Raw genomic sequence first — 68198 nt, 5'->3', positions numbered from 1 at the left:
AATCAATCAATCTTTAAGATATCATGATCGATACAATTTATACAAAGAAGATTTGTCCGTGAAACTCTGAAAGTATAAAGACAATGTACCCTTCTGAAAACATATCCCCGGCGGATTTCCTATAAAATCATATAAGCAAGTACAGCTGGTGACTGAGAAATTACTTTTCTTTTTCCTTTCTTTTTTTAGAATTTGAGATCCGCTACTTACAGTATCATGATATACAGTTGATAAAATATGAATAAAAAATGTTAAAATTACAAATTCAATGGATTGACAGAGTAAAAAGTGATTCAACACACTAATGTCACAAATAATCAAAATATCATTAATTTGTCTTAAAATTATATTAATCTCATCGTTTTTATTAGTAATCAATATTTTTTTTTTTTATTCCCTTTTTTGTGTATTTTTATGTTTATTTTTTGGGAATTACGTTAAACCACCTGTGTTTTAAGTATATTTGAAGGACACAAACATGTGCGGGGTAAAAATGGTTGATAAACCGATGAATGGAAACACGTCCTTCAACCTACCCACCCACCTAGTGTTGACGTGGTTTATTTGAAATCATTCACCTGTTAGTCAGCCCACGACATACGAGTCGTGACGGTGTAAAGGATGTTATTACTAAGACACTTGGCACGATTACATTTGATTTCTTTCAATCACGATAGATATATAAATTTATATACCTGTGGTAAGTGTAAATATTACAATCTCATATTCATATCCGGTGACTTTAATTTCTCCTTGTTATTCAAATCATAAAATCTCTCTCTCCCACAAGCATATCTAGCTTTTGATCTAACTTCAAACAGAAACATCGACAGAGTAGACGACTTGATAGATAAAAACGGACTGATAGGAATCCCATAACACTTTGTTTTAGTAGTCATTCGTGACAATCTAGAATTTTAGGGGGTTTTTTATGATAACGATAATTATTGGGTTTCATTTTGCTACCAATTTCAACCCCCCCCCCCCGTATGCTGCAACCAATGACAGGCAAGCATTACAAACGAAACTTGTTACAAACAGTGAAAGTAAACAAATGAATTTGGTCGATCATTAACACTTCACTTATCATACAGAGACAAGGAATACATTCCATCATTGGATAAGAACACTTTTAAGGTATCTTTGCATAAAATCTCATTCACAAACAATTCCAAGTTCCCCTGATATTTCAGGTACAAGAGAGGGCATAAAACTGTTCCACGAAATGTAATACATATCTCCTAGTTCTGTGCCAAGTGTTATTAAACCAAATTCATTTGTTTACTTTCCTAGTTTGTAACAGATTCTTCTTACTAGTAATTTTGTTCATGCTAGCCTGTCGTTGGTTGTGCAGAAATAAGAGGATGTGTTGATTTTCTTCGTTTCAGTGCAGGTGAAGTTTGATAAACGACGCCACATCCAAGTGAGAGGTTTGGACAAGTATACAGAATGGTGAGGGAAAGCTCGCTAGCACGTGACGCTTTGAGAAGTAGTTCGGGAGAATCGGAAAATGGAAAAATGCCTGAAAGGCCACGACCTCCTCAGCCAAAACGACGACGAGATCGTGGCCGTTTAACAAAACGACCTGCACTGGAAAGCGTCTCCGAAAGTCATCATTGGCATCCGTCGTTTACGGAGAGCGATACGACAGAAACTTCCGTCTCGTCGGATTATGGCGTCAAGTCATATCTACACCACTTTTATGAAGATGATCCAAATTTTAAAGACAATGAAGATGTATTTCGGGAAGATTATCAATTCTTGATTCCCCCTCCACGGAGACGCTGTTCTGCATTCTGGTGGAAAGCTGCCATCTGGGTAGGTGTCAATCTTCTGATTCTTGGAGCCATCTCGTTGCTGGTTGGTTATACAGTTCCGGAACGAAAAGAAGTGGTTGGCTACGAAAATGATAACGTGATAATAGACAAAGCAGCTGTCATGTTTAATTATCGATTAGATGTAGCCAAACTAGCGGGATTGATAATTCTATGTGTGGGTGGTTTCATACTGGCCATCGCCTTACTTGTGCCAGCTTTCATCACCACTGATGACGACGATAGAGAAGGCTTCAAAGTCAAAGTGTCTGACAGTACTTACGCTCCCTACTTATCTTATGGTAGAACAGTTGCCATTGGTCAGGAAGATCCAGTTCCGTGTACAGCAGAGGTTAAAAGCGTCCAACCAAAGAGAGAGTCTGAAAGTACAGTTGTTGAGGGCGCTGAATCTGCTGTAGTGGGCATCCAAGGATGAGCTAGGCTGAATTTGTAGATGGCCGTAATGCATGAACTGTGTGTGGCAACTCATAGACCCTCCAACTGGTGGGTATATTTGTAACCATGGTAATAAAGCGATAATATCAGGTGCTTTGGTAAATCAGGAAATTCAATATTCAACAGTCTGAGGGATATCTTAAATCATTTTGTATGGAATGTAGCGCACCCCCCCCCCCTCCCACAACCTCTTGCTTTTGTTCCCATGATGTATATAAAACACCGTATGATGTACTGCCTCTAGTCCTGCTTACATGACGGTGCACGAGTCTGTATTACTGACTTGGAGGGGGAGGGACAATTGTCAGAATCGAGTCCCGAATTCCTCCGTATGCAAGCAGGACTATACTGCCACTAATACGCACACATGGTGTTGTCAGGGGCAAACGAATCAAGTAGAAATCAAAATACTTAAATTTTCCTTGGATGTTATAATAGGAAATTTTGAAGAGTACATGTACATATTGTAAGAAAAAGAAAAAGTAAACAAAGGTTATCTCCCATGTCGATCTTCTAGGTATTTGGTATTTGATGTTTATACAGTTACTTTTGACTTCCTAGAATGACAAGTAAGAATTTATTTTGCTTATTAATTATTCATGAGTAATGAATGAAAAATAGCAAACTTTATAGTGGCAATTCAATACTGGTATTCTGTATTGTAGGTGGTTGATGGACAGGATGAGTAGTCGGATGTCTTTCACAAAAACACCACTTTTGAGATTTCGCTGTAAAATGAGATTTTGCTTTTATTTGAAAAATTTCGATCTCTGGAAACTTAAAAGATGGAAAGAAATATCTGACCTTGCCAGTCTACAAAGACTTCCATGTTCATATTAAACTCTGGGATATATTTTGTTGTAAGCTTTATTAAAGCATCAGTTCCTGATTTCCAGTATAATATGTTCAATATAGTCACTGATGCATATGTAAATGTAAGTGTCTAGTATGTTACTACCAAACCAGAGTGACTGTAGAGTTTCAATGAGGCAGTATGATGTTATATTTTACATTTCACACGTTTGTTGATACTAAATTATGTATGCAAGACACTGATGTCACACAAGCATATACAATGATACATCTTGTCTCACTGTGAACACAAATCAATTTCACTGTCAGATGAAACAAGAACATTTCAATCACAAAACTGTTCAATTGTGTTCACAGCCTGATACAATGTAACATTCCATGTGTGTGTGTGTGTGTGTGTGCACTACCAGTGCCTTGATGTTGTTTGTGTAACTCGTAACAAATCCGCTGTGTGATGCAGTGTAGTCATGATAGGTGATTGGCTAGCATGGCCAGCTTGGAATCTGCAGGTTGCATGTTCAATCCCATATCACTGCCATTTGTTTTGAAGTGTCTAAAGTTCTGTGGAAAGATTTGAACCACGACTGTGTCTCAGTCAACCCTACTGTATGGACCTGGTAGAATTGAGGTTGCAATGTGAATGCTTTAATCCTATGTGCTGATAAAGGCTGCAATGGATTGTATGTTCCCATGTAGTTGAAGTATAAAGGGTCATTATACCAATATAGATCCTAGCCAGGGGTAATAATTGTGTTTTAAGCACAGAGTGGGAAAGTGCCATATAAAAGCCAACATTATTATTTATCATTATTATTATTTACAAAACATCATGCTACTTCATTGAAACTCTATAGTCACTCTGGTTTGGTAGTAAATGTGGTTTGCTTAAGATATAGAGAAATAGCATTCATATAATAAAAGCAGATAATATATGGGTATACTTCTTCAGAATACAATTGTCTTTCAACTAAAATAAGTAGTAAAGGATGGAAGTCCAGCCCTTTTAAGAGAATATTTACCGAGGAGTTTCACTTAGTAAGCTTATATAAAATAAAGCATAACTTGACCAAAGCAAGTCGCTGTTCAGATCACTGTATCATATATATAGCCACTTACTGCATTGTGCTCTGATATAGTTTGTATATGACAGCTATGGCAACCATAGAAATTTCAATACAAATTAGGCAGTTGTAATATATTAAATATCCAATATCATACAAAGTAAGTTTTTTTTTTATATAGTTTAGGCAATTTGAACAATCATCATTTTAAGGCCAGTAGCCTATTTCATTAAATGAAAATGATTATGGAGATTTAATAGATGAGATCTGAGTTTGAATAATTAAGAATACTTCGTACAGTTCATACATCTACAGTAGAGTTAGCATATTTATGCAAATGAAGTCATTGATTATGATTGAGATAATTAGGCTAACATTTCCCACTATCTTTAATGGTATGTAGCTAGACAGAAATTTGCATATTTTATGTAAACTAGGTAATTGAATATGTAAAATTCTCAATATGTAAAACTGCATGATTAGGAATACTGGTCTCATAAAGTGAATGCAAAAAATCTGACATAGTATGTGGCAGAACAGCAGAATAGCATGTGTATGCAAATGAGGTAATTAGATATTTAAAATTATCAATATGAATGATTGGGAGCAGTGATCACAAAACTCTTGGGGTGGAGAAAGCAAGACATGATTACACTAAAACTTCTAATGGTCATATATAGCTTATGGCAGCTACAGTAGAGTTAGCATTTTTATGTAAATGGGTAATTTAATATGTAAAACTATAAATATAAATCTGTATGATTGCAAGTACTTATCTCAAGGAGCCATTGCGAGAATATTACATATACATGTTATTAGGCAAAACTTCCCACTACTGTGTGGGTAGGTATATGGCAGCTTTCATAGAATTTGCATATTTATGCAAATAAGGTATAAATGTCAATGAATACATACAAATTCCAGTAGTTGATATTATTACTATTGCATGCAAGTATTTTTTCCATATTGCCATTGTATATGGTCACAATAGCTCCTAATAATTGTTGATATAGTGAGGCATATATCAAATTTTGAAGGAAATTTAACAAACATTGCTACTGCATGTACTTAATTATTAATTATTAGAATGGTTGTTCTATGATAAATATGAGATAAATTGGCCAAGAAGTGCTAAAACCGTCCCATTGGCTATCCTTAATACTTAATGTGCCTCACTTTAATAGCCAGATGTAGGATTTCATTAGAATAGTCTCTGATGATAACAATAATAACTACAATGAGCATTTACATCTAACTAGGTCCCCCCCTCCATTAATTTCAGCATGATAACCAAAGTGTACACATGATCCTTGGGAGATTTGCATGACTTGACAGAGCTGATTGATAATGCATCTTAACATGTGTACATGATATTATAATTCATAGGTTATCTCAGTCTGTAGTTATAGTATATTAATTTAGGTCATTATCTTTTTCAGTGAATATTTATACACCCCTCTCCTGGGATGTTTCAAGACACTCCATTGAAACGAAGTCCTCGAAATATTTACTTGATTCTTTTCTTCCTATTAATGTATTTACGATCCATCTGACTGGACATGTTGTTGTTTTGCATGACATAATTTCCACGTCCTGTCGAGTGCTCCTTCAAGCCAACTATCATCTTATTCCTTTCAGCAAGTCCAGTAGGTTAGATTGTACTTACTCCATTACTAACTTCATACCTGGATGATTAAGAAAATTCACAAACCTTTGCTTCCACATTTGAAGTTGTTGAAATTATGCACTGAAAGTGTTGTGGCTATTTCAATTCATGTGTCCTTCTTAAAAAATAATTGTGTGCTTCTGATAACATGGCCTCAGAGAATAGGGTACGTTGGTTTGTATTTATTTTTATCTTTTTAATTTTTATTTGTTGAAAAAATATTGCTTGACCCAAAACCAAATAAATTGTCGGTTAGAATACCCCTTCTGTGATAGTTTGCAGACATCACTAAGGAAAGAAAACAGACAAGCGTGAATGTGAAGACAAAGAATTTCTTATCTTTTTTGTCCTAAATGTTTTTTTTAAAAATGTGTTTGGCAGCTTAAACTAGGGTTGGTCGGGTTATTGGAAACACACATTTATTTTTCGTTTTGCCTGAATACTAGTGAGCAAGAAAGTGTAGCCATGCAGATGTCAAAGTTATCAACTGCTAAATTTACAGTTTAATTATCAGAATGTCTCTGTCTTCAGATATTTATCACAGAAAATACTTATCATCATATCAAATATAATATGATAAGGCAGCTTACATATTTATAGAAATTTATAATTCCATTTGATGTGACTTATTATACATATTTAATAAAGCGTGTCAAACAGGGAATATCATGCACAATTCTGTTGTGAACCAACAAGCTGAGTACATATAGTAAATGTCATCAAGGGGCCAAACGTTAGTAGGTTTCTGTATATCCATGTCACACTGAAATATTCATGCTAATCCACAGCAATTTCAAAGTATTAGTTACACCAGTTGAATTGAAAGATTTGGGAAGACAATAAACTAGCCTTGTTAAAATGTAAATATATTTTGTCTACTTGCTAGCTAGTTATGTACAGTGTAAAGTAGAATAAACATGGGCCAAAATTACAGAAAAGATTATTAATAATTCATTTTTACCATCAATAATATGGGGTACTTATTTATGATACTGGTCATAAATTAACATTTTGATTTGTCGAAGGATAACATGATAAGTCAAAGTCAGTTTAAAGACTGTCTCAAGTGCAAAGAGTTTTAAAGTTCATAGAGTAGTGACTCTTGAAACAAAAAATGGGTTTTCAAAATTTCATTTTTCCTGTCACGATCTTCAATATGTATTCCTGTACTTTAAGGTCTTGTATTAAAGCATGTAAAATACAGGGTAACAACTTCGAGAATAATATTAATTCCAACACTGATGATTTTATTAAATTCTAGGGACTGTATTGTCTACAGATTTTGCACTTTTAACAAAGCATGTGCGTACGAGTATACTATAATATCCCCATCATAAACCACAAGCCTTTTACGGCACTGTCCAAAACGTTTCTTTGCGTCAGCAGAAATACGTGCTCTGGCTTGCGAGAATGAATAATATATAAAAAAAAGTATGTAAGATTTAAGTGTGCTATGAGCACCCAGATTGTCAGTTCAAGGTTTAGCTTTGTGGTCATATTTATTTCTATAGGTTTATCTTTATATCCCCTGGACAATAAGAGGATTTACAGCGTGTACTATTCTATCTACTTTATATATCTGCTTAGTTTAAAGGTGAAGCATGACAATGGTCTTTTAATACCTAGTCACTTAAAATAAATGAATTTTTATTTTGCTTGTTCACACTGTTGAATCTATTTCACTTGTAATTTGTTTAATGAACAATAAGTAGATTCAGAAGGGTGAATATTAAAGGGGAACGCATCACAAAAAATACAAGCATTTTCATAAATGATGGTTCTGGATATTCCTTTCATGATTTTACAATCACCTGCAATTTCAGAGAAATATCAAGTGATCTTGTGCATTGTAAGGTATCTTTGCTGTGGGCCATTGCATCATGGGAGTCAGCAGAAATAATATATTCATGGTTGAACAATGAATATTCATGACTCCCTAGTGCCTCATCCATTCAGTGTAAAACATCTCTCATGTATAGATGTGGGCCAGGGGTAATAATTGTAAAGTGCTTTAAACACAGAGTGGGAAAGCACCATATAAAAAATAACATTATGATTATTATGTAATTTCATGAAATGGACTCTCAGGAATCATTACTTTATGAACTGTCTCTGTGGGATGATAATCCTTTCAGATGTTTACACAGTATAGAAGTAGAAGTAGAAGTATTTCCTGGAGTGGTGTTCCCCAGTAAACAAACAGTATTTTGAAGTGAGCTTTGAATTACTACTAGTAAAGATGAGTTAGACTCCTGCTCCAGGTGGACCATATCAAAAATTTGATCACTTGGAAACTCTCTCTATGAGTCTTGTTTGGCAGTCTTCGCCATGCTATAGGTAGACATAGATAAACTATAAATTTCATGTCAAATGCACACCTAAGCCTCTTGTGGTGTGTGATTTCACTGACACTATAGGATGAGAGTTTACTGGACAGACTACACTGCAAGAAATCTTACAATTGAACCAATGAAGAAAAGTCAGTGCTTTGTCAGGGGTGGTAAGAAGGTAAATCTATCTGTGTTCCCAAGTCATTTTACCCACACCAAAATTATGGTACAATGTATTGGGAACGGCCAGTTTCCCATATTTCCTCTTTCTGTTTCTGGGGTTCCCAAATCTTAGCAAAAACATGGACACTACACTCACCTAATATGATTTTGCATCATAGGATCTGATAGTAATCTGCCATACATAGAGAAGGCAGATAACATCCCAGTCCGGAGATGAAAATGCTAATATTTGGGCTGTGATATTTGCACTACATGCTAAGTGAATGTTTATATGACGGTGTTTGTGTATTGAAATTTGTAATGTAATTATTATTATTATTATTTTCATCTGTTTAAATTGCCAAAATATGAGAATGTCTTGCAAAAAATAACAATTTTGATGAGGTACTACTTTTTCATATATATTTCCCATTGGCAATATTTAGCTTCAGTTGCCTAGCAACTACTAGTATCCTGTACATTCCTATCTGAAATAATGGCAAAATAGCATGTTTTCAAATGAAAAGTCCAGTCAGACTATTTCTGCCTTTAGTACACTTGTATTGATTACTGCTATCAACTTATATATATTATTTTGGGTGATAAAATAGCACTTCAGTAAGTTATTAAACTTTGAAATCTTGTAAAGAATCTCAACTGCACTCATCATACATGCTGCTATTTTGGGGATTTCCTGCAAGGGTATATGGGAAAACTTTTGGTGATGACATCACATTTACTACATTCTTTTTGCCTTGCACTCTGCATTTGTATTTGGATTAGTGATAAATTTCATTTAGTGAATCAGTAACAAAGACCCAATGTCGTAAACCACAGGCGTCTTTACGACACCTTCCAAAACGTACCCACCAAGAGGTTACTTATTCCATTGCTTCAGCAGAAATGTGTGCTCTGGCTTGCAAGAATGCAAAGACCATGGGTTAATCAAGCAAAAAATAAATGAAATGTAGAATTTGTACTTTATCAAAGACTCTGGTATCACAAACTGTTGTACATATAACTGTACATACTTCACACCTACTTGTTGATGAATTTAGTTTTCATTTTAAATTTCATTTCATTTACTGATGTATGATAGAGGCACGTTATTCCACACAAGAAAGCAGGCGCTATAAAAACAATGCAGGTGTTGTCATAGAAACAGACCGGTCTTGTGTACTTAACTTTTACAAAAGTCTTTATTATACACAATTAATATTTTGTAGCTACTGAATGTTGTCAAATAATTCTTTGTATCAACAATTTAGAAATATACAATATATACAGGAAATAAATGTAATTTACAGGGTAACAACATCAATGTCTTCCCGTGTCTTTGTTCTTCTTCTAAGACCAAGTACAGATGACAAGTCCAGTCAAGTAAATGTTTCCATGGACGGATTTAAAAGACAGGAAGACGTCCTCAGTAATAGTAACATAAATCACAGAACAGTCTGTCACTCTATGCGTTCTACTAAATCCATCTATTTTGTGCATTATAGAAGAATGACTGTTTACCAGTGACATCATCTGGTCTGTACGTTGCTGTAATGAAACACACCAAAGACGTCATGAAAATAACTGACTTTTACAGCCTTGTTAAATATTCACAATGGTCCACTTTTAAAGTAGTCTCAAAACAGATGCAATGTAAGGCTAATACATCAAAAATATTACTATGGCTATTAACTGTCCAATTATTGGAACTTTGAGCATTTCTCAAAAACGCATGAAGAGCCCTACATTTAAAAGTTATATGTGTGGACACACACATGTACATATGTAAACACATGATATAAATACAGGTGTATTTGCTCTCTTCCCCCTCCCATTACATTCATGTAACATTATAGCTATTAATCCATTACAGCTATGGAAATTTCCTACAACAGTTTTGCACACAAAAATTATACTTATCAACTTAGGGCATAAAATATCTCCCAAACAGCAATATCACACAAACAAAATGGCTATTAGGTGACCAGGTCCTAAAACTTTCACCAACAGCACTATCCAGAGGTTTTGCCTCCTTATTCCATACTTTGGACAATGTAGTTTCCAGGTAGCCTATTAATCAAATTTTCAAATATTGCCTCCTATCGTGTTTTCAGGCAGAATGTAGATACTTAACTCCTACATGTAGCTGTTGGCTGAACTCTAGACTTTTTACTCCTTTTTTTCTTTATTTAGCATTTGTGCTTGTAATTTGGTTCCACCAGGCGTACACCTGTACTAATTATCCAGCAGAGTACCTCCCACCCCGCCCACCCCCAGTCATACAAATCTACCGTTATTAACTTACCAGGTCCTGGTACTTCAACATTCCTAACCTCACCAGTCCATCTACTGGTATTAGATACAAAGACAGCACTAGACATATAATGTTTACTAGGTCCTTGGTAATCTACTACATCATAACTACCAGGTCCGGGTTCTGGTAATGGTGGTGGCAAAGGCATAGCAGGAGCTGATATACACAGGTAATGCTTACGTCTGTCGACATAAATAAACAATGAACAAAAATTGGTAACTAACACACAGTGGCGAACATGCTGGAAACTGTTTACTCAATAACGTCATGAGGAATTCAGACAAAGTTTTGACAATAATGTAAGAAATGCATAAAATAGTAAAATCAAGACATCAAATGGCATTCACCATGTCTACTTGATAATGTAATAAGTGTATAATGACAAAATCAATACATTATATAGTGTTCATTGAGCCAATGGGACCCAACATAGAACTCTCCTCCAGCCTTGCCCATGGGACTTAAAAGACATGGAATGGAATTGAGCTTGTCAACAATCAGGAGAGTGTAAAATAATGAACTTTTGTCAAATTCAATCTTTTTGTACTCATTTACCACAGAAATAAAGATACAAAGACATTAATTAATATTAAAATGGTACTTACGGTAAGATCTGTTTATTTGCTAACTCAGCAGCTTCAAAGGGTTTGTAATGTCCAGGACCAGGGTTCTGTAGAAATCATTAAATCAATCAACTTTCATGTATGTATATATGAATGCTATTAACATAGATTGGATTAAATGCAAAGTGACAACCCTTATATGGTTTAGCTGTACACTACTTCACATAGTGACATTACTAGACTGTAAGGGACAATCGCTCAATTACACACAAGCTTCGTTCGTTTAGGGGAGGGGGTCTGGAGTCAATGCGATTGCTGAACTTCATTTTCGCACTTCTAACCAAATATCAAAAACTTCCACACCTTCAATGATAACAGGTTCTGTATTTACTACTGAGATGTTGATAAATTGATTAAAGTTTACTTCTAATGTGAGATACGTTGCTAGGTTTCCAGTAGTATTTTAATGTGTTTACCATCATGTTTTACCATGCATCGATCGTAGTGATGTGACTGCTACAAGTTTCATCATGTTTTACATCATATATAAATGTGTTGATGTTACACTTGTGAATGTTCGTTTGGGGGAGGGGGTTTATCCTAAATAAAGGAAGTTCATTTATTGAGCTTGTGCAGCATTGTGCGATCGTCCCCAAGATACATCATATCATGCTGCCCTCACCGGGTAGCCCAATGTGTGAGGGTGCCCCGTCATGGCATACCTTACTGACTATGACATTACCAGCTGGCCACGAGAAAGGTATGACCTTGGTAAACCAGCTATTTTGCTGCATGTTGTAAATTATTCAACTACTAATAAATAAAGACTACAGACACTATATACTTACTGCTGGTGGTGTTCCTGCCATTTTCCTAACTGTTGTTGATTTAAAACTACTAAGAGGAACTCTTGGTGAGTCTTTAGTTAACTTATCATTCACATCATATTGACCTGTAATACAATCAAAAAATATTATATCCAAATGTTTCTTGGATTCTGGAATTTACATATGGAATATAATACTAGTATAAATCATATAAAAGTGTTACAAATACACACTTGTCATGAAAGCAGCCCCATACATTGACTCCATTCTTTACACTGTATGAAAAGGTGGCGTTTCCGAATCTATACACATGAATTGATGGTCACACATCAGAACTGCAACAATTCTGGATTTGTGTAGTCCCTTCTAACTTTGATACAATTTTGTACAAATTTATCTACCTTTGCAACATTGTGCATTAGTATTCTCTAACTTTATTTCAATGGTTACAGTCCCTTATTACTATTCTGCTACACTGGCAGTCCTGTCTAAATTCAAAATGTGTATACTTACTTGGGGCTGGAAAGTTGTCTCTTGCTGGGTTGAAGTCAACTCGTTTTGATGTGGATTTAAATGACGCCTGAACTTGGCTTCCATAGTGTTTCTCTACTATATTTCTATTTACCTGCAAGGTGAGTTAAAATATAAATTTACATCCATAGTTAGACAATCCTGCAATACTCTGATTCGATCACAATGCTGCTATTTCTGCTGATGTAACCATGTAGTGGTTAACACTGTAGGCATCCAATGGATAATGAATCAACCCAAATTTATTCTTTATTCACAAGTTTGGATTTGGCTAAATATTTCCTTGCCTCTTAATGGCTAACCCCCTCTTGACCCAGGACAAAACATTTCCTTGTGCTGACCTAAACTGTTCAACCTGTTTCAGTCTGACAAAGACCTGAGTGGACCCTTTTTGTCCAATGTGAACACTCTTTAGAATTGGCCTTTCCAAAATTTGCCATGGTGGCACTCTACTTCCTGTCTGTGTGTACCTTGGGGGTATACATGGTATAGCCTCCATAGGTTACCTGGTTAATCATAGAGCACTGCTGCTTTTCTCGATGTCTGAACAATGCAAAAAACATCTCTGATTTACACTTCTACAGAATACATGGAACAAAGCTCTTAAGAAATGGTACTATGAGGTGAGAATTCCCTCAATTTGAGCAAGGGCGCTGTATTCTCAATTTCCTGTTTGCAGTCTGCAATGGCCAATTCCACCACTAGACAATGTATATGTACTTACATTATATGTGTTAGGAGCGGGTTGTTTAATTTTATTATCTCTAGGATTGGTTGCTAAGGGAAGAGAAAAACAACTCGTTGTTGTGGCTTTATTGAAATCAGATTTACTCTGCAGTACACTAGGGAGTCCATACTTTGCTGGACCTGGTCCTATTGTTCTTTTCTGTCTTCTAGCTCTTGGCACCTACATATAAAAATAAACAATAATATAGTTACAGAACAGTCATTGCAGTAGGTGTGAATGTACAAAATGTACTGTATCAGAACTGGTTGACTTACATAAAGAGTGATTACAGAACACATCTTAGATATGATATGAGTGTGATCATCAATATGCCCTCTAAGCCAATCTGACGTGCCACTGACGCACACAATTTCTAATGACCCACCAAAATTTGGTGTTCCCCTATCTCTTACTATGTGCTGACCAGTGTGCCCTCTAAACCAATCTGATGTGCCACTGATGCACACAATTTCTAATGACCCCCAAAATTTGGTGTTCCCCTATCTCTTACTATGTGGTGACTCACAAGAAATGCCAGTTTTTATCATTTTGACCCACAACAAAATTTCGTGATCATTAGAGGGTACACTCGTGATCATACAATGGGAACTCAGCATACAGCCTATCACAGTATCATGACATCAGACATAAATATAATTAGTTTACCAGACTTGAAATGATACAATGCAGTTTTCTATTTCCCTGTCTTCTTGAAATTGAACTTTAACCCATGACCTCTGACCTGTCCCTTAATTTTCTTTCTACCATAGACGTTTGTAAACAACAAACTACAAGCGGGGATAAACTGGATTTAATGATAAAATTAATGAAACGAAATGATTAACAACTTAGAACGAGTCATCTTGTCCATCAGTATAAAATCTGACAGATACAAAATGTAAACTATCAGTGATGTAGATAATAGTTACCAGTCTTCTGGCTATAATGGCAGTATGACAGCTATCATATATTGGAAAGTACTTGCATGTGAAACCCATTGAAAAAATCCTAAGTTTAAAAAATTAAACATGAGTTTCACATCCCCTCACACCCCATCAAACCCAACCCCCTCACAGCTATGACAGCCTACATCAATTCAGTGACCATCCATTCAAAATATTATCTACATCACTTGACATTACCTTAGATACAAATCCTACTCCCATGCCTTTCTTGGAAAGAGATGATGTGTTCATAACAACACCAGATTTCCAGTGTCCATACGTTCCTGGTCCGGGGTTTTCCGTCTGAAAATAAATTACATATATCAAAAAGTCTGACACACATGGCACCAACAGAACTGAGTCACAATAGACATTTTTGTGTGTAGTTTATGATAGATATTGTTTGCAATTAGTAACATAATATTTGCTAAAAGCAACCTTAGTATGGTAGTGTTAATGGATGTCAGCCTGGGGAGCATAGTTGGTAGCCTGTCTAGTTCAAGTTCTGACCCCAGCCAGGTTTCTCTTTCTCTGCTGCATTGGGTGACAAGGTAAACTGGAGTGTGTCTGTCAGTACACAGCCCTTGCAGGGTTGCAGCTTGAGGTTTAAGGGGGGTTTCCCCAAAGAGAGAAGGGAGGGAAGTGTGATAAGGGTCAGTGGATATAAGCCTGGGTGGCAAAACTCATAGTGCATCTGCCTAGCACTTGTAGGATTCAGGTTTGAGTCCTTACCCCACCCAACTTTCTCCTTGACTTCATTATGAAAACACAGTGACCAGTGTAATGGAGATATTGTCTTGATAGTAATGATACAAACAATCACTCAGTGTAAATGGAGGGCATAACACGTTAGTATTAATATATATATATATACAACTATTACTACTTTGCCACTAGAGGGCGCAACACTTTGGTAATGTCTATTCAACACACAATGGACTATCACTCTATATACTTTGCCAGTGTTTATGGCATAATTCACTTACCACCTCAACATCATCATGAAATCTTCTTGATCTAGATAAAAATCCTTTCCTTTCTGAGTTATCAATAACAATAGTTTGATACTTGCTAGGTATTGATGATGATGCTGCTGTGACACCATGACCTGAAAAAAAGGGAATAACAGAAATTTATAATTTATAATTTAGATATGATTGTCAACCACCTGTCATCAAATCATCAGTCGGTCTGAAGAACTTATTTTGCACTCTCACAGAAATATTGCTGAGTAGCATATGTCACCATTAATTGCTGTAAAGCAGCCTAGTGAAATTACAATCTTGTAGGTAAGTGCTAGACTTGAAGTGTCCTGAATAGTGAAACTGTAAGCTGCCACATACACAACAACAAGTACAGTAGTAGGATAGATTGTAGTCTAGCTGACTGTCACTCTAGCTGCTAGACCTCAGGCTTTCTGAAAGGTGCAATAGGGAACTTGCCATCCAGACTGAGCATGCTCAGATGCAAAGGACTATGGGATTATCTGTGGTTATCGCAATACCTAATCTGGAGCTACCGATAAAATAAACCTCCCACAATGGTCAGGGTAAGTATGAATTGGCTATTTGTGGTTACAAACAATGTAACAATATTGTTTATAATACTAATTGAATACTATTTATTATCACATTTCCCATGATGCAACATTCAACATGGCGGGTTTGCAAGTTCCCTATTGAGGGCAAACACTATCACCCTCACTAGCGACATTCTGTCAATGTCTTTTCACAGTAAGCAGAATAGCCTGAGGGGTCTAGCAGCAAGACTTGATAGATTGTAACTACATGCATGTAAATCTTTTGTACATTTTTATGTTTTCTTTTGAAAATCATGTTGCAAAAATTTACTACAATTCTGGAGGCCCTTCACATTCCTACAAGAAGTTGTCACTAATAAATACATTCATTGATCTAACAAAACAAATCTGTAATAGCACTGTGACTCTCGAGATCTCTACCAAAACCTGCCATTTACATACAAAGAAGCCATGTGAATTGTGATGTAAATAAGCATGTCACTCCTGTCACAGTCATCATTCTCATTGCATTTGTATGAAACAGTAATCTAGTATACATAAAGAATATCCCCTTGGTAAATGTGTACTACATTTGTATTTTTAGATTACACTGGATTGGGAAGGGAGTGTCCCAGGGGATAGACAGTGTCATTTCCATTGTCCATATTTCATTTATTTAGAGTTTAGGTTGAAAAAATATATTATTTGCACACGTATATATGTCCTTGTATCAGGATTCAAACACTCTACAACTATCTTGTAGACTGACCAGTATGTTCTAATCGTGTTTGTAGTCCGAGCTGGGGGGGGGGGGCTCTTGGCCTCTTCTAGACTGGGTCATAGTGGCACTACATACGTACACAGAACTTTCGTAGTCCAGTGGTGGTGTATGAAGTCAGAGCTTACATGGAACATAACGATGACAAGCTAGACATAAACGGTTTTCATTAAGGACAAAAGTAATCTTATAAATTTAAATATATAACACTGTTTACCTTTGTGTATTCGTCCTGACGGACGACTCGATATTCGTTGATAATCTGTGTCTAGAGTCTTCACACTGTCCGCCATGTTGTTTATTATGGACTCTCCACAACCTTCTCAAATATACATGCGCAATGCTTGTGAAAATAGTTCTAAGGTATATTCGCATCGGTGTCAAAATATTGAAAATAGCTTCTTGTAAAGGAACTCCTCGATTAAAAAATAATCATCTAAGATGTTTTTCAGTTTGAAATATAGTTATCTTCGCTAGTTTCCAGACTAAACCTGCTACCAACCAAGCCGCGAAATATATTCATCCGCCACCGTTACCAAGTGACGAGTGGGAAACATTTCTCCTGATCTTGCCATTGTTTATACGTGCTCTGGTTTACGTGTATCAGTAGCCATAACGTACGTTGCGTGTTACTATGTGTGTACGTCAACTGTGCAACGTTTGTGTACAGTTTCCAAGCAGCTTTCATGACATTGGAGCAATATCTTATAAAACACTGTTTGTTGGACTTATATTTTTGCCTTCGATCAAAGACAGAGGGCCGAGGGGGGGGGGGGTTGCTTTCATGACGTCACAGCCGTCTGTGGACTAAGATTCATAGTCAAGGATGGGGCCTAGCCTATGGTACAAACATTTGCGTCGTTTTGAACATTATTGATAAAGTGCCGACACCGGCCACTGCATTTGTATTAAAATGTGCCTGTGAATTTCTGAATGCCTTCGTGATTCACGAACATTCAGCGAATCGTGAATGCCGTTTGGATCATGAACCATCCATTAATATGACCACTGCATTAGTCCACAGGCGGCTGTGCTTCATGTGAACCTAGCCTGTAGCTGCAATCTTGCATAAAATAACATTACTTCAATGTTTTGAGGTTTTTTTTATAGTTCTTATGCATAGTTCCTATATGTTCACAGGATATAATATAAAGACATATTTTTGAGTGCGAACCCCATGACGATAGCCTAGGCCTAATATGTACAAAGAAAAGAAATCATTATACTATACTGTACAAGTTACAACTATTGTAGTCTATATGTGTAGTGGAAGTGGAATGAGTCCGGCTTCGAACTGGTTGAAAAAGCTATTACTCATCAGTGATCACTTTAGAACAACTGAAGAAACACAAATTTTGGCGCCTTAATGTCCAATTTCCGAGTGTAGGATGAGATGGGGGGGGGGGGGTGGGGGTGATTATGTACGGCTATGTATACCTATATTCTACTGTATCAATAGGCGTGGTGTCTGAAAATATCATTTGTGCAGAAATTGGGTTATTTATTCGTAAAGTAGAAAATAATGATGAAAGATCTTGCTTGAGTATAAAACTGCAGCAATGATCTGCAATATCATAGTAGTAATTTGGAGGTAGAAACCGCTCCCATCCCATATCACATCAAGCCATGACTACTAGGTAGAAACCGCTCCCATCCCATATCCCAAGCCATGAATACTAGTAATTGAAGGACTTATTATGTTACAAAGCAGATATGATAATTGTAGTTTTCTGTATTTCTCATTTATCATTAAATAGCAACACTTGTTTTTTATACTGAGAAATACTTATAAGAACTTTAACGCCAAATATAACATTTGATGCTGAGGGGAATATTAAACAAACCTTCGGTCGTCCTGAAAGTCTGGAAACTGTTTCAAATAATCCTACGCCATTTTGTAACTTTATGGTTGGCCTTATTGCTGTGCTTTGCTTAGCTCTGCTCTGCTCTGCTTTGCTTTGCTTTGCTTTGATTTGATTTGATTTGATTTGATTTGATTTGATTTGATTTGATTTCAAAGTTGCTGTACTGTGTTTTGTTGTATCGTATCGTGTCGTGTCGTGTTGTGTTGTGTTGTGTTGTGTTGTGTTGTGTTGTGTTGTGTTGTATTGCATTGTATTGTGCTGTGCAGTGTAGTGCTGTGCCACATGTATTTTGTTATGTTCTGTTCTGTTCTGCTCTTTGCTGTTTTTGTTTTTTTTTGAAAATTGGTTGTAAATTATAGAATATAATAAACAGATAAACGTCGACTCTGAAAATATCAAAAGTGTTGGTCTACAGATTACTGCGTGCGTGTGTGTGTCCATTTCCATGTATATGTGGTCTATGTGTATGTGTGTGTGTGTGTGTGTTTGTTTGTTTGTTTGTTTGTCCTTAGTTTTCACTGGCTTTTAATATTCCATTTTTTCACTAATTGATCAATACCTTTCCTTATCTTATATCAGTTTGTATATTGATACAGATTTAGTTTCTCTAACAGGATCTTAGCAAGTTGTCTTATTCATCAACGTAACAGTTATGTTAACAACACAACGTATAGGTCTAGTATGTACATATATATTATAATTTCAGTTTTCTGACATACAAGTCATGAAATATGGGAGTTTTCTCTCAATTTTCAGGAAGAAATAGAAAACAGGATTTCATAAAGATTTCGAGATATATAACATACCTAGCCCATAACTTGGTGAAACTGACATAAAACTATAGTATAAAGTAAGTATATTTGGTGACCTCTGGATTGGACCCGTAGGGTAAAGACACGTGTGACTCGTTATATATTTCAGAATATAATAAATTATACGAACATTGATGATTTTGCCGATAATATGTATGAGGGGTAAACTAACCCGGGTTTCTACATTGACCCTCCTCCTACACGTGCAGGATTTATTGTTTCTATAGAACTGCTATTATAAGTAGAGTTTCGTGGAAGTACGCTATCCTAGAAACCCTTACGAGTGTTATTTTACCCCGTTCACATACTACCGCCCCAAGTGTGCCATTATTATCGATAATCTATTGTGTTCTGAAACATATCTCGGATGACAAGTGTGACTGTCTGTACCCCAGTGTCAAACAGTTTGACACCTTCTGCAGTAAATACATGTATTGTATGTCACTAGCTATATAGTAACCACGGCATGATTGGTCATAAAAAAATAAAACAACAACAACACATTTTTACTAGCAAATGGTATGCAAAATATATAACTTCATCACCGGTATTCTGGAGCCTCGTCTTACATGCTATAAAATGCATATATTCATGAAGATAAAGATCATAATTTAATATTTAAAAAAAACACAATCGATCGTTCTTATTTTGTGAATAGTGCCACCTTTAGGCCTCTAAATGTGAAATGTGAAGGTCAGACGGTCGCTATAAACATACCTGACTTATTGGCTGTTGTGGTGATTATAATCAGTTTTATAATCTTGGTTGGCCGATAGGCTTACATGTACCTCTTTGAAAAGTAGTTCAACTGTTTGATAATCGTCTGAGGCCGATGGTGAATTAGGCTTAATGACAACAGGAAAACAGAAATTGGATAATGCACAAGATATGAATTAAAAAAAAAAAAAAAAAAAAAAAAGCCAATGTGAGGCTTGCCATACAGGAATATTGAAGTAGAAGTTGTTACGAATTTTCGTCACATGAATTCAACCCTTATTATCTTTTTCCATGTAAAATTATTATTTTTTATTATAGCTTACATGTAAATATTATCATAGCTATTATTTCATTTTCAAATATTTGAACATTGAAAACTGCTACTCAACACATTCATTATTCATGTAATAATAACTATTATCTCAACCATATAAAAAAAAACTGGTAAACCTATCTATAACCAAGTAATAAAAATACTCTCCGCTTATACATGTACCACATACAGTCATACTACTAGAGAACGGTAGAGTATGCATGACGCGCAGTCCCGTTTCCAGGGTAACAAAAACGCTTCAATAGAAGCGCCCCCGTGAGGTGATCTATACAATATGGCGGTTTACCGGAAGACCGTGTTGCTATTTACATTGATGTGTATTACTACGCCAGTCTTGTTACATGACTCTGTTGAAAACCAGTATAAGTTTATACGTCGAGAATCTGTGACTAATAATTATTTTGATTACTTATGTGATGACAGGCAGAGTTTTGCGAGTTGTAGGTAATTTTCAGTGACTATTTTGGTGGAACTTCATTGTGCGGAAGTAGGAATTGTGAGGTGTGACACGGATGTAAGCAGTCATGGTAAATACTTCGTTGATGATTATGCTGTAACCGAAAATGCAACATGAGCTCAGAAATAGAACAACACATAACAAGAAAGTATGAAATCAAGAAAAGGCTTGGGAAAGGGGTAAGTGTCAGACTGTATAGGTGTCGTTGATTTGGATGTTTTCACAACGCAGTGAGTGGACGTTCCGGTGTACGCGATTGTTTCCACCACCCCTGGCAGACAAGACTTGTGCAGGCCTGTATGTGTTGTAGTGGAGATAATACATAAGAACAACAACAAACAGCTGTTTTCAAAAATACCGTCAACCTAGTAAAAGGGGTAGATACAGCAACAATTTATGATGATCAGAATACATTAATGATCTGGCTGTGCACACAGGTTATCGTTACGTACAACAGACATGACCCCATATTAACCTTGTCAATGTCAGTGCAGGGCTATCATCAATGTTGTGATCTGATCCTATAATATGGTTTAAGCGATTATGTATGTGTACTAAATTTGAAATTAAAAATATGACGAAAAGAAAGTATTGCATACTACCAGGGTTATCGCACCATATTTGTGTTTTCAGCTCATTCAGTTTTCAAAGTTAGTATCGAAAGCATCTTGCTTAGAGACAAGTGTACGTAAACTCAGAGCCTGTCACATATCTTAGTGTTTATATTATGAGCAGCTACAAGAACAAATGATTGATGAACTCTGTCATTTGTTATACATGTACAAATTTAAGTAGGTAAGATGTACCTTAATTTGCCAGTCATATTACCTACCTAGCTATGGATGTATATGCTGTGGGGTTTCGACATGTCTTCTCCCCTCCACTGTAGTTCTTCCCTATCTCAAAACAGCGAGACCGTAAACAGATTTCAGTTACATTCCTAGCTCTGGATGTATATGCTGTGGGGTTTCAACACATCTTCTCCCCTCTGCTATGGTTCTTCTCTATCTCAAACAGCGAGACTGCGAACATATTTCATTTACATTCTTAGCTCTGGATGTATACGCTGTGGGGTTTAGACATGTCTTCTCCCCTCTGCTATGGTTCTTCCCTATCTCAAAACATCGAGACTGCGAACATATTTCATTTGCATTCCTAGCTCTGGATGTATATGCTGTGGGGTTTCGACATGTCTTCTCCCCTCCAATATGGTTCTTCCCTATCTCAAAACAGCTAGACTGCAAACAGATTTCATTCGTAGGGATTTTGGGAATAAAAAATACCCAACCCTTGCTAGTGACCATATAAAATACAGAAATGAACTTTATATCACTAAATTCAACCTACGTCTTGTCTATTCTGTCATTTCTTGTCTTATGTTCGCTCGAAACGCAAAACAGACAATGGTAAGTCATGAAAACAGATTACCTCAATATTGCACATGCACACAACCTTGTACATGTTTAAGCAGCTGTCATATCGTACATTTTGCGGCTCAAGCGAATATAAGACAAGAATTGACAGAATAGACTAGTCATAGGTTGAATTTAATGATCCAAAGTTGCTTTTTGTACATAGTCATTAGCAAGGGTGTGGGTGGCTTTTTTACCAAAAATCCATGTGAATGAATTCTGTTCGCAGTCTTGCTGTTTGAGATTGGGGAAGAATCCTAGCGGAGGGGAGAAGACATGTCAAAACCCTGTAGCGTATATGCATCCAGAGCTAATTACCTATCTAAATTACACATGTAAAACTATGTATATACAGTCCAAATAGATGGTATATGTATATATACAGACAATTTTTTAAATGTGCGCTATTCGTATGGTGTTGTCCATAGTAAAGATGGCTTTCGACTGATTCTACCCCCACAGTCGTCTTCAAATTTCATGGTGCACATTGCGAGAGCAATCCCACAACCCTGTGTGGCGTTCAAGATGGCGAAACACATATGTTGCCTATAACACACTGACAGGTGCTTTTAATAGGTTACTTCATTTGGTTTACTACAAACTCTACCTCTACTAGTTTCAAAGTACAGTATGTCACTTTAGGACGTCACGTGATAACATTACCATATTTGTATCAACGTTCCAATAGCATAAACTAACGCTGTTGGTAGTAAGAACGGAATTCTGTTCCAGAGAAATCTATTTGACTATACAGTGGAGATGGTCAGATGGTCGTAACATGTATAGGGACTAGACAAGGGTTTACAAGCCAAGTAGGATTGGGGTGAATATTTTGGTGATAATGCTCAAAACTGTCAGTGGTGTTGGAGAACTAGCTGTAGAAAAAGTTGGTCCAGAACAAAAGAATAATCCTATTAATCCATATGGCTCCATTGATAAGATTATACTAATCCCAAACCATGGGATTCAAGTATTTGGGTTTAACGTAAAGATGAAGTTAGTCATTGAGTTATGGAGAATGAAAATTAAGTGAATTGACAAACCAAAGTAAAGAAATAGCTTAGCTGTAATATTAAGATATCAAGTGACCACCTGTTGATTTTCTGGTGATAGATAATTGGTTAATAACACATTGGAAGTTGATAAGCTTCAGACTTTCTAATTTTCATTTTAATACCCAAAATTGAGTTATACTCTAATTGGAGTCCCAAGGGACATCAGTGTAGACCCTTTGTTTGGCTGATTCCAGTTATGTCCTCACGAATGTGTCAAATCTGAGAAAGAAAATCAACTTTCACATTTTTTACCCGCCACCATGATATACATTGGATTGGATTCACTGAGAATTTGACAGAGTTTTGACAAAGTTTCTAAATCCATTGTGTATTTGTTTCACTGTGGATCAGATTACCCTCTAAGCCAAGTTGATGTGTCACTGACGCACACAGTTTCTAGTGACGCACAAAAATTCGGTGTTCCCTTATGTCTTACTACAAAATGTACCGGTACGTGGTGTGTGGTGACTCACAAGAAATGTCAGTTGTTAACATTTTGACCTACAGCAACAAAAATTTGGCTATCGTTAGAGGACACTCTGATGTGGATGTACTTCTATCTTTACTAATACATGTATCTCTGTATGTTATATCTCTGCAGGCATATGGGATTGTTTGGAAGGCTGTTGATAGGAAGACAGGAGAAGTGATGGCAGTTAAAAAGATTTTTGATGCCTTCAGAAACCAAACAGATGCCCAGGTATGTGTATAACACTAAATTCATATCCATTTCTCTGATTGCCTTAAGGGAGAGTAAACACCAGTCTGGTAATTTTCATCAAACTTTTCATAAAAAATTGCTTACTCCTTGAGACTTGATAATGGTGTTTTTGTTTGAGGGTGGTAAGTAGGTACAATGTATCTGAGTTCCCCAGTCATTTTACCAGGGTTCCCTACCAGTGTTTTTTGCTTAGGGCAGTATAAGTAGGTAAAATCTACCAGCGTTCCCTTGTCATTTTATCAGTGTTCCCTAAGGCAACAGTATTTTTGCTAAGGATGGTAAATAGGTAAAATCTACCAGAGTTCCCCAGTCATTTTACAAGAGTTCCCAAACAAAGTTATGGTAGAATGTATAGGAAATTACCCAGTATGCCAGTTTTGCCCCTGCCCATCTTTCTGTTACCATGGTTCCCCAACCTTAAGTCAAACTTTTCAAATTACAACTAGTTTACACTTCCTACTACTCAACAAAAATTCCATCGCAGAATTATTTCAAAACGTGGTTTAACAAGCTTTAATAAAAAGATTAATGTCAAAAATGTTGTGAATGAGGATATGAAATTAATCTTGGGAAGTATATAGAATAGTTACACTTAGTACTTACGTCAGTGTTTTATTTAAGGTTGGTAAGTAGGTAAAATCTACCGGGGTTCCCACATCATTTTACCGGGGTTCCCCACCTAAACTATGATACATTGCATGGGAAGCACTACCAGTTTTACCTCTTTCCCCCTTTCTGTTACCGGGGTTCCCAAACCTTAGCAAAAACACTGTACGTGAATAGTAATTTTGAGTAATTTTATGAAATAATATACAACTAGAAACTTACTAAATAATCTTAATATGTTATAGTAGTACAATGCATTATTTAGAAACTTTACTTTAAAAACGTAAAAACAGTACCCTAGATTACAACTGCATGTAATTAAAACACATGTTATGATCTGCTTTTATGCAATTCTTTTATTTTGTTATTTTGGGTTTTATTGCTGTATCTCTGTTTGGTATCTGTAAATGATTTGTTGTAAAAAGTCAGTACAAAGCCATGTGTACATATACATATGCACAGATACATGTCAAAAAATAGTTGTGTAGAAATATGGCACATCAACAGTTTGATCCTTTGTTTATGTGTATGAAATAAGTCAAAAGCCTTTCAGAAGAATATGAAAGCAGGTCTTTTCATATACGATAACAGCCACAGGCGTTATTGGAGTTTAAATCCATGTACAAGGCTGTGGTTATGAATATATGATATGATATGGTGTTCCTTGACAGAGGCTGTTGCCACATGGTATATTATATAACTTTATTACTATTGCTATAGATCCATTGTACAACAATTTTTTTTTGAGCTCCCCAAAGTTTTAAAAGTAACATGGACATCAGTGAAGAATTTCAGAAATGGTGCAGGGAGAACCACTATGTTGTGTTGTTGTGTAGGGTAGATTTAAAGCAGAGTTTTTAACGTGTAGCTATACAGTGCCTATCAACTTTATTATGTATTGGATATTGATGCTTTCATGATTATAATTATTATCATGTGTGTTCTATCTATTATTGCACATCAACTCAATTTAGGCCTCAACATAAAATATTGTCCTGAAAACCTTGGTATTTTTACAATTAGACTATTTTTCAGTCAACTGTCTACAACTTGTTCTCAAAGACAAATGTTTACTAATGATACTTTGTGTTCATGTACAAGAACGCATTGTAGTCACTACTTATTTTTGTAGTTTAGTTTTTCAGTGAAATAATCAAACACACGTATTTAGCAAAAAATTCCAGGTTTAAAGTATCGTGTATATAATCAGCTGTAGAAATCACCATTATTGTATATGTATATGTATACATGTACAGTGTGTTATTTGTACAATCAGTGCATTGTAGTGTAAGTCATTGATTTATTCAATATACAGTAACAAAATACACAATGCAAAATATGAACTGATGTATCAGGTTGCAGTGTTTTCAATAATGGAAGATTTATTGGAATGTAAACAAGTAAAACAAATATATCTATACTAATCGTCTATGTTTCAAATATATTATATGTTTTTCAAGAAATCATGGGATCAAATCCACTGTTCTACATTATTCCGTCAATATACACAATTCTCTCAATACTTTGGGTGTAGTTGGAGCAGATTCATTTGTTGATGTTATGTTTTCCAGTCTATGTTTTAATAATCAGGTGTGTCATGTATTTTTTTTGTTTCTGCAGAGGACCTTCAGGGAGATAATGTTTTTACAGGTATGAATTTATTTATTTTTACCTAAGTTGTAAGAATTCTTCCAATAGTCATATGAGGTACATGAGTATAGTGCAACTGTGCTAGCATCCCATTTCATTATAATATCATGCACACACAGTTCCAGTGTACACTGACTACTGTACTATACATGTCATTAGAGGTGCCAAGATATGGGGTATTATTGTACAGTCTCACTTTGTCTGTCTGGATATCCAGGCTGTTCAGTTTCATGGTTAGTGAAACTTGGACAGACAGAGTCAGCAGAAACATTTTCATTACAGGCAGACTTCAAAGTCCCAAGTGCTTTGCAGGCAAACTTTGTGATTGGATTCTCTATTGAATTTCCTGACAGTAACAGAATTGCAATTGACACTTTACGCCTTTAGCATTAGTGTGGAAAAATTCAAAGATTTATAATGGACAACAAATAATTGATAATTTTGTAGAGGACCAAGGCCTTAACAGCTTCTGTATGTAACTTGTCCTCAACAGTGTAGGAATACAACCAGTGACACACAAGCATTTACAAGCTGAACTCATTACAAACAGGGAAAGTAAACAACTGAATTGGAGGTACAGAGACATGTATGGTTTAATAAGAACAGTTTTATGGCCTCTTTACATGTACATGAAATACCAAGGCAACTTGAAATTCGTCTATGAATGTTAGCTACTGATATTATGTAAAGTGGCCATGCAACTGCTCTTATCAAATGGTGGGATGTATCATGTAATACATGTCTCTGTACTTCCAATATATAGTACCAAGTGTTATTAATCCAATTTATCTGTTTGCTAACTTTCCATGTTCCAAGATTCTCTTGGAAATGTTTGTTGCTGGTTGTACAATATATGGTTGTACATATTGTTTGATTTGTGCTGTTTTTAATTTCATGTAGGATTTACTATGCCTTCACATACATTTGTGAAACATACAGTGGAGAGAAAATGTCTATGATTTGAACTACATGTAAATAATATTCTCTTATTTATTTGGTACAGGAATTTGGTGACCATCCCAATATTGTCAAACTACATAATGTATTGAAAGCCGACAATGATAAGGACATTTACTTAGTGTTTGAATTTATGGGTAAGTACTGTTTATTTAGTCAACATCTATCATGATATAGTTTCATCAGATACAGTCAATCAAATAGAACAAACACAATTTAGAGTTAGAATGTGGTACAATGTCAAAATGTGAAAATAATATTTATATAGTAATGAAAATTTCTACTCACAGAGTAGAAATTCTCGGAAACAAATGCCAAATTTCCGTCGGCATCTCGTGAGCATTGTCAACGCTGTGTACAATGGAATATTGTCACATGTCAGTATACCCCTGATGATGCTGATGAGATGTCAGTGAAAATATGAGATTCACTTTCAAGAAATTTGTTGATTGTACAGGTAAAAATATTTATTTCTTAGAATGAACGCAGCGGCCATTAGCATTCATTCTCGCAATATTTACAATGTATATACATAGTTACAGTATGGTACAGGTTTGAATAATAAAGCAACTTAACTACTACATTGCAATATGGTGTAATGTAGAATTATTATGTCAGCTGTTGACTAGGATTGAAAGTAGGTTAAACTGGATTCACAGCCCATAACCATATCTATAATTGGATATACTCTACACATACACAACATTTGAAATATATGGATGCAAGCTGTCTTTAAAAAAAACAAAAGCTTAGTTTATCATTTGTCTGAATTACAGTGTGTTTCATCAAAATTATGTTGAAATGATAAAACAGTCTATGTCTAGATCCAAAGATTTCACAACATATGTTAAAGGGGGCATAAGCTGTTTTTAGGATGTAATTTTTTTCTTCATATTGAAAGGTGCTCACAGTATTCTACTGATTGATGTATACTTAACCATCACTTGCAATAGAGAACTTGCAAACTCGCCATGTTGAATGTTGCATCATGGGAAATGTGATAATAAGTACTAATCAATTAGTATTGTGAACAATGTTGATACATTGTTTGTAACCACAAATAATAAATTCATAATTACCAAGACCATTGTGAGAGGTTAATTTTATCGGTAGCTCCAGATTAGGTTTTATGATAACCACAGATAATCCCACAGTCCTTTGCATCTGAGCATGCTCAGTCTGGATTGCAAGTTCCCTGTTAAGTGAACTCAAACCTGGTATTAGGATATAACTGATAAACGATCCAATGACACAATTTTTATACAATATTATGACATATCAAAAAATGTACAAGAACTCACTACTATGCAATCATACAGTTACAACAATGCCAGAACACAAATTATAATGTCATAGAAAGCATGCATTGACATTAGTATTACACTAGATTAGTTTAAATGAAGCTTTTTGTAAGTATTTTCACTTGAGTAAAAGGCTTATAATCTCAGCTTGGGCCACTTTATATGAAGGTTATTTTATCACAAGCAGGAAATATTACCTAAATATATACTAAGGCCAAAAAAAAAAAAAAATCTGGTTCTGGTCAGGGTAAACTTTCTAAAGTGGTGCGACGACGCGCGTTTTTTTTTTTTTTTTCCTAATTTTTTTTTTTTTGCAAATTAGTAAATACACATTTTTGACACTTTACATGCTCTCGGAAGATGTCATACAACTCTGGAAGTTGGCACTGTTGTATGGCAAGTTTTGTACGATGCGGATCAATCATCCATCACAGGGCATCACTAGTCACATTTACAAATTTATCTTATCGCCCAGTGATTTGCAGTTATAATCCCATCCAAGATAATAATGAGTCTTGCCTTGCAACCACTGTATAATGTCATTGTGCAACTTGTAACGTTAAATAACGAGAAATAGGTCTGTCCAACCTTGGAGGAATTAAATTCCTCCAAGGTCCAACGGACGTAGAGGAGGCAGTGTTTTCTTTCGAGCACCGTCCATCATCAGTCTGATACACAGTCTGTATACGCTACGATGTTCGACACGTCTTTCCATCTCATCGCAGATGGAAAGACGTGTCGAACATCGTAGCGCATACATCCAGAGCTAACTGCTTACGCTACAGGAAAATCTTTGTATTCAGAAGGCAGAACGAAACAATCACCAGAACTAAGAACACCTAGAAAGTCAGCTGAATTGATATCAACATTTCGATAGCTCACGACGTACTCAAACTTCAGACATTTTCGAAACATGTGAGCGGTTTACCACCTAGCACAGTGAACACACTATTTCCCGTGATTCCCATCAACCACGCTCATCGTACATATTACGTACACATATCGTACGGAGGGTTATGGGTATGCAACAGTACTAGAAGAAAAGGGTACCCGTTACCAAATAGAAGTGCGCCATCACACGAGTTAAATTTTTCCGCTAGCCTTGCATACTAGTGTTGATTGTCGATCGACGGGGAATTGTAAATAAGGAACGGGAAAGCAAAAATTATCGGAAAAAAAGGATCGACGCGGGGGTATTCAGGGCACGCGCGCGCTGACCAGAACCAGACATATTTTTTTTTTTGGCCTAATCCACTGTAATATTAAATGCATAAATATAAAATTGGGGTGATAATAAATTATAAATTTCCAATGCTGTCTCTACAGATACAGACCTGCATGCAGTTATAAAGAAAGGAAATATTCTAAAAGATGTACATAAACGATATATAATGTACCAGTTACTGAAAGCAACCAAATATTTACATTCTGGAAATGTCATACACAGAGATCACAAGGTATGTATTGTATTTGGTTGTAAATTCCTGTTCAGGAGATATTTGGTGCATACACTATGTAGCTTTCAACTCCTATACTGAAGTTACAAGGTACATGTTGTGTGTGGCCCTGAACCCCTCTACTAAAGTTACAAAGTGCATACTGTGTTTAGCTTTGTACTCCTGTATTGGAGTTTCCAGGTACCTTACAAAATATCTGATCGCCAGAAAAAATATTGACCCTTCATTACAAGGAAGTCTGTTGTCTATTTTATTTTATTTTGAAGAGTTACAAACACTTAAGTTACTTGGTCATCTAGTTGGATGGTAGATCTATGATGTAAAAATTGCTTTAAAATTGTGAAATGCACTTTGTAATAATTACAATTTTTTTCCCCATTTACTTTGATACCTGTGTGAGCCATTGTAGGCCCTGTGTTCAGTTTTGAAATATGTTAATGATATGCAAATTAATATGGATGGATGGATGGATGGGTGGATGAATGTATGTATGTATGTATGTATGTATGTATGTATGTATGTATGTATGTATGTATGTATGTATGTATGTATCAATCGATCTATCTATCAATATATCTATTTTTCAAATATGTGGTGAACCCTTTACGTGATGAATATGTGTAATGATTTGAGATTTTTTCCTATCTTTCAACAGCCATCGAATATACTGCTAGACAGTGAATGTTTTGTCAAAGTGGCAGACTTTGGTTTAGCCAGATCTTTAACTCAGTTAGAAATAGAAGATAGTACCAATCCAGCATTGACTGAATATGTAGCTACTAGGTGGTACAGAGCTCCAGAAATCCTCCTAGCTTCTAAGAGGTGAGTAACAATAGAACTGATCCACTACTAAGAAAAGTGGTGTATGGTTTGAAAACTATAGCAGGATAGCTTGGCTAAAGAAGTTAAACTCAAACATGAGGGGCCAAGAGAACCCAGGCAAGGGATCTCATATCTGGACACATTATGTAACAAATGCTCTCCAACAAATTGAGATCAGTTTTCCAATGAGTGGGTTGTCATGGGAGTAAAGTCTACTTTGCTTGGTTATTTTGCATCCTGTTTTTTCATAGTGTTTAGTTGGAGTGTATGGTCTAGGTTTAAAAAAACAAAACCTGTTGACTCCTTTGTGTAAAAGAGTTGTAATTTCTTTGCACCATACCCTGTACAATGGGTAGGTTGAACCCTAGACTAATAGAACAGTCCACAAGCAAAACAAGTGATTATGTACTTGAATTGGTCTAGAGTACAGTACCAGTAGCTGGCCTAAACAATGTCAATGTGAGCATCATTATTGCTCGGTAGTTGTCATAGCTAACTTGTCTCTATAACACATGTAAATGTTACCAATTTGTTTTATGTTCTCAGATATACCAAAGGTGTTGATATGTGGAGTTGTGGTTGTATACTAGGAGAAATGTTACTAGGGAAACCAATATTTCCCGGTTCTTCTACTCTGAATCAATTGGAGAGGATACTAAGTACAATAGATTTACCAAGTAGAGAAGATATCATAGCAATTCAGTCTGAGTATGGCGCTTCACTTCTTGACAGAAGTATTGTCAAGTAAGCCTACTTTGTATACATCTACTTGTATATGCTATTAGCTGAGTTGAAGTGGTTGGTTGAGTATGTGTATGCATACATGCAACTGTTGACATTTGTATAATGGTAGAACCAAATATAGTGTTGATTGCTAGGTACCTCTATGTGTGTGTGTGTGTGTGTGTTAAAGTGTAAAAGTGTGTGGTCTGTGTGTGATCTGTGTTTGTGTTTGAGGATGGGGCAGTACATGGGTATGTATGTATGTATGTATGTATGTATGTATGTATGTATGTTATTGTATGTATGTATGTATGTATGTATGTATGTTATTGTATGTATGTGTGTGTGTATGTATGTATGTATGTATGTATGTATGTATGTATGTATGTATGTATGTATGCATGTATGCATGTATGTATGTATGTCGTGTGTGTATGTATGTTATATATTATGTGTGTGGGGGTGTATATGCAGGTATTTGAAAGAAGGTATGTGTGGATGCTTCTGTTATGTGCAGCAGTGGTAGTATTATTATTAAGGTATTATTTCAGAATCTTTTATTTAAACTGCAAACGCTGACAAAATGATGTATTGGTATCTTGTAGGCATAGGAAAGAATTTGAAGAAATGTTGAGCAGGTCGCCACCAGATGCGATAGATTTGGTGAGAAAATTACTACATTTTAATCCAGACAAGAGATGGACTGCAGAGCAGGCATTGGAACATCCGTATGTAGCAAGGTAAAGTATTTTGATTATATTCAAACTAAGAGTAAGATGTCCAGTACAGTGTCAAGGCTACATATTAGTCACCCAAGATGTGTAGTTGTTACTGTACATCTCACACAAGTTGAGTTTTTACAAATTCTTACAAACAAAATACAGATATATGCACAGGCATATAAAAATGATAGAATGTGAACACTCACTGCAGATGTGACAAAGAAGATTCGAACACTAAACTGTTTACTTGTTTCTGTACACACAGATAAAATGTAATATTTTTTGAGCATGCACACTAACATTGTCTGGATTTTGTTTGAGTAATTTGCAACAAAAAACATTGTGCTGCCTAAATGAAAGTCTATACTCTCTTCATTTTGATAGTACATATATGTAGTCACCCAAGTCATGTTCTTGTAGACACAACTCACATACACAAATGTACCTGTAGGTGGGTGCTATGTCATCTAAGAAGACTTGTTTTAGTTTTCATGCATTGCTGTACATGGCTAGAAGTTACAGTGTTGTAGATTGACACTAAAACAGTCATATTTATTGTGTTTCTAGGTTTCATAATCCTGCCGATGAACCAGGTTTAGACTATGATGTCATTCCACCATTAGACGATGATATTCAGTTAACAGTCAATGAATATAGAAGTAAACTCTATGAAGTAAGTACACACTGATGATATTCAGTTAACAGTCAATGATTATAGAAGTAAACTCTATGAAGTAAGTACACACTGATGATATTCAGTTAACAGTCAATGATTATAGAAGTAAACTCTATGAAGTAAGTACACACAGATCAGTCAACTCTTGGTTCTAACTTGACACAATTGTAAGTGAAAATAGTTAGTTATTGATCATGTTTGGTTGGGTGGGTGGGTGGTTGGTTGGTTGTTTAGTTTAGTTAGTTTTAGTTAGGTAGTCAGTTTGTTTGTTTGTTTGTTTGTTTGTTTGTTTCTGTCCATGTATATATAGATGGTCTTCAAAATGAAAATAAGGCAACACAAATTACTACAAAATACAACCGGGCTATTTTGTTAATCACAGTGTAAATGTAAATTTTTATGTACTAACCAATATGTGTAGTTGACCCTGACCTTTACCTTCAGTGTAAAATTTACCAAAAAGAGTCATTTTCATCCGTCAGTCACACAGAAGTCAAGTACAAGTACTTGAGGGGATCGTTATTGTTTGTTATTTATGGAAGTGCTTTGCCTTAGTGATCCTGTAAGATACATCTTGTCACTCAGCCCTCATTGGCCTTGCTTGGATTAGCTTAGGTGGCATCCTCTCATGGGTATGGCGTACCTTAGACTTGGCTTGAATTTATGAGTAATGTTTTTACGAGTATCAAAGTTCATGGACTTTGGGTTCATAGCATCAAATGAAAACTTCTATTCACAGTGTTAAAATTCAAAATCATAACCCATAATAGCCAATTTAAGTACATTCCTGACAATGCTGTTGACATTGTCAGCAACAATTTGGGATTCACTGCCAAGAAATTTTTTGACTCAGTGAGTAGAAATTTTCATTTGATGATAATTTTTTTTTTCAGATGATAAGAGACAAGAAAGCCAAAATGAGAAGACAGCGGACTGAAAGTGTTGAACAGAAACAAAAACAGAACCACCCTCCTGCATCACCCCCAAGGCCACCCACAACTCCACCCATGAGGAATCCACACCCCTCATCATCATCCTCCTCCTCCTCACAACATCATTATCAACCTCGTCCCCCACAACCCCCATCAAGTGAACCCTATGTGAATGAAAGTATGAATACAACGTATCCAGGAACGTATCACCACAGACCTCCTATTAAATCATCATCATCATCATCCTCTCAGTATTATCAAGGTAAGATGAACACTAATGTAGTGTGTGCCTCAGAATTTAAATTCGTAAACTTTTGTGTTACTTTCTCAAGCTAAGTCAAACCGATTCTCAGTAAAAAAAACTGGAGTCACCATACAAATCCTTAAACTAGAGGTCAAAATGATATAAAAGTTAGCCATTTTAGAATCCAATATGGTCGCTGAATCCAATATGGCCACCAAATCCAATATGGTTGCTGAATACTGTGTTAACTCTTGGAAATGTTCACGTTGGCAAGGTCTCACAGAAAGTTAGGAAGTTTAGTAGTTAGGAATGGTGGCACAAGTGTTTATGTGTTTACAATATCCGTGTCACACAAATTAGAAATACTAGTTGAAGCTCGGAGAGATAACTCCCAGGTTTACGTGTTTACAATATCAGTGTCTCACACACATTTAGAAATGCTAGGACAAGTAGTAGCTTGGATAGATGACCCAAATGTTTTATTTTCATATCTAATACCAATCATGTCTCAAAACAGTGGAATTATTGTCTGTCATCTACTATGGTTGAAGACAAGTTATTGCCACTATGACACGTGCCACAGCTCAAATTTCTTTGACTGTTTAGTTGTAGTTATTGTTTCTTGTTAAAGTTATCTATTATTCTATTGATTTGTATTGTTTAAATATCCCAGTAAAGAGGGTTTATCTTTTGTGATTGTGGTACTTTGTGTGTGTGTTTATGTTGCCTATCCTTTATTTTCTGTTTGTGTAATTGTTGTTTTGTGTCGTTTGTAGCTCCTTCTAAAAGCAGTAGTTACCATGGTTACCTACCCAATGGTACAATGACATCATCAAGTCCTTCCTCTACAACAACTCATAAGCCTCCTATACGTAGTGATAGTACTGGTGCCAACATGTATAGGACCAGTTCAGGTACCTGTTTGCTTCCTTTAGCCATGTTAGCTAGATCAGTTTCATGAGTCTAGGTGCACCAGGTTGTCATCGTATGTGATACATATGTACATGTGTACACACACACACACACACACACACGTACGTACGTACGTACGTACGTAAGTACGTATGTACATACATACATACATACATACATACATACATGTACAAACATACATACATACATACATATAGTTTTAAAGATTATTATCTATGTCCAAAGGTCTATACATACAATTATTTAATCTGATCATTGCATTCAAGCGTAGGGATTGAATTCTCAGGTAAAATTCACCCATTTGTGATGCTATACTGTGTTTTGACATCAATCAAGATAATGAGTCATTTTAATCATGTAAATTTTGGATAATCAAGCAGAATATCAATATGTTTTTTGACATTTTTAATTGTAAACTTACTTCTTGAAATTTGAAAGTTACATCCTTACGTACATGTATATAGAAAGCAACATGTAGTACATAACCCTACCGATTATGCAAATTAAGTCAAATACATCTACTGATTATGCAAATTAAGTCAGATGCATGTAGTACATATCTCTACCGATTATGGACATTTAGTTAAATACATGTGGTACATACGTGTATCTCTACTGATTATACAAATTAAGTCAAGTGAATGTGGTATGCTAATTGAGTCAAATATATGATGTAGTACATAACTCTACTGATTATGCAAATTAAGTCAAATACATGTACATATCTATAGATTATGCAAATTATCATGCCTATCATGTGTGTTTTCAATACTGTGGTGTGGATGTTGTGAACTGGGAATCTTTGTGCAGTGTCTTTTCTACAATTATTTTAATAGAAACTAAATATATATTTAGTTATTTGATATACACCCAAAATTGTCTTAATAAACATGAAGATATTGATATCGAAACAGAATTGAGACTGACATATCTTAGTTACAAGTAGCATTGATTCAGTCGTTATATTGTGTATAATGTAAATATATTAAACGTTATAAATAGTGTGTGTATAGCATTAACTATACATGTTTGCATGCCTATTGCTAAGCTGAGTGTACAAACATGAAATTCATAGAAATAGCTATCATCTAGTGCAGTAAAGTGTGTTGCATGTCACACACATACATATAGTAAGAATCAAAATACGAAAGTGGAATATCAAAATAATGATAATAACATAATGTTTTGTGTCATCTTTATATCAAACTAAACTGTAGGATAAAATTTTTTATTCCTGACATTTATTGTCTAGCTAGACTGTAGTAGACTACAAATACATCATCTTCAGCATTTAACAGACTTCACAAATCAGCGAGTGCTGACTGATGAGATGGTGTGATACATTATGCAGACTAATATGTACAAATGTAGACTGTGAGGTACGCCATGAAGGGGCGCCCTCACACATCGGTCAACCCCTAGAGAGGAGGCCAATGAGGGTGGTATGACACGACGTATCTGACAGTCTAACTAATGTGTAGCTTTGACTACATGCCTATTGCAAAGCTTTGTGTATACATCTGAAATCCATGATTGAAATAACAGTCAAGTGTAGTACAGTATGGTACATGGTGCACATGTACAATAACATACAGAATGTTAGTGTGTTTACTTTGGACTGCACAAATGATACCCTGATTCACAACATGACTTTCTTTGTTAATTGCATGTTAATTGTTGTTCTTGTTGTCTTTCTGTAGTACCCAATGTCTTTGTTTATGAGAGGCAACCATCCTATGGTGTCAATAAACCCAAACCACCATCTTCCAGCAAGTATTCTTTTACTTTCATCTCATCCTGTACTAATTTATTTAACAGAGAATGCGCCTCACCTCACATAAATAAGTTTTTCAACTTTTGCTGTTACTTCATTCAGCAGATGTCAACCCATTGTCAGTTAAAACTGGGGAAAAAAATGAAGGGTCACATGTAATATTTTCAAATAGAGACTAAAATGATCTAAAAATGTAGCCATGTTATTCTTCAAAATGGCCACCAAATATTGTGTGAATTGGATGGGAAATCTCCATGCAACATGATGGTTAGTGTACCCTCTTAAGCCAATTTGACACGCCACTGACAGACACAATTTCTAGTGACGCACCAACATTTGGTGTTCCCCTATCTCTTGTGGTGACTCACAAGAAATGTCAGTTTTTATCGTTTTGACTCAAAACAACAAAATTTGGCTATCATTAGAGGGCACACTGATGATGGTGAACAATTCAGTTCCAGTAATGATTTCAAAAACAGGAACAAACTTTCAAATACAGTAGTAAGATTTTGGCGTGATTTGAAATATGTTCATTCTCAAGTAAGTTTGTCTCTAAGGTGCATTCTTCCCTAAACTTCACTTATCTTTATTGGTTCGGAGATTTCACTTGTCTTACAGGGTTCTATATTCATATATTTTATCATACCTCGGTGGGTATACATGCTGGCTTGGTTTTAGATATTGTAAGTTTGTAAAGTCTATGGTTTATTGGGTTCTGGAACAATTATCTACATTGAAGCTTGGCAAACATTGGGATGTTTGGCTGATAATACATACAGCATTCTTTTTCTAAAAAGCTTGGCAAATATTGGGATGTTTGGCTGATAAGTCATACAGTAAATATCATGATAATTATGAAAACATTCGTGGTGTGGGACTGGGAAACATTATACAAATGGTGTTGGACACATTAATAGGAAGGACTATTATGTTTTTACATGTAGGTGAGAGGAAAGGCGGGAGGGGGGGGGGCAGCTTGGGAATTTGTAGGCTTAGTGAAAAGATAACAAAAAATCCAGCAGAGTCAGACTTCTGTGTGTTGGTTAGGGTGTGTGTGTGTGTGTGTGTGTGTGTGTCACTGTGTGTGTGTGTGCGTGCATGTGCGTGTAGAGCGTTGTTAGATAGTAGGGATGTAGATACATACCATAAGTGTACATCAAAGTGAACTCAGATTCAATTCATTCTGTGTCTTGACAGACTGCCAATGTGTTTGCAGTCTTATCAGGGTGACCTGTCTATAAGTTATATTGATATTATCAAGTATAACATAGTAACATGTGTAATCATTTAAAAGATACAAGAAAGCCACAGGGGATTTGAAAATTGACAAATAATAGCGAGAAAGCCACAGGGGATTAGAAAATTGATGAATAATAACAAGAAAACCACAGGGGATTAGAAAATTGATGAATAATAAAGAGAAAGCCAGATTTGAAAATTGACAAAAAATAAGGAGAAAGCCACAGGGGATTTGAAGATTGACAAATGATAAGGAGAATGCCACAGAGAATTTGAAAATAGCATTTCTTTGTTCAGTGACTTGTGAACTGTGACAAGACACTCATAGTAATCCCCACCAAAGAAATGTTTTTTAGCCAAATTTGAATTTTGACTTTTCTGTGACCTATTTTGAACTTTGACCTTTATGGTGCATATTTGAACTTTGACCTTTCTGTAGCATATTTTGATATGTATATTCCTTCCACCTCATCTGATCATTTAGGTTCAAGTAGTGGGTACAGTAGGAGAACAAAGACGCCTCCATCACCCATGGTCCATCCACATCGTAGTGTACACCCTGCAGCTACGTCATCAATGCGACCATTTAGACAACGGTCTAACAGTCTGGATAATGTCCATGCCAGCACATACGTGGAGCGACAACGAAGTCAGGAAGGTACTTATGGTGCAAGCCATCTTGAAAGAAAACGCACGGGTAGTTATGAAAATCTCAATCATGCAAGTAGTTACTTAGAAAGACAACGAACTGGCAGTTATGAAAATCTCCATTCTTCATCTCATGTAAGTATAGATCTCTTCTGATATACTACTATGGAAATCAAGCTATAGGCAAACTAAGATAGACACAAACTAAAACTATTGTTGATATACTACTATGGAAATTAAGCTATCAGCAAACTAAGATAGACACAAACTTATAAACTATTTGTGTATGTGGTAGATCACACAAGTGGGTGATAGCATAGTCTTGTTGCTAGACGTTCAGGCTTTCTTCCGATACAATAAGCAAACAAAGTTCACAGTGAGGGCTTGCCCGAACTTCCATTTTCGATAGTGATGTTCTATATACGTGTCATATTCTATCGGAAGAACATCCGAGGTCTAGCAGCTAGACTAGTGATAGCATTGCTTTGGTTATGTAGATATAATCTTTCTGTAATCAAGATAGTGTAAAACACAATGAGGTTGAATGTGATTAGACTATATTTCAAGTCTGTGTTGTACATTTGACTTCAGACGTTTTCTTGACTATTTTGAGACTGTACATCGGCCGTTGGAGCTTATTGATTTAAAGTGGCACAGGCTGAGTTTATAAACTTTTTATTCGAGTGAAAATACTTAACATTCCAGTATGATGTTAGTATCAATGCATGTCTTCTATAACATTACGATTGTATTCTGGCATTAGTAGAACAGTTGATTGCATAGTCAGAATTTCCTAAACATTTTTTGATACATACTACAAATTATGTCATTGGATCATTTATAAGTTATATCTTAATACCGGGTTTGAGTTCAGTCATTTGCAAGTGATGGTTAAGTGTACATCAGTAAGTAGAATACTGTGAGCACCTTTTAAATACTAGTATGCAGCAAAAACAACACCCAGATATGTATACACTCAGCTTGTGCCCCTTTAATAAATAACAATTGTGGATTTTTATATCTTTCAGGGACATAGTAGTTATGGTAAAGATGTGTACTCATCTAGTCACAATCCGAGACGACCAGGTTCTGGGTCACATCAAAGAACAAGGTCATATTCAGGTGGTCTCCGTGATTCAAGGAGTTATAATAGTACAACAACAACAACACCAGCATCATCAAGTGGTTTCCATGTCAGTAGTTCAAGACTGGTAAGTTGCAAATTACTGTATGATACTTTTAGTAGTACAATTCAGGTAAGTTGGAAATTATGATAAAGTGATTTCTATGTCAGAAGTTCCCTACTGGTATGGTAAGTTGGAAATTATTCTGTTCAGCAGTGCATGACTAGTAAGTTGTAAATTTTTGTGTTTTGTTTTCAGCAGTTCACAACAGAAAAGGTTTGGATAATTGTTTGGTGTTTTCACGACATCTTAGCCAGTAAGTTTGATAATATAGTGTTATGGTTTGTAGCACTTCAAGGCTGCGAAGTTTGACAATTTACTATGTAGTGATTTCTGTGTTAGCCACTCACAGCTAGTAAGTTTGACATTGGTAGAAGGCGGTAACGTTCAAATTTATTTATCAAGTGACACATTTTATATGATGTTTCTTCATTCAGGTTCAAAGGTCATCATCAGCCAGGGATAACCGACAGCGAGCACCCAGTAATTACAGTGAAAGTAGACACAAGTCAGCTGGTAGCTATGGAAAACGTCAATACTACAATAAAGGTAGCATGGATAGTTCAAGTAATGCAAGGACAGTGTTTGGTAGTTATTCACAGTCACATGGTACAATTACAGCATCCGGATTGGCTAACATCAAAAGATGGTGATCATAGCATCATAGCAATGCACAATAGACATTTTCGTAAACAACGCCCTCTATTGATACAAACTTGTAATGATAGAAAATGATGATACATAGATATAATAAATACTGTGGTATATCAATGAGCCATGATAGAAAACATATTTTTCAATTTTTAGCCAATATCACAAGTGTGCCTAGCTTGTCTTTGTATCAAGCTGAGAGATAGATTTTTTAAAGAAAAAATCTTAATTATCAGCTCTTAGATACCACTCTCTCTGATTGCAAAGTTATCACAAGGTGGCGCTGTTTATTTAGAAAGGTTTATTTCTGAACTAGAAATGCAACGTTTTCCTGCTGCAATGCCGTTAAGTTATTTAAAGGGAGGGGATATTAATAAGAAATTGTCCGTCCAGTCACACCTTTTATAAGATATCAGGGAAAATAAAAATGTGATTTCTGAATGTTATTTGTCATTTCTGTCCTCTGTTGTTTCTATGGCAACATCACAATGAGTAAATGTCCATTTGAATATGTTTATACTTGTATCACATGCATAATTTTATCAAATAATCAAAGAGGGATAACCCAAGATTCATTGGGTAAAATATCAAAAAGTTTGGTATTTTATAATCATAAACTTCGGCTGTGAGTTTGTTTCGTGGTTAAATGTTTTCATGATGTCATTGTTTCGAATCAGAATATAGTACTGTCAACTGTCAAAATGAATTGCGCCCTCCAGTGATGAAGTGACATTATATGATATGATTATCAACAGCACCCTCTAAGTGTTATAACAACATGTATACAGGTATATCAACCCATTTCGGATTCTCAAATAACAGCGTAACTGAAAAAAGGGTACTCAACAATTTGGAATTTTTGGATGAAATAGGTATATCACAAAGCATACGTCATTGTCACTAGAGGGCGCACTTTATTAGGAAGGTCAGTTTGAATTCTTTATATCCCCAGACCCCATACTCTCTTCATTTTGTGGTATGATTTTTTTTGGCCAATGAACTTTACCTAGAGGTGATTATTATTATATGCATGTCCATGTACAGAGTGATATAAAGTATGTGAGAGTGTGTTTGTTGTAGGCTAAATTGTAAAAGACAAAATGTAAGACTAGTCAATGGTGTGATACTCTATATGTAATAAAAAATGAACTCTTATGCAATATATGTAGTAAAGTAACTTAATCATAAATTTGTGTAAATTTGAAGATTTTTGGTGCCATTTGTATGTAGATAAATTCTTGTTTTTATTCACAGACAAATGGGAGATGTCGTATTAAATTGTAAATATTCTGTTATTCAAGTTGTTTCACAGGGTTGTATAGCCTTATCTATATTGGCATTGAACTCTTAAGGGTGGGTTAAATGGCCTTACTTTTGGTACTGAACTTAGGGGGTAATAAGCCCTCAAAGAACATACCATGTATTATATTACATTATTGGCGTATTAGGTTTTTAGGTCTTAGACATTTTCTTCTGTGGGCATATTATTTTTGAGGAAATGAATACATTTTGTTTGAAACATAGATAGTATAAAAAAAAATAACCATAGTTTAAACTCTTAACTGGGGGAGGGGGTGTTAGTCTATGCTTGTAGAAATTGACTACGTTATATTCACTGCCATAGGTACCTTTAGTAGACAATGTTTGTTTGTTCGTTAATGATACAAGTTTTGTGTACTGCTATATCTTGGCATGCTTACAATGACGTCTCCATGTTGTGTATATCTACAAGTGTGTTGTGACGTGTGCTACTATAATCAACACCATATAATACACTAGTTTTAAACTTAGGAGTGAAGTTACATAGTCCTAGACTAATCTTTCGAATGAAGTTGTAATTACAAAAGTGGTCCTAGACTTACTTGCATATGTGCATTAGGTAGATAAAACTTAGTGATGAATATTTCTTGTTACACAACTAAGGCTTCTAAGTACTTACAAGTAACAATTCACCTGCTCAAGTGACGTCAAAAAACTTTTTCAAAGTGTCTGATTGCTGGCTTATCACTAGGCAGTGTGGTGATAATAACATTGTTGTAGAGATGATGTAATTATTATGCTCTGTCATCTCTCTGGTCACGTCATTGCCTCTATGCTGCCTAGGGTTTAATGCTAGCAAACAAATTTGACCAAAATGTTACTCAAAAATGTTACTCATAAGTATGTAGAACCCTGGTTTATGTAACAAAAACTATTTATAACTGGTCGTAGAGTTGCTTTAGAAGGGAATTGAAGTGTACCTGTGATAAATGTGTGAGGGATGTTTCACAACCCAGAAAAATTGTTATTTTACGTCTGGGTAATACTAGCGTTTACTTTTTAAAAAGATTGCTATATAATTGATGATATTGGCAGACATTTATCCATGAAGTCTGGGATATTTAAAGTTGGTGCCTCATTTGCATATCTGGTGTCATTTCTTTTTTTTTTACTATATGAATGTTGAAGCTATATCAACATATTTTTCTATACAAACTCAGATATGTACATTGTACTTTAAGGCCCATAGCATACAGTATCTCAATAAAAATTATTATCACAACAGATGAGACACTATGTATGCAAATGAAGCACCGATAAACATACATGGGAACAGTATATATGATTCTAGATATGCAAATGAAGCACAGTATGCATACTTGGGAACAGTATATATGATTCTAGGTATGCAAATGAAGCACCAGTATGCATACTTGGGAACATTAGATATGATTCTAGTATGCAAATGAAGCACCAGTATGCATACTTGGGAACATTAGATATGATTCTAGGTATGCAAATGAAGCACCAGTATGCATACTTGGGAACATTAGATATGATTCTAGGTATGCAAATATAAATGAAGCACCAACTCACAATGTTCCTTGAATAATAGACCGTGAAAGGGGAAATATTTGGAATCATTGATTTTCATCTGCCTATATCTCTTTTGAGATTTAGCATAGCACAAACACAAAAATCAACATTTTCCATGGGTCGTGAAACATTTTTAATACATTTATGATCTGAGAGTGTCAGGTAAACATTAATTTCTCCTCTATACAGTTATTTGCATGTCTTGTGGCATCTCACCTATAGACGACTCAATTAAGCTTAACCATGTAGAGAAGTTTTTCCCTGTAAATTTTGACTAGAAATAATAACGTATTTAACAAATGCTAACTAGAATTCAAGAATCTTGCAGAGACCATGTGTGCATTTATTTTTTAACCAATCATTTATTCTGTATATAATGGACAATTTAATGTTAAATTTTGCTTAGTAACAGCATACTGTAAACCTGGAAATTTTCGCTTACTTCACTGGAAAACAAAATTGTGAACATAAGTAGTGACTAAAACGTCTGCTTGTACATGACCACAATGTACTAGTCTGGTAATTAGTAAAAATAAGTAGTGACTAAATACCTTCTTGTACATGAACACAATGTACCAGTCTGGTAATTAGTTAAAATAAGTAGTGACTAAAATGTCTTCTTGTACATGAACACAATGTACCAGTCTGGTAATTGGTTAAAATAAGTAGTGACTAAATACCTTCTTGTACATGAACACGATGTACCAGTCTGGTAGTTGGAGAAAATTAGTAGTGACTGAAATACCTTCTTGTACATGACCACCATGTACTAGTCAGGTAATTAATAAAAATAACTAGTGACTAAAATGTCTTCTTGTACATGAACACAATGTACCACCAGTCTGGTAATTAGTTAAAATAAGTAGTGACTATAATGTCTTCTTGTACATGAACACAATGTACCAGTCTGGTAATTAGTAAAAATAAGTAGTGACTAAAATGTCTTCTTGTACATGAACAGTAAAGTAGTGACTAAAATACCTTCTTGTACATGAACACAATGTACCAGTCTGGTAATTAATAAAATAAGTAGTGACTAAAATGTCTTCTTGTACATGAACACAGTGTACTAGTCTGGTAATTAGTAAAAATAAGTAGTGACTATAATGTCTTCTTGTACATGAACACAATGTACCAGTCTGGTAATTAGAAAAAAATAAGTAGTGACTAAAATGTCTTCTTGTACATGAACAGTGACTAAGTAGTGACTAAAATACCTTCTTGTACATGAACACAATGTACTAGTCTGGTAATTAGAAAAAAAATAGTCTTTGAGAACTAGCTGAAGACGGTGAAATTGCAAAAAATTTGTAGTAGCAAAAATATCTTGGTTTACAGTATCATATGTCATGAACATACAACTTAGCTGAGATGCTTTATACAAAGTTATAGAAAATACTTTTCCTATTTGAATTTCACAAGTCAATGGTGTGTCACAGAAAGATGTTATTCCGAAAATATTCTCTGTTCAGTTCTGGGAAATCCAGTCGATGTACTTCAGAAAACTATTGAAAGAGTGGTTGAACAAACAAATGTACTTACTACAAAATGCCAAAAGTAATAAACCAAGTAAATTAAATTTTAAGGGTAGTTTACAACAATTTTTAAAACTTTAAAAAAAAAACTTTAAAAAAGGTTCATGGTTGGTGGTATTTTTAGATATATACTCCTTCAAAGACTCAAATTTCTATAAGTGTGACCAAAAAATAATTTTAACAAAGTACAGTAACTTGGTAATGTGCAAACTATTCATGTTCCCTGGCTGAGAACATTCAAATCAAATGAATTAATATTCATATTCCCAGGCCTATGACATTCAAATACATTAAAATTGTAAATTCATTGTATAGAACCATAACTTTTTGTACATATAAAACAAAAAATCAACAGTTGTCTTAAGTGTTTATGTAATTATCCCCTCTTGTTGTTGTGTGTGTGTGTGTGTGTGTCTGTGTGTGTGTGTGAACTGTAATGAAAGACTTAGTTGTGTCACTCAAAATGTCCAGTGAGTTTAGGTGGCACAATTGATTTATTACTACTTAAAGTCAAGCCTTTGGCTAACTAAGATAAACTCAAACTAAAATTATTGTTGTTTGCGGTAGATTACACTAGTTGGTTATCAAGGTGTCATGGTTAAGTAAATATAATCATTCTGTTGTCAAGATTGTGTAAAGACTGGAAGTCTCATAAACCAAGCAGTTCATATGAAAGTTAGAAATGAGGTTGAATGTACCACCACAAGAGATACCACCCTACCAAGTGTAATTACAGATACCACCCTACCAAGTGTAATTACAGATACCACCCTACCAAGTGTAATTACAAATACCACTCTACCAAGTGTAATTACAAATACCACCCTACCAAGTGTAATTACAAATACCACCCTACCAAGTGTAATTACAAATACCACCCTACCAAGTGTAATTACAAATACCACCCTACCAAGTGTAATTACAAATACCACTCTACCAAGTGTAATTACATCATCATCATTTGCTAACCCGTATCAACATGTCAATAATAGTTTGTGTGTGTTTGTTTATTTCCCGATAGTTGACTTGCCATTGTTGTATATGTGTACTTACAGAACACAAATATTGTAATAGGTAACTGATGAATGTTCAATTCAATGTTGTTGACGCCAGCCATTACTACAAATTTCAGATCGGTATAGAAAGGCAACCGTAACTACAAATTTCATATTGGTATAGAAAGCCAACCATTACAGTACATTTCAGTCCAACACTGAAAAATAACTCAAAGTAGAAATTTCAACTAGACTGGCACGGCATCTCTGGGAAACCAATTAATGCAGGCTTTATTGTAACTGATGTACTTAAAAAGGAAATTGTCTTCCTCTTAGGGCAACACAACTGTGATAATAGAATATAAAATAATGTCTAATATTGAATTATTTTTCGTAATGATCATCAAAACTTATGTGTGTAAATAAAATAATTTGACCGTGTCTGCAGGTAACAGACACAGTACATTCAATCTCACCAGTTATAATCCATTCATTTTGTACTGTAAAACATTCCAAATGCAGAGTGTACAGGTCTTTGTTTTGAATTGTACAATAGAATAATGACCATTGGTCTAATAATGCAGTATCTTTTGTATCTTTTAATTCAATCCAACATTTCTAGTTTGCAGTGTGTTTAATTTTGAAAACAAGAGTTATAAATTCACTCTTAAAGTTGGTGATTTTTACAGTGTAACTTGTGCAAAAAATAATAAAAATGAAATTTATATGTACATATGTATTGTGTGTCTTGTCATGTGTTACAGTGGAAATGATGTTGGCTTGGTGTTTCACCCATGGGACATGTTTTTGACATAAAGATAGATACATTTCAATTTCAACCTAACACAACACAACACAACACACACAGCAGGATCCTTAATTTGTCCAGTCACATTGACAAGTGATAAAACATCATTTTTCTTTATGGATTACTACTGACATGCATCATTTACCCTTCACCCAGTGGGGGTAGCACAGATTTCTGTGCTAGAATAACGACTTTTCCTATACGTGAGTGGAGATCATCGTAGTAATCCTAAAACATCGTACAGGAACTAGACTAAGCATATACAAGGTCTTAGTCTCTCAGGCTCTCTCCCACACACACATTTTTTAAAGACACAGACCCTTAGGAAGCCCACTAGTCTTCCACATAAACATACACTACAAAGTTATACATCATGTATATTACAACAGTTATTTCTTACTTATCTGTGATATTACGAACCTAAGACAACTAACACAATTTGTTGGTGTCTGACATACGCATGAAAATCTCCAATGACAACCAACACAGTTTTTTGCTGTATTGAATATAGCCTATATAGTGGAGATAATTGCAAAGCGCATCGCTTTCGGTTGGTGCACAGACAAGTAAGAAATTCTTGCGTGTCTGTGGTTGGTGCAATATCTCTACAGCCCGATTCGAGTTCATTAAACTGTTTACACCACTTGTACATCAATCGTACGTCTAAAATCTTTCTAAAGAAAAATGTTCTCGATCAAATATAGCAGCTGAATAACACAATTGAAAATCTGAAATCTCACACTACTGAAAGCCTTTAGAAGATGAATCCATGTGTATTGGACACACCTATGTGGTCACAAATTGACCAATTGGGTTTGAGGACGTGCTCACAGATCAGCAAGTCATTGTGAGTAACAGGTTAGTGATTGGCCAATTCATTTCAACCACCTGGCACTTGTGCAACTAGTACTCCTATCATTTTTCTCATTCTGGGCTTTGAGTTTGGTGTGAGAGGACATGAACAGTAATGCCCTGGGTACTGTACGTCGATGAGCATTTGCAGATATTAATCTAGTTTGGTTTCTCCATAATTTTGGTAACAGACTGGTGAGTAAAATTTAATCCTCGTGTCCTCTAAATTTTTAAGTCATCTCCTGAAATTTTTTAATTCGTCCACAAGACTTGAAAATGCCCCCCCCCCCACGTGCCTCAAAGTCTTGCGTGAATTCACTTATTCGTCTCATTTGTAAGCCTGCTTGTTAGGGAGCCTTCAGTATTTACAAGGGGAGGGCCGGAGGAAATCACACATGGTCTGTTAAGAAAAACATGACCCTCCCCCTATTCCCCATTTGTAAAGTCACCCTCCCCTTTGACCCATTTTGTAAAAAATTACCCTCCTCATGACAAATGCATATACTGAATGTTAATCAATATTCCCATTATATGTACACAGACAAGACTCTGTATTAGATAGCAATATTTGTGCATATAAAGTGACAAACAGTAAACAGTAAAAAAAAACACTGGCTAGTGACCCTTCTCTTATAATCATACACAATGTAGATAGTATCTAAAACGTGCTTTCCATGTTGTGCATACTCTGTCTGATCTGGTCACTTGTAAAAGTTCCCTGATATCATCATCATCATCATCATCATCATCATCATCATCATCATCATCATCATCACCTTCACTGTCACTTTAATCTGACTCACTGTCACTTCTTGAGTCAGTACATGTATCACTGTCCGTATTGTCTATGACATTCAAAACTAAATCATCATCATCTTCATCATCATCATCATCATCACTGCTACCATCACCATATTTTAACAACATTAACAGACAGTATGAGTGATAAGGTGAGATGGTACACTCAGCAAAATGCATCGTTTTATTAAACAATCTTCTTACAATATATGTATTTTTATTTATTTTTTATTTTGGCATGTTAAGTACTCGTAAAAAACATGTTGCGTGCTTATCTCACTTTTACATCGCAAAAAAACACACAAAACAAACTGACAATAATTGAATCTTCAATTTGGTCACAAAACTACATATTGTAAAATGTTACCCTCCCCCAAATATTGTAAATTGCAAATTATGACCCATGTCTTTCTCTTACTACATCCACATACACAATAATCCATCTCTTTTGTAAAATTTGTAAATTTTGGGCGAAAAAAAAAATTGGCGAAAAACCGGGCCAAAATTTACGACCTCAGGGTCAAGTATGCTTCACGAAATCGCCAAATTGATTCCTGTAGCACGGAGGAAGAAATATCAGTCGAGATTTTCGCTTGCATAGTATCTAAAATGATGAATTCTTGTGAACGGTACGGCGAGTTGAAAATGCTGGCTGGTGAGCACTGAGCCACCCACACACAGTCGAAGCGTATGCAATGGAGGCATGGAGGCTCACATCATAAATGAGCTGTCATAGTGATGTAGCTTTTTACCCATCATGCTCTGTGCCCACTCCGGCCTCTTCTGATTTAATTGAACTGAAATGAATATGTTGTTTGCTTTCAACAATTAATTGCATAGCTGATCTCAAGTTAATGCATTTTAGTTTTCATTCATATAAGCTGAATTGACATATGCTCATAAATATTTTCTGTTACATACCTCTCAACTCCTGAGTCTATTACTTATATATGCCGACAGCCATTTCTATCATGAGAGTATAAGGGAGCCTTCAGTATTTACAGGAGGGGGCGGAGGAATCGGGGGTGGGTCACTCTTTACAAACCTGTTCTTGGGGGAGGGTCATATTTGGCATTACAATATTCGTGGAGGGTAACATTTTACAATCCGTAGTTTTGTGACCAAACTGAAGATTTAATTATTGTCAATTTGTTTTGTGTTTTGAGATATAAAAGTGAGATGAGCACTTGTTGTTGTTAGACTATAATGGTGATGATGATGATGATGATGATGATGATGATGATGATGATAATGATGGATGATGATCATGATGATCATGATCATGATGATAATGATGATCATGATGATGATATCAAGGAATTTTTACAAGTGACCAGATCAGACAGAGTATGCACAACATGGAAAGCACGTTTTTAGATACTAACTAGATTGTGTATGATTATAAGAGAAAGGTCACTAGCCATTTTTTTTTACTGTTTACAGTTTGTCACTTTGTATGTACAAATATTGCTATCTAATACAGAGTCTTGTATGTGTACATATAATGGGAATATTGATTAACGTTCAGTATATGCAGTTGTCATGAGGAGTGTCATGTTTTACAAAAGGGACAAAGGGGAGGGTCACTTTTTACAAATGGGGAATGGGGGGAGGGTCGTGTTTTTCTTAACAGACCATGTGTGATTTCTTCCGCCCCCTATAAATAATGAAAGCTCCCTAATTGCATATATTATCATAATGGGGGTTAGTCAGTCGTCCTGACGTGCACAATCTATTATAATCACTTCATTTTGATAGAGTAACAGCATATTACCTAGATTATTACGCGTCTTCTCTAAATAGGATATCGTAAATACTTACTAATCTGGATAAGTATTAGGTTAAGTTATGGAATCAGTCGGTATAGTTACGAATAACACAACAACTGGACACATCTATCATGTTCCCAATGAATTCATTTTAAATGTGGACATTCTTCTATTTGTAGTATGCGTTGTCATTACAATCGTCGTCGGTGTAATTGCAAATGGAACAGTTATTGGTGTTGTTATCAAAATGAGAGAAAGACGCACTGTGTCAAGCGTGTATGTAGCTAGTCTTGCAGTCACAGATTTAATCTTCCTCGTGTTCTGCGCTGGTTCAACAGCAAGCTTATATGTTTCTTCACATTGGACATTGGGTTATTTTATGTGCTGGTTTGTAGGATATATGCAATATGTAAGTATGCTAGTTGTAATTCCATACTTTCAACTAAAAAAGCAGAGCAAACCTTTGTTTCTGGTCTTTCGTGACACTATTAACTAAATAAATGTCTTACATTTGCTGATTGCAATATTGATATCCTCTTATTCAGTAACTTTCATATGCTTATCTACACATTATAACGTTTAGGCCAACTGTTGAATATTTCAACCGATGTCTATCAAGTCATACTTCGATATTCCATCTTGGCCATTGATCTCAACTGCGCACCTACCATAAATATAGTAATATGTTTTAGAAATATGGAGACAATGTTGAACGATATTTACCGTATCGTATTCAGAGATCATTAAGTTAATATATATATATATATATATATATATATATATATATATATATATATATATATATATATATATATATATATATATATATCAATTATTAGTTAATGCCTTTGGGTACAAAACTTAACAATCAAAATACATTCCCTTCTTTATTCGTGAACTCGTCTGCATTGTAAGAGTAACCACGACTACAACACGTGAATGTTTGCTTGATGTATTAGGTTGTATAATTATCCACTTTTGTTTCACGAAGGTCACAATTCAGGCTACAGCATTAACACTAATGGTGGTTATGACTGATAGATGTTATGTTATCGCCAATCCATGCAAAACATTGCACAGGAGAAAACGGAATGCCGTCATCATTGCGATATGTGTGTGGATATGTGAGTAGAAAGTCAGAGTAATTGATTTCTTTTAACATCACGTGATTTATGATTTGTTTCTATTTATAGGAATATACCTGATAGTAATGTACAATTTACAACCTCACCATACAGTAAGCTCACCACACAAACATAATAATCATGTATCACGATGGGGTATATACTGAATGTCTGTTATTCTACCGTTTTGGGCTAATTATCCCGACCGGTGGGTATTCCTAAACTGACACCTGCCTAGTTATGACTTAATGATAATATTGTTTTAATTCGTTAAACTCAGGTTATTCTGCAAAGTGCGCAAACGCTATCATGAGGTAGAAAGTCAACATCACATTCAAGCTAAACCTTATGACTGATCTGTATTTTAGCAATGTAAGGTATATCGTCTAAGCAATATTTCTTCTCTAAATTATTTGTCTTCTTTTCTCATTTCTTCAGGTTCTTTGATAGCACATATTCCTATGGGGCTTTATACAACGGCTGTTATCGACAGCAGTGAATTGTATTGCCGAAAAATATTTCCATCACAGCTTGGATATGTCATCTACGAGATATATACCGCAATTTGTACATTTGGCATCACTGTTATGTTTTTCCTTGTCACTTCAATAATCATCATCAAGAAAACAAGAAGTCGAGAAATAGAAACTCTTTCTACACACAATAGACTTATTGCCAATCGAAAATGGAAAGTGACCAAAATGATGATGGTCGTAACTTTGTTGTTCATTTTGCTTTGGGGCCCGCTACATGTTATGAATCTATGGATGATCACTGACTCAAGCTATCCATTCAACTCTATTAAGCTTTTTAGATTTCGCCAGTTTGCTCTGTTGTCTGCTTATACCAACTCGTGTGTCAATCCGTTTGTTTATGCCTTGTCTGGGGGACACTATCGTCATTTTCTATCAAGGAAATTTACTCCAAAGAAACAAAGGACAGGTGTCACTGACACATCAGTTTAAATTTATCCTACCCGTAGTCTTGTAATCTAAAGGTAACTGACATTATCTTAGCGATTATAACTGACATTAGTGATTTCTTGAATTTCGCTCGCCGTCAAATCTACACAAAATACTTAGCACATGTAGATTTGAAGCTCCGCCTTTGCACACAGTCGAGCACAAAAGTCTGGCGATATTGAAAAGAAAAGTCTGAAAGTGGTTAAAGACTTCATTATTGTTACTGTTGAGTCTGTGTTCGCCCAAGGCTTGTCCGTTCCTATAGTAAACTCCTTACATTCCACGCAGGATTCCAAACTTCTCGGTATCTGAATCTTCGTTAGGACCTAGGGAAAAATTCACTACAACGCAAGATTTATGTTCGATGTAAGTAAATATACACAGACTAGTTCATGGGGGAGTTTCAATTCAGTTTGTCAAGTTACTTACATTCTTGCCCAATCAGAACTATATCTCAAATCTAAGTTTGACCAATTATCACCAGACAGCTGTGCCCATGCATTTGGCCAATCAGGTTCTGTGCATGAGAATGTCATGCCAACACTGCATGTTCTAATCGTGGTGGCTAGCCTTGATGATGAGCGAAATTAAAAATTAATAGTATACACTGTTATTGAAATAACGTCAGCCATCTCTCGAGGCTAGGCTAGTAGCTTAGTTTGAATTATCTGACACTGTATGTCCTAAAGGCGACTGTACATTCAAAATTGTATTGTATTTGTTTGCACGTGATAATTTATAGTAAATCCATTAGTTTTCTTGTCATGTTCTGCTTTATTAGTAATTAAATAGATTATGTAAATTTGATAATTTATATCATACTTTGTATTTCATAAATTAGATATTATGTATTGTTATGAACTTTCGAACTCAATCCATTACATATTGTAAATAGTAGAGTACATTTTCCGTCCACGTGTTTACTTAACTATTAAATGGTCACGAACCGACACATTAACTACTGTTTGAATTATTCAATTAGATATTGTTAATGTATGTTACATGATAAATGTATATTTTTTAATTACTGAATGAAATGTTTTGAGGTTATAATCTACTTTATAAATTAATCCATTATATCGTATATTTACCTCTGTCAATGAGAGTCTGGTGAGATTGTGTTTCTATTATTTGTCTAATAGTAAAGAAGGGCAATTATTAACAAGATTGAATGAAACATGGCGTAAGTTCTGGCTTCAGAGGACGACAAGTTAATTAGATATTTGCATGATAGCCATGTGTACCATGACAACCTAAACAAGTGAATTAAAGCAATTATGAGTATTTGCATTCTTTGAGAGTTGTATTGGAATTTGATAAAACTGTTTGCAATTGCTTTAACTTTTTTATACTTTATATTTCATTTGTCATTGACTATTATATAACAATGTATTTGTAAGAGCCTGTACTACTCATTTTGATCGAAATAAATAGGTATTGTACAGTCTGATTGTCTGCGTTTCTGTGTCTACTTTAACGGGGTTTGTTCGTTTTATGTGCCACATTTTCTCCGGCTCTGCTTAACATATTAAACAACTATTGGTAGATTTATAGTAATATTCACTTTGCTGTTTTGTTTTTTGTCATTTGTCAGATTCGTTGCTATACCGATATGGTGTGATGTTGCCCTTTTTGTCTACTCATATGAAAGCTCTCACAATGACATTAATCCCCGCTACTTTATTTACTCAATTTTGCGTAAGGTACATGCAATTGCATGTTTAAGGAAAATCAAATCTGCAGTATTAGTTAGGATTGTGGCCAACTTGACTCTCTTATACAGAATGCAAAACTTTATTTCCATAAACAGTTGTATCAGTGGACAGGCGTAACAAGTGTAAGCCAAATACACTGTGTGAAGTCGTATTGTGGAAAATAACAAGCGACCTATCGGTCAGAATAGCTCTCCTGTTTTTGTTTTGTGTGTGTGTGTGTGTGTGTGTGTGTGTGTGTGTGTGTGTGTGTGTGTGTGTGTAACACATGTAGCAGTGGTTCCGCTATACATAGATTTACACTGACAGTCATTGGTCTGCGTCAGCCTCTAATTACAATAAATTTCGGGTTTTTTCTCATTGATAGTTTATTAACGTTACACCAATCCGTCACTTTATTGTAATTGTGGCATATCGAGGAGAGATCAATGGTGTTTTGATTTAGAGGAAATGTGTGAAAAAGATTGGAGTCGTCTGCAAACAATCTGAAGTCAAAAATTGATGACGAAAATGGAATATCATTATTAATGTACAACAAAAACAATGAAGGGCCAAGAACTGAGCCCTGAGGACCTCCACAAGTTATTGGTAAATACATCGAGTTGACATTGTCAGAACACACACACTGTTGACGATTGTGTAGATAATCCTGAAACCAGAGTAGGGGTAAACCTCTAATACCATAATGATCAAGTTTAGACAATAGTACATCATGGTTGGTAGTAGTGTCAAAAGCTTTAGAAAAATCAATGAAAATGCCAAGAGTAATCCTCCCTTCATCTAATTCATTACGATGAAATACATAGAGGTACATGCATATACTAATCTAAAATGTATAATTTGAAGTATACCAACAATGATGTTTCACGTCGTGCTTTCACGTCGTGCTTTTACACCACGTGTACATCAATCGCACGTCTAAAATCTTATTAAAGAAAAATGTTCTCGACAAAATATAGCAGCTGAATAACACCACAATCTCACTACTGAAAGCCTTTAGAAGATGAAGGCATGCATATCGGACACACCTGTGTGGTCACAAATTGACCAATTGGGTTTGAGGACATGCTCACAAATCAGCAAGTCATTGTGAGCAACAGGTCAGTGATTGGCCAATTCATTTCAACCACCTGACACTTGTGCAACTAGTGTTCTTATCAATTTTCATATCGTGGGCTTACAGTATGATGTGCGAGGACATGGGTACTGTACGTCGATGGGCATTTGCAGATAGTGATCTAGTTTGGCTTCTCCATAATTTCTGTGACAGACTGGTGAGTAAAATTTAATCCTCGTGTCCTCTAAATGTTTAAGTCATCTCCTGAAATGTTTTGTTTCGTCCACAAGACTTGAAAATGGCCCCACGTGCCTCAAAGTCTTGCGTGAATTTACTTATCACTATCGTCCCATTTGTAAGCCTGCTTGTTGGGGAGCCTTCAGTATTTACAAGGGGAGGGCCGGAGGAAATCACACATTGTCTGTTAAGAAAAACATGACCCTCCCCCATTCCCTATTTGTAAAATATGACCCTCCCCTTTGTCCCATTTTGTAAAACATGACCCTTCTCATGACAACTACATATACTGAACGTTAATCAATATTCCCATTATATGTATACATACAAATTAAATGATTTTGATTCTGTATTAGAAAGCAAACAGTAAACAAACCTGGCTCGTGACCTTTCTCTTATAATCATACACAATCTAGTTAGTATCTAAAACGTGCTTTCCATGTTGTTCATACTATGTCTGATCTGTTCACTTGAAAAAGTTCCCTGATATCGTTGTCATCACCATCATCATCATCATCATTATCATCATCATCTTCACCTTCAGTAGTGCCATTCATTATCAGTGTCACTTTAATCTTACTCGCTGTCACTACTTGAGTCAATACATGTATCACCGTCCGTGTTCTCTATGACATTCAAAACTAAATCATTCTGTGCTTTATGCAATTTTTGCTTAGATGTTCAATACAAATACGTAATTTTTCTTGTGTAGAGCATTGTCTTAGATATTAGGTTAGTATTTTATCACACCAGTACAATATCTGGATATTTCATCGAATCAGTGCAATACCACAGTGCCGATAAAATCGTGTAAAATACTCATGGAACAAAGTGTTTTATGTGAAGTGGTATAAGTTCAGGTATGGAGGTATAAGGGGAGAGGTAATCCGCTAGTCCAAGGTCACCACACGTCATTACAGTGCGTACACGAAATACTGTTCACTCATGCATGAAGTGACATCACAGGCATTGTCAATTTCTCAAACTGAACACTGGTTGGCGCTTTTAGGGGCACAATGGCGACATACATGAACTTGTGATATCGGAAACTAAAACCATAGACCCAACACGAAACCGCTCTTTAACCTATACCAAAAACAATTGAGTTCAAAAATGGTATAAGTTACTTGTTATACATTTATTCTATTATGAGAAATTGTAATGTTATGTGATCGGACCTTTCCTTTTACATGTTCAGAAATCTGATTTCATAAAATTGCTATCTCCTTCCACCAAAAACCACCTGCATACGAACCAATGAAAATGGGCATTCAGAAACTCATCAGTAACAATTCTATAGTTTGAAAAATTCAAAAGTGTTTACACAAAACCCTGTACACTGGTGACAATTACCTGACTTGAAAGCATCCATGTCTGAGTATACAAATTGCAGAGAATTGTGTGATATACAGCATAAAATGATCCCCTCCCCTCCCCCTTTCATTGGCCTGTAGCAATGATTCACAGACTGTTTACATGAACTTTTGTTGGTGATAGATGGATGTTGACTGAGAAAGTTGAAAGTTGACCTAAACGATTCACCAGGATGGTTCAAAGAATCACACTAAAAATGATAGAATATACAATTACACATTTTAATATCTTATTTGAATTCTCTTTATTAAATCATATCTTTGTATAAAATTGTACAGATCCATCAAATATAATTATTGTATCTAGACTCTGTCATGTATATATAAAACCCTGATAATCACACTCTTGAACTGTATAATTTATATAAATTATAGTACTTGATATAATAATTGTAACATGTCATGATAAACGGTGGATAGATACCCTCAGAGGTCAAGGGTCAGCTATAGACATGACAATCAGCTGTACTGGTCACATGTCTGTCTATTGGCTATATTTAAATATGAGTTTATTAAAATCTGATGTATGAATAGGCTTGATGCTTTATTTATTTTTGTTTCCTTCATATATTGTCTTTTTGTCTTTTATTTCAATTTTTTTGTTCCATGAGTGAGTGAGTGGGAAGATGTGCTCACTCCTCGTACAATAAAAACAAAAACAAACGACAATATACTAAGGAATAAAAAAATAATTAAAAGAAATCAAACCCACTGTATCTACATCATGGTACTACTTGTAATTCTTTTGTTATCACTACACAAGGAGAGACATAATTAGTGACACATACTCACAAATCTTTTGTTAGTTTGTTTACAAAACACAGATTTGTAAAAGATGTCAGTTAATACGCCAAAGTTAAAAACAATTCTATTTTGAGGTGGGCCCTAACACAAACAAGGCTCTACCATTGTCAAGTTAGGTAACTTCTTTTGACGATTCCATTTTGAGGTGGGCCCTAACACTAACAAGGGCAACTTTTTTGATATTATGGGTCAAACCTCCCAACAAAGCATAAAATTGTGGTTTGAATCGGCGGTTTAATCTGCCCTCATCAGATGGCTCACCATCCGATCGTCAACATATATTGGGATAGTAACTTAGAATATAAGTTTTGAAACCAAAATAGTCACGATAAAACAACAAAGTTATATTTCATTCTGTTTAACTTCTTTAACTTTTGAGTTTACTTGAGATACAAATTTCATATTTTAGTATGAAAATATCTTTGGTGGGTAAAAATGTAATGCATGGGTATTTGTAGATTTACTCAAACACAATATACATACTGGTACTTATATGTATTGTAACATGATTCAAAACTAAGAATAAACTCACTTAAAATAAAATACAAATACAAACACACAACCTAAATACTAGCTATTTTCACACAATGTTATGGTTAGCACCAATATTCGGTGGGTGAAATTCAGACAGTAAAAATTAGACTAAATCAATGAAAATCATGTCACCTGAAACAGACTGCCCCCCCCCCCCCCCTTGGGCTTGTTACATTTCATTGTCTGGCTAAACAAAACCCTTACTAACGTTGCTACATTTCATCTTCTGGTTCTGTAAGTAATCTTCTGAGCACTGTTACACTGTAAATGATATGGCACTGAGCCAAACATAGTGGTGCTGTAAATATGGACATTTTCGCATGAGACTTATTTTCACTTATTTTGCTGGACAACAAAAATGCAAAAATAACTAGTGACTAAAATGCCTTCTTGTACATGAACACAATGTACCTGTCTGGTAATCAATAAAAGCCTTTGAGAACTAGCTGAAGACTGTAAAAACGTAAAATTTTCTGGTGGTGAAAATATCTAGGTTTACAGTACTAGTATCTCACATAAAGAGACTGAAGCACAGTTTGTAAGTTTTTTGTTAATCCAGATAATGAAAGCAGCAATATTAGTATGGTTTTGTTGATCCAAATGATGAATTGCAGCAATGTTAGATAGATTTTTATCATGCCAGACAACTCCATTTCAGGCGGGCATGGTTTTCAATTTTAACTTAGCATAGTTACACACTATCATAAAAGCAAAGCAGAACAATCTATATCTCGTACAACAAACAATAAAATAAGCAATACAAATTTGAAAATACAACACACTATATAAAAGGTAAAAAATTAAATCTCTTTACTCCATATTTTTCCCTTTGTAAAAACTATTAGACATGTAATAAATCTATGTACACACACTATTATATGTATGTTGGGTTGCTTTATTAACTTTTTTTTTGAAAAATGTAAACATCTTTGTTCTTATATCTGTGTATGGGACAATCGCACAAGCTCAACAAACGCACATCATTCATTTAGGTCAAAACCCCTCCCCTACCCCATAAACAAATGTTCACAAGTGCGACATCAAACATTTATATATGATGCAAACTATGATGAGAACTGTATCGGTCACACCACTATGATCAATGTAATGTAAAACCATAATTGTGAACACATTAGATCATTAAAATACTAACAGAAATTCAGCACAATACAATTTATCAACATCTCAGTAGTAAATACAAAAGCTGTTATCATTGAAGGGGTGAAAGTTTTCTGTCAAAATTTGGTTAGAAGAGCCAAAATGAAGTTCAACAATCCTGTTGATGCCAGACCCCCCTCCCCCATGAAAGAAGTTGTGTGACATTGTGCGATCGTCCCTAAGGTTAAAGCTATTTTTTTAGTACTTTTATTTCAGTTTCACAGCAAGTGAAAAGCTTTAAAATATGTGCCATATCTAATACAACTATTAATTCAAATGTGCAAGCAATAGTAGTTGGTGTAATAAAGTATTTTGCTAAGGGTAAATCAATAATGTGTATCATTATCTGATAGCGAGTTGTTGGTGTTATTTCAATGCTTTATTGCCAAAACCAACAAAATATACACAGCTAAAGATTATCATGTCTGAAACAGGGCTGTGATAGGACTGTTACATCAGGCCAGTGGCAATTCTGACCAGCCAGACTGTGACAGGCCTGTCTTATCAGGTCTGTGCTGTAAGGCTTCTCTCACCATGTTTCATCATTCCTGTGGCAGGCCTGACCAGTCAGACCTGTGACAGGCCTGTTTGTTAGGCTTGTGGCAGGCCTCTTCCATCTCGCCTGCACCATGCCAGTTCAATTACACCTGTGGCAGGCACCATGCCTGGGACAGGTCAGTCCTGACAATCCATTTTGATTTTTAGCTGTGTAAGGTTTGGATTTCATTAACTGATAAAAAATTAAATGACATTTGTTATGAGCTCTGCCTACTACTACATATAAAATGGTTGAACAGCTTTCAAAACCATTTTGTCATTCTTTACTGAAAATGCTGCTTGAAATGTACAGAAAGTTCCACTTGTAATATCTTATTGTACAATGTACACAGAGTATTGACTAACATGTACATGTACATGTATCATCAGACATTACCATTGGATGACACTGGTAATCCAGCCTTCGGTTTACTATAAAAACTAAACTAAATCTATTGTTCTTCAGTGTGGTAGATTACACAAGTGGGTCATAGTGGTTCCTCTAATCACCCTGTGATCAAGATAGTATGAACATTGGAAGTCCCAAAATAGTACATTGGAAGTTCATGGAACTTTGTCAATAAAACTCTACAGAGGCCTCCCTACTGAGACGATAATTAGTCCAATATCCATTCAATAGTTTATCACTGTTATATCTGTTGATCACTGTTGTAGTTTTAGTTTGTGTCTATCTTAGTAAACCGAAGACTATGTTACCATAGTAATATGAATTTCTGTCTCACTTTATATCTCCAAGACTAGTTACAAAATCCTGACAAACGAAGACTAAAATACCAACAGTGGCTCTTGTTCTGTTCATTTACTTTTATTGATTAGAGTTCTGACCTTCTTGAGATTAGACTTTGTGATTTCATCATCTGGTTTTAGCTTCAATGCTTTCATATACTGTAGTTCAGCTTCCCTTAGTTTGCCATTCACATGAAGCATTGCTCCAAGATTCAGATGTGCACTGGGCTCCTACAAACAAAAACAACAGCAACAACAATACAGGGTTTAATTTATAGGTATTCAGAAATACACCAGGCTTCATTGACACCAGTATGCCCTCTAATCATCGGATAGCCAAATTTTGTTGTTGTGGGTCAGTACAATAAAACTGCCATTTCTGTGTCACCACATAGTAAGAGATAGGGGAACACCAAATTTTAGTGTGTCACTAGAAATAGTGTGCATCAGTGACTTGTCAAACTGACTTAGAGGGTGCACACTTGCACTGATTAACAGTAAGACCAGTAATAACAATTAACAAAGGAATTAAATGTATTCATATGTAAGACACAAATGAATGAAATTCAATCAATCAATCAATCAATTAATCAATCAGTGAATTTATAAAGAACCAGTTTCCACTACGATGTTGAGTTCAGAGGTGCTGTACAGACTGAGACTGGAGAAAGGACATGTCTTCAAGTTCTGTTTGAAAGCATCAGCTGTTGGTTTTTGTCATATTTCTAATGGCAGTGTATTCCATAGATGGGGTGCAGCACATAAGAACACATGCACCATATGACACTAGTTTGTACTTAGGTTCATCCTGGGAGTTGCCTTCATGTGAATTAGGTTAGATATGTAGGTTGGCAACAGACCATTCAGAGATTTGTAAGTGATCAACAAAAGTTAAAATAATTCTATCCTGTACTGGTAGCCAGTGGAGTGCTTTAAGGATTGTTGCTATGTGATCATATTTCTTGGCCCACATGATGATCTTTGCTGCAATGTTCTGAATATGCCTGAAATGTATTTGAACAGAGTTGATAACATTTGCCATTACCTGTGGTTTTAGTAGTACAGCTTTCCAATAATACACCTCAGCTTTCTCCTTGAGTCCAGCTTGTCTGTGTGCATTGGCAGCATTGAAGACAATGTCAAAGTCATCACCATTCAGTTCTACTGCCTTCTGATACATAGATGCTGCAACTGAATACTTCTCATTCTGAGCATAGTGTTGACCTAATAATAAAAGATATAGATATACCATCAAATCATAGCAGAATTAAATAACATGGAAGTTGTATTGACCTTAGTCTCTCCATACTGTGAATGTATGCCAGATGTGTGTGTGTGTGTGTGTGTGTGTGTGTGTGTGTGTGTGTGTGTGTGTGTATGTATGTATGTATGTATGTATGTATGTATGTATGAACACTTGTTTGATATTGTATGTATCTGTTTAGTGTATGTCTGCCTGTGTCTATCTGAGTGTTTGTTTGTTTGTGTGTATGTTTGCATCATATAGATAGTCACTACACATACTCACCATAGTGTTGGTAGACACTTGAACTGTTAGGTTCTAAACTTAAAGCCTTATTCAGCATACGTTCAGCTTCTTCATTTCTTCCCTTTGGTGAAAACCAGAAACAATTATACAACTGTACACATTATCAGAAGTGTTATAAGCCATATCATGAATAGTACAGCAACTAACGGACATTTCACATAGCTATCAATATGTATAAAAATGGTAAAATAGGTAAATTTCTCCTAAAGGAGAACGCCACTCCAGGAAATAAAGGCATTTTCATGAACTTTGGGTTCTGGAGAGTCAATGAATATTCATGACACATGTTTTACACTGAAGCGGCACTCAGGAGTCATTAAAATTCATTGTTCAGCCATGAATATATTATTTCTGCTGGCTCCCATGATGCATTGGCACCATAGCAAAGATACCCTATAAAGGCACAAGATCAACTTGTTGTTTCTCTGAAAACACATTTAATTAAAAAGTAATTGTAGATGATGTAAAATCATGAAATGACCCTCCAGAACCCACAGTCTATGAAAATGTCTGTTTCCTGGAGTGATGTTCCCGTCTAACATGTCATTACAGCTTAAAGGACTGTTTTACCTATGTTTTGCTATATCTCTTTTAATAAAGTCTTTGCAGTATCTATTCACTATGTACAAAAGTCAATGTCCTTCTGAATGCAGCAACAAACAAATACATATATTTCTTCATACACAGCTTGTCCACTAAATAGCACATGCGAATTTCTTGGCAAATATTGCAAGAAAAGCTGATTGTAACCAAGCTACATAAAATTTGATTGGCTGTTGTGATAATTAGTATACTTACAGTCGTATCTAGCAGGTGTGCATAGGTTAAATAAGCAGGTACATGATCTGCCTTCACTGATAATGCTTTCTGAAACCAAGTTTCAGCTGCTTCGTACTGACCAAGTTTGGATAAACAATCCCCTAATACAATATATATGGCATGCAATTAAAACACGAACAAATACAAGTACATGTCAAACATCTACTAAATAGCAGAGATATAAGGATATCATTGTACATCAGTTTTATGTTGATGTTGTGCACATATAAGAATGCATATAGTTTAGTGACAGCCTCAGCCAGCTTGGTGGTTTTTACAACTGCTAGTCAATATTAATGTCATTGTTAGGGTATGTTCTCCATAGGATAAAATTACGACACTTTAGCTTTACGATTTGTTTCAATAGATTCTGATTGTACTCGTACACACACACACACACACACACACACACACACACACACACACACACACACACACACACACACACACACACACACACACACTCACTCACACACACACACATACACACACACATACACACACATACACACACACACACATACACGCACACACACACACACATACACACACATATACATACATACACACAAACATACACATACATACACACAAACATACACGAAATTAGCATCATACATACATACATACATACATACATACATAGACAGACAGACAGACACACACACACACACACACACACACACACACACACAGTGATATATAATTGGATATAAACTATAATCTTTGATATTAACAAAATGAAAGAATAACATGGAGAAAGTACCTTTAACATTAATGTTAGTTAGAACATTATAACGTGCATACATAGTTTCAGCCAAGCAATTAATAATGTTTGTTAGTTACAATACATTAGATTACTTGTATCTGATTATGACTCATGTCTGTTATTTTAACTATATTATTGTATACTGGAAAGACAAGGGAAGTTACCTAGCTGTCATGGGAGGGGTTGACCAATGTTTGAGGGTGCCCTGTCACAGCGTACCTTGCAGACTAGCTGCTGTGGGAGGGGTTGACCAATGTGTGAGGGCGCCCTGTCACTGTGTACCTTGCAGACTAGCTGTCTTGGGAGGGGTTGACCAATGTGTGAGGGTGCCCCGTCACTGTGTACCTTGCAGACTAGCTGTCATATTGAATTAAATTCTACTGAATCTGGAAATGCTATCTCTCTTCTCTGATTAACACTCGTATCCCTACTTATTCCAGGATATTTCATATTTTTCAATTGTAGACAGGACAATATGAACTGTATACTATATTTTTTCATTATGAAACTTGAGCAGTCGACAGTAAGAACAGTGATCTCAATGCATTTCATTCATTCTGTGAGAAAACCAATCACATACACACCTATTGAATAACTGTTAGGATAATATGTACTCGAGTATACTCCAGGAGTGTGTATGTGTCTGCATTGACCAGGTGATAGATTCGTGTACCACAAGATTTCATTGTGTGCATTAAGCCAAGTGATTGACTTGTGAGGGGGTGATGTAAAGTTATCTCAAGGTTACCTCTGATTGGATAACATACATATAACTTTATTACTCATTAACAATACAGCCAACAGATGTGCTTGTTTCCTTTGTTTTCTGACCAATCAGAATGAACTTCGTCACATTGTCTAACTTGTGATACAAGACTGCACTGTGCATCAAAGATGGGATATGACTGTGTATGTGCAGTGGATGAAGTGATTGACTTTTGATGTGAGAATTCATTGTTGGAGCAAGTGTGGTGTGATATTTGTCTGTGTTTGCACTGGGTGAAGTGCTAGATTTGTATGAATTTAATGAATATACTCAACATGGGCATTGGATAAAATTGACATTTGAAATAGACCAACACTGGTAAGTAATAGTTGTGTATTTCAATGAAGGGCTGTTAATTCATTTAATCATATGGTGAAATAAAACATGTTGTGCCGGAAACATGAAGAATACTAGTAGTTCATCTCAGTGCTTATAAAAATACTACCAGTAGTAAGGAACACGTATGGGACACCATTTTATAAACTAAAACACACCCATCTTTATATTATATTAACCATGCGACTCATGAATAACAACTTTAAAGATTGAGACTTTACTCTGAGTTGATAGAAATCTACAGGTTTGTGTTATGTGGTTAAAAGGTCGGGATGGAAACTAGAGGTCATCATTCCAATCAAAACAAGCTGTAGGTCAAGGGTCAAAGGTCAGGGAAATCCATTTTTACAAAGTTTTACTGGATGTGTTTACAGGGACTACAGTAACTTGACATATACCCAGGCATTTAAATGTTTTATGTTTATGTTATTTTTTATAAAATATAAGGAGTATAAAATTAGAATTAAGAATGCATCATTTGTACAAACAAAATAAGTGATATGAGATCTTGTACATACTTCTAAGGAACTAAGGGGTATGACTGACATGTATGTTGTACACATTTCTGAGGAACTAAGTGGTATGACATATAATGTACACACTTCTGAGGAACTAAGGGGTATAATATACTGCATTGTACAAACCTTAAGAACATGGAGTCACATCCCATAATGTTGTAAACATGGCAGGAAGATAACGGATCTTATCAAACATGTACAAATTCTGATAAGATAAGGAGTCTTACTCATCATGTTGTACAAACTCTGGTATGATAAGGATTTTAAACTACCATATTGTACAATATGATAAGGAGTCTTACCCATCATATTGTACAATGTCTGATAAGATAAGGAGTCTTACCAATCATGTTGTGTAAACTCTGATAAGATAAGGAGTCTTACCCATCATGTTGTACAAACTCTGATAAGATAAGGAGTCTTACCCATCATGTTGTGTAAACTCTGATAAGATAAGGAGTCTTACCCATCATGTTATATAAACTCTGATAAGATAAGGAGTCTTACCCATCATGTTATATAAACTTTGATAAGATAAGGAGTCTTACCCATCATGTTATATAAACTCTGAGGAGAGTAGTACTCAGGACATCTATCGATAGCTTCTTGGAAAATAGTTGATGCCTCCTGAAAACAAACACCAATACACAAATTTGTATCAACAAGATGTAAATACCACACTTAACATAAATACATGATGGCTGTCACATTATTTAGTCTTTCCCTATCAATTGTGCTACTGTCTTTTGCTGCTTGTTGCTATGTCACCACCACCACCACCACCATCAAGGGCACTATCATTGTCACTATCATCATTGTTGTCACTATCATCACCTAGGATACTATCATTGTTGTTGTCATCTTTATTGCCATTGTCGTCATCACCGTCAATGTGCCATCATCATCATCGTTAACACTATCATTGTTGTTGTCATCTTTATTGCCATCGTCGTCGTCACCGTCAATGTGTCATCGTCATCATCGTTGCCATCATTTTTAGAGAGATCAGTCAATATAACATAAGCTCTGTATATAGATTGTTCTCAAAATATGATTTTATCTGCTGCCATTTATTAGAATCTTAGACCAATATATTTGTTACTTACTTGATAGTTGCCTTCATCATGATACAATCTACCTAGATTATAAATGGCTGAAATGATAGCTTTATTCTGACTTTTGGGATCTTTGAGTCCAATGTCATCCATAGTAGCAGCATGTCTGTACACAACTTTAGCTTCTTCCTGTCTCCCAACATTTGCCAAGGTCATGCCAAGATTCAGATGTGCCACTGTAAGTAATGAAACAATGTATCAAGATGTAGATAAGCCACAGTACATACTGAAACAATGTATCAAGATGTAGGCAAAAAAGTGTAAATATTGAAATGTATCAAGATGTAGGTGAGTCACTCTAAGTATTGAAACCATGTATCGAGGTTTATGCAAATCACTCTATCAAAATGTAGGCAAACAATTGTAAGTAATGAAACAATGTATCAAGATATATGCAAGCCACCAACCTATATTGCATCATTTCATTCAGCTTTCTAGTAATGGGCCAACAGGTATGAGATTGTAAAATTAATTGTGAATTTGTACTACAACTAAAAGACTATAAAGGAAACGATATGAACAAACACAGTAGCTGGTATCTCAGCACTACTCTTGAGGCTTCACATCACCTTACCAATCTGATTAAAATCTGATGTGGTGAAAGCAGCTAGATGCCTTTATTTACCTCTATTTCAATTATTTTGTGTCTTTTGTTTTGTTTGAGTGATTGTCGCTGTGGGAAGGCGGCGATCACTCGGAACAAAACAAACAACACAAAACACTGGAAACAGAGGTAAATAAAGGCATCTAGCCGCTTTCACCACATCAGATTTTTAATCAGATTGATCAACTTACTTGCAAGTCTTGGTCTATATCTTATTGCATTCTTGTAGCTTTCAAGTGCTTCTTCATTTCGATTAGATTCTTGTAATAATATACCACTGAAAAAAGAAAGTAGAAAAGAGAGACAGGTTATGTCAAGTAGCAAAGAAAGATGACATATCATTTGGTCATCTTGTAGATTATGTCAGATTTTCATCTACCACTTTCCAAAAGTATTGTGAAATTATTACCCCTAACATGGACCAATAACAGCACAATGACCTTTTATACTTCCTCAACTCCCTAGAGAGCATACAATCCATTGCAGCCTCTGTAAGAGCACAGAATTAAATCCTTCACATAGCATCCTCTATCCTAACAGGTCCCCATTTATACATATAGACTGACTAGGGCACAATCATGGTTCATATCTTGAGCCCAGAAATATACAACAGCAGTGAGGTTCACATCAGCAACTAGCAGATTCAAAACTGTTTACAGTTAAAATTCATCATGGCTCCACATAAGGTTCCTTCACGTTCAATATAAAAGAGTACTTACAGATTATAATGTGCATCTGCCATGTTACCACGGTATTCTAATGCTTTCTTATATGCCATTTCTGCTTCTTCTACTTTGCCTTGTGATTTCAGTATATTGGCCAAGTTACCCCAGGCTAAGAAAGAATGAGAAATACATATCACAACTGTTGGTCAAAATACTGAATTTTATAAGGAAGAAAATACCAATTACTGATCAGTTCAGTTAAAAGCTGTGTGCTGCTATTACTACATTAGTTCAAGGAACAGGTTTGCGTCCAGATTCATCAACATTTAACTCGTGCTGACTGGTCACCATGGAAATATATTCGTGCTGACTGGTCACAATGGAAATATATTCGTGCTGACTGGTCACAATGAAAATATATTCGTGCTGACTGGACACAATGAAAATATATTCGTGCTGACTGGACACAATGAAAATATATTCGTGCTGACAAGTCACAATGAAAATATATTCGTGCTGACTGGTCACAATGAAAATATATTCGTGCTGACTGGACACAATGAAAATATATTCGTGCTGACAAGTCACAATGAAAATATATTCGTGCTGACTGGACACAATGAAAATATATTCGTGCTGACTGGTCACAATGAAAATATATTCGTGCTGACTGGTCACAATGAAAATATATTCGTGCTGACTGGTCACAATGAAAATATATTCGTGCTGACTGGTCACAATGAAAATATATTCGTGCTGACTGGTCACAATGAAAATATATTCGTGCTGACTGGTCACAATGAAA

The 68198-nt window shown here is 35.5% G+C and overlaps 3 protein-coding genes across 3 annotated transcripts in view; 1 reads left to right on the top strand and 2 right to left on the bottom strand.

Annotated features, from left to right (window-relative positions):
- Positions 1–9503: 9503 nt before the first annotated feature.
- Positions 9504–16811, bottom strand: LOC144445574 (O(6)-methylguanine-induced apoptosis 2-like). The gene is made up of 9 exons (XM_078135181.1): positions 16720–16811; positions 15192–15313; positions 14404–14508; positions 13259–13441; positions 12517–12628; positions 12025–12128; positions 11219–11283; positions 10605–10795; positions 9504–9847 (listed from the first exon to the last, which is right to left on the bottom strand). The coding sequence occupies exons 1-9, from the start codon at positions 16793–16795 to the stop codon at positions 9777–9779; spliced, it is 1029 nt and encodes a 342-aa protein (XP_077991307.1). The 5' UTR covers positions 16796–16811; the 3' UTR covers positions 9504–9776.
- Positions 16812–20745: 3934 nt separating this feature from the next.
- On the top strand, positions 20746–40396 carry LOC144445251 (uncharacterized). Its single transcript, XM_078134793.1, has 15 exons — positions 20746–20866; positions 23756–23854; positions 26102–26131; positions 27135–27225; positions 29716–29846; positions 30502–30668; positions 31215–31412; positions 31997–32131; positions 32681–32786; positions 33683–33983; positions 34742–34879; positions 36599–36667; positions 38396–38694; positions 39588–39770; positions 40181–40396. Exons 1-15 carry the CDS (start codon positions 20801–20803, stop codon positions 40394–40396), a joined length of 2229 nt encoding a protein of 742 aa, XP_077990919.1. The 5' UTR covers positions 20746–20800.
- Positions 40397–59256: 18860 nt separating this feature from the next.
- LOC144445250 (protein O-mannosyl-transferase TMTC2-like) overlaps positions 59257–68198 on the bottom strand; it is a 13574-nt gene continuing 4632 nt past the window's right edge. The window contains exons 4-11 of the mRNA XM_078134792.1: positions 67448–67562; positions 66920–67005; positions 66116–66300; positions 65558–65636; positions 62600–62721; positions 61781–61862; positions 61298–61476; positions 59257–60483 (exon numbers count right to left, since the gene is read on the bottom strand). Coding sequence (XP_077990918.1) covers positions 60322–60483; positions 61298–61476; positions 61781–61862; positions 62600–62721; positions 65558–65636; positions 66116–66300; positions 66920–67005; positions 67448–67562 — 1010 coding nt within the window. The 3' untranslated portion in view covers positions 59257–60321. The remainder of the gene's footprint in view (positions 60484–61297; positions 61477–61780; positions 61863–62599; positions 62722–65557; positions 65637–66115; positions 66301–66919; positions 67006–67447; positions 67563–68198) is intronic.

This window comes from Glandiceps talaboti, chromosome 14 (assembly GCF_964340395.1).
Source record: "Glandiceps talaboti chromosome 14, keGlaTala1.1, whole genome shotgun sequence".
Classification (NCBI taxonomy): domain Eukaryota; kingdom Metazoa; phylum Hemichordata; class Enteropneusta; family Spengelidae; genus Glandiceps; species Glandiceps talaboti.
Note: the sequence above shows the minus strand (reverse complement) of the source record. Positions and strands in the feature narration are given on the sequence as shown.

Coding starts and splice junctions, on each gene's coding strand:
- LOC144445574 (XM_078135181.1), bottom strand. CDS start 16,795: ATGGCGGACAGTGTGAAGACTCTAGACACAGATTATCAACGAATATCG. Junction 11,284..12,024: donor TGGCAGGAACACCACCAGCA/GTAAGTATATAG, acceptor TGATTTCTACAG/AACCCTGGTCCTGGACATTA. Junction 9,848..10,604: donor TGTTGAAGTACCAGGACCTG/GTAAGTTAATAA, acceptor GTTTCATTACAG/CAACGTACAGACCAGATGAT.
- LOC144445251 (XM_078134793.1), top strand. CDS start 20,801: ATGAGCTCAGAAATAGAACAACACATAACAAGAAAGTATGAAATCAAG. Junction 32,787..33,682: donor ATAGAAGTAAACTCTATGAA/GTAAGTACACAC, acceptor TTTTTTTTTCAG/ATGATAAGAGACAAGAAAGC. Junction 36,668..38,395: donor ACCCAAACCACCATCTTCCA/GCAAGTATTCTT, acceptor CTGATCATTTAG/GTTCAAGTAGTGGGTACAGT.